Source organism: Quercus suber, unplaced genomic scaffold (assembly GCF_002906115.3).
Source record: "Quercus suber isolate HL8 unplaced genomic scaffold, Cork oak 2.0 scaffold_283, whole genome shotgun sequence".
Classification (NCBI taxonomy): domain Eukaryota; kingdom Viridiplantae; phylum Streptophyta; class Magnoliopsida; order Fagales; family Fagaceae; genus Quercus; species Quercus suber.
Genome location: NW_027069739.1, coordinates 223166 through 295254, shown reverse-complemented (window position 1 = coordinate 295254; position 72089 = coordinate 223166). Strand labels below are relative to the sequence as shown.

General features: G+C 35.7%; 3 protein-coding genes and 2 long non-coding RNA genes across 11 annotated transcripts; 3 read left to right on the top strand and 2 right to left on the bottom strand.

Annotated features, from left to right (window-relative positions):
- Positions 1-1423: 1423 nt before the first annotated feature.
- LOC112024076 (uncharacterized) lies at positions 1424-1977 on the bottom strand. The gene is made up of 2 exons (XR_002884099.2): positions 1722-1977; positions 1424-1606 (listed from the first exon to the last, which is right to left on the bottom strand). It is a non-coding gene; the product is annotated as an uncharacterized LOC112024076 (long non-coding RNA).
- A 19884-nt stretch (positions 1978-21861) lies between these two features.
- LOC136071070 (uncharacterized) lies at positions 21862-22995 on the top strand. The gene has a single exon (XM_065781917.1). The coding sequence runs from the start codon at positions 21862-21864 to the stop codon at positions 22993-22995; it is 1134 nt and encodes a 377-aa protein (XP_065637989.1).
- Positions 22996-29875: 6880 nt separating this feature from the next.
- LOC136071068 (uncharacterized) lies at positions 29876-31009 on the top strand. The gene has a single exon (XM_065781916.1). The coding sequence runs from the start codon at positions 29876-29878 to the stop codon at positions 31007-31009; it is 1134 nt and encodes a 377-aa protein (XP_065637988.1).
- Positions 31010-56991: 25982 nt separating this feature from the next.
- On the top strand, positions 56992-57726 carry LOC112024078 (uncharacterized). The gene has a single exon (XM_024056716.1). The coding sequence runs from the start codon at positions 56992-56994 to the stop codon at positions 57724-57726; it is 735 nt and encodes a 244-aa protein (XP_023912484.1).
- Positions 57727-62905: 5179 nt separating this feature from the next.
- On the bottom strand, positions 62906-68045 carry LOC112005473 (uncharacterized). 7 transcript variants are annotated; one of them, XR_010632382.1, is made up of 3 exons: positions 66669-67432; positions 66203-66271; positions 62906-64954 (listed from the first exon to the last, which is right to left on the bottom strand). It is a non-coding gene; the product is annotated as an uncharacterized LOC112005473 (long non-coding RNA). The 7 variants fall into 7 exon arrangements; XR_010632378.1 differs by adding an exon at positions 67890-68045 and having other exon boundaries at positions 62984-64954; positions 66203-66970; XR_010632381.1 differs by adding an exon at positions 67890-68045 and having other exon boundaries at positions 62984-64954; positions 66203-66713.
- Positions 68046-72089: the final 4044 nt, after the last annotated feature.

Below are 72089 nucleotides of genomic sequence, written 5' to 3'. Positions count from 1 at the left end.
GTTCTAGTTTCATCATAAGTTTTACTTTGACTTCACCAACATTTTGTCATAACTTTGCTAGATAAATAACACTTGCTTTTAATCTCAATATTGATAAGCACACAAGAAGCAAATCCATGTTATTTCTCACCTCTTTTGACATTATCTAAACTGGCACTTATATAATATTTACACAACAATCTCTGATGCCCTCTAGATTACTTTGCAACTTTCTTAATGCTTTATGTTATAACTACACTATGTCTTATCGTATTTCTCTTCTTAATTACCTTATTTTATTTTTCAAGGGGAAATACAACGGTAGTGGTCAATGAGTGACTCGTTGGCATGAGTTCTGTACTCGACTATCCCCTCAAAATCAATTTTTAACTCTTAACGTACCAATGCAAAAAAAAAAAAAAAAAAAAAAAAAAAAAAAAAAAAAAAAAAAGTAAAGAAAAGAAAAAATCTCCCTTAACAAGGTCAAAGTAATATTTGGATATAAAATAAAGTAACTCCTCTCTCTACGTAACCCTAGAGTTAGCGGTGGGTTCGTGGTTTCGATGGACTCACTCTAGGTTGCTTTTAAAAGGTCAGGTGACATGCACGTTGACATTTAAAGTTGAAGATTCGAGGCTCTCATAGTTATGAAGTAGTACTCAAGTAAATATGACTACTTGGTCTTTAACAAGAGCAATATCTTGGCTTGATCATTGAACAAAGACTCACATCCTAATCACTAGTTTTTAGACAAATCCAAACACATCATGATCTAAAGGTTTTGGTGATAGAATTAAGTAGCAGTACATTTTTGGACTTACACACGTCAATACACGCTAGTAAACTACATGCGAATTTACGAAACGCTACTGGTGTCTGCCATATGCGATGCGAAACCCTGTTGGTTTGTTACAATGCCCGTAATCCAGAATCCAACTGAATTCCTATGATTACAATAAAGACAAAATTTTCCCACCGAAATAGCAATATCTTTTTAATTGACACACTGCACATGGGGTGGCGAGTAAAACAAATTTGGATTCAACCCCACTAAAATGAAGGACCACTTTTTTCCTAAAGAATTTCCACCCAGCAAGAGTAATTATGAGGTACTGATATTGACCTCAGTAAATAAAATGCAGTGGGAGTCCATGTGAAAATGGGATTTGATTTTGCTGGTGTTGTGTGCTTATAAGTTTGTGGATTTGTAATTATCCCCACTTTTTTTCTCAACTGCTTGATAAGTATCACATGTCAGTTTGTTAATTAAGCAAATGTCATGATATTCAGTTTATTCTTCGTCTTGTATACATATCCATCAAATAAAGTACGTACATAGATGGGAATTCATTATCTGGAATTCATCATGAGTATACTGAATGATCACCTGAACTCGATGTAAAATAATTCCCCATTCATGTATAGATTACCAAATAAAAACTCATTATTGGAATATGTATATTTTATTTATTAGGCCAAGCCTAAACAGACAGACATTGATATAAAATCACAAGCAACTTCCATATATAATACTGCTAAACATCAAGGAGGACCGGCATGAATTAACATCTTCATGGACCCTTCACACGCATGCCTTGTCATCCTCATTCTACTTGGCTCCTGCTGCCTAAAAAAACATCAAAAAGTAAATTAAATTTAAATTTTAAGTATATGCAAATTAATTATAAGAACAATTTACTACTTCGTTATAGATTTTAAAGGTTTATGCATGGATGTAGTACCTTCTTCTTAGGCTCTCGTGGCTTCTGCTCAGCCTTCTTAGGGGCCGGCTTGGAGGCCGGAGCTTTGGGTCTGCTCTCGCTAGGTTTGGCAGGCTCTTTCTTGACCTGCCCTGGTGCTTGGGTGCCAACGGGTTTCTCGGCTTTAAGTGATGCCATTTTTGTGGGAATGCTGTAGCTCTTCTTCACTGAAAGAGTCGTGTCTACCTTGCTGGCCTCAAGTATTAGCTCCACCAAGACACATCTATATATAGTTGAGTTCCATAACTCATGTGAAAGTGACCTGGAATCATTTCAACCAAGTGGTAGATGGGAGAGAAGTGATGGGGTGTTCTTTGAGAGATGCTATTGTATCAGATTCTTTTAACAACAACGCGTAAACTGAACTGGAAGCCTCTTTAAGTCTTTAAGAGATGCTATTCTATCAGATAGAATCTATCGAGGCATATTATTATATATTTTTTTTGATATTATTGGATTCGTATTCTAAGAAAGCTGAGGGTAGTATAGATATGTTCAGAGCATAAATCCAAATGGGTAGTACACATTTTATTTCAAGATATATATCTTAGAAACTTCTAATACGTGGGACTAAATAATATTTTAGTAGCGGATTTTTAGTCCATAAGGTTTCTTTTAGTCAAATAAGAGATCCGCAATTTGGATCCTACTTAGGCAAAAATATACTCAATGTATTACCCTAATGATAAATGTTGGGAAATTTAGACTTCAGTTGATAGAATTAACAAGTTTTAGACCCAAGTTGTTAATTAAATTTATTATGAATAAAACTTGTTAAAACAAACAAACATTATTATCATTTCAAATCATGCAGCGGAAAAATAAATAAGACAAGATATAATAACCCAAGAAAACCAGTGAAATAAACTAGTTTCACAGTAAAAACGCTGGGGGGAAACCTTCTCGAAATGCAATCCACTATAGTAAAGAGAAGTTTCAGATTTAGTACAAAATATTTGTCCCTAAACTCTACAATCATGGTAGATGAACTCATAGCAGAAACCTTCTACCACTTCAGAATCTCTAAACTCTTCAATATATGAACGTCACCTTTGATGCACGGATCCTAGTATGTAACTAACCAAAGATGCACTGCTCCCAATATGTGACTAACACACTAACTTGAAGAAGATGTTGGCTGCAAAGTTCTTCACTCATCAACAATGAAGATCAAAAAGCATTTGGTTACAAAACCCTAAGGCGCAAAAAACGCAGTAGCTTTTTTCAGAGAAAATAAAGCATTGGTCACCTTTTGGATATGTTCTCCTTGTATTCTTTTATGTGACGGCCTCTAAAATAAGCCTTATATAAGTTTAGAGTTGTGAAAAAAGAAACTCTACACATATATGTCAGCATGGGCTGAAAATTAGATCGGGAAATTTGAATTTCGTGAAGCTCAGTAATTCTCGATCGATCGAGGAGATGTCGAGGAGGTGCCGAGCCTATCTGTTGCAAGCTATCGATGGGATAGAAAATTACTCAATCGATCGACCTAGCTATCGAGAGGTGTCAAGATTGCAATGCCAATCAACTAAAAAGCTCGATAGGTAGTCTAGCTATCGAGAGGTGTCGAGCAGCTATCGAGTTTTAAAAAATCAGTACTTCTTCACTTGTTTCTTGGACAGACTTTTATATCTTCAACACTTGATCTTGAAACACATTTTCTTGAAGTATTAAACACATCCTTGATCTATCCAATTTCAAGTAAAGTGCGTTTTGTCAAAGGATTATCCAATTACATAACAGAATGACCTATGTTCTTAACAAGTGAAACACATATGTACTAACAATAAAAGAATAATATATATATATAACCAAAGCTTCTGAACCTCTCACAATTTTTCATGTCAGCACAATATTAAAAAAAATCATAAAAAAAAAAAAAAACTTTTCTAAAACCAGAAAAAAAAAAATACTTAAATGAAAAATCAGAGAAGCCCTAAGCCCCTAACGCGCTCTACCTTCTCCTTCCTCGAAAACACAAACCATGCTTTGCCGTTCCCCCACACGTAAATTGCAGCTCAACGGCTCAATGGCTCCACCTTCTCCATCACCACCCTTCTCTAGTTTTATATTTGTCGGCCACCCATGAACATTCTGTTTCTAAACATTCTATTTTTGAAGCCCCACCATTTGATTATCTCTTCAGCCCTTAAGTATACTCATCCAAAACCTTCTTCTCTCTAACCACTTCACCCCTTCCTAATGCAAACATCTGGATTTCATCCTCAACCTTTTCTTTTCAATTTTTTAATTTTCTATTTTTGAAGCCCCACTGTCTGATTATCTCTTCAGCCCTCTGTCTATTAAGAATACTCATCCAAAACCTTCTTTCTCTCTAACCACTCCACCCCTTCCTAACGCAAACCTTTGGGTTTCATCCCAAATAAAAGTAAAACACTGCCTCTTTCAAAATTTGGGTTTAATCCTCTCTATCATTCTCTTTAAGGTATTAGCCCAAACTGCCGACTCTTTAATGTTTAAATTGCTTTCAATTTGATTTTTGTTGATTTCAATTAATTTATGCCTAAGAATTTGTTAATTTTTTTTTTAATTTGATTTCTTTCTTTGATTTCGTAGCTTTTAAATCATCTTCTTCTTCTTCATCTTTCTCCTCCAACCCGGGTTAGTTAACTTTCCTAAAATCAAAATAGTTTCACTTTCAATAGACGCACACCATCTACTTAATATAAAGCTTCCAAAGTATTTTCATGATAAAAAAAACATAACCAAATTGAGCATCTGTTTGGGTGTTGAGGAAAAAAACAACAGTGAAGCTAAAGTAAATGGAAGCACAATCAATTGTGAAGGTTCCTTTCAGATACCTTTGTGAATTGTGAATTTTGCTTTGTTAATTTGCAAATTGTGAATCACTTTATGTTATTTCTAGTAAGATTTTTCATGTTTGTAGGTGAACATGATTAAGTAGGGGTTACATATGATTCTTTGTACTACAAGACGAGGACAGTCAGGTATTTACCTTTCTTTTATTTTGTACAGTTTCTTGCATATTTATTAATAATATGTTTCTAGAAAGAATCTAAAATTGGAATGTGATTGCATATTTAAGTTTCTTGGTTATCTCAAACTTGGGGTTATTCCTGAGTCTATTGACTCTGTTTTGTATTTGTAGTTTTAGTTGTGTATCTGTACTGGCTGTCATTCTGTTCAATATATATATATATATATATTAATAAAATTTTGACATTGTTGATTGTCATAGATGTTTTTTTACCTCCAAAACAAAGACTCACAGATAAACCTGCTCCCCAAACCACCGATCTCCACTTTTGAGAGACAAAATGCAAACCCCTTCACCTTCCTCCACTGTTCCCCTTCTACTTCTTCCAAAACAAAGACCCACAGCCAAACCCATTCCCAAAACCACCATTCTCCACCTTTGTGACATGAAATCAATTTTTTTTAATGATTGGGAAGAGCACCAATCAGTCTGTAACCAAAAGAAAAGGAGAATTAAATCGTGCGGATGGTTTCTGATCTTTGTTTTCTATTTAATTTATAAATAAATATTATATTTTTATAATTTAAAGTGTTGTATTTGAACAGGCACAACAATTGTTTCAAATACACACATAAACGATTACACTAGAAGCACTTGAGAGCGTAAAGGCTACCCTTGCAAGTAGTGAGATTGAGCACAAAGCAAAAATCAAGAAGAAAGTAGTTCCTTGCAAAGCTGCTGGCAAAGCTACTAGCCAAGCTTGGGAGGACTTGACACTATCAGATTGGCCAAAAAGTACTGAAAGCTCGAAAATGTGTTGAAAACATAAGAGCTGTTTAGACCCCTAAATTAAAGTTACGGCTAGATAGATTTTACACTAACTTAATACTAAGTGCGGAATAGTGTAAATGCGAGCGGATAAACAAACAAGCTACTCTACTCCATAATCATGACAACACAACAGTAAAATGGAATGTAAAAGATTAGGGAAGAGAGATGCAAACACAAGATAACACGCCGATGTGTTATCGAAGAGGAAACCGAAGAACTTGATGAAAAACCTCTTTGCCAAGGGTTAGCAAGAGACCCTCCAAGCCTAATTTACCTGATGTCCCTAAGCCCTACAAGCTCCTACTCCAAGACGATTTCTCAGAACTGTGTCTTGTCTAGCTTTTCGGATCTCACAACAAGCTCTATGTTGCATCTGCCATCCTTGGCTTCTTCCAATACTTTCTAGCAGCACCAAAACTTGACTTGACACTCTGAGAGGGTGTGGTAAGTGTTTGGCTGTTAACCTCTCAATGGTATGAAAATGGAGAGGTAGAAGTTGAGGAAAGTCCACAAGCAATTGTGTAGAGAAATGTGGGTATAACAATCTCTAACTCTTAAGGTTTATGGTTAGGGTTTCCTCTTAGAAGCACTCCTCAACATTTGTGGGTAATGTGGGTATATATTGTGTGGGTATAGAAAGTGTGTATCAAATATGACAGTCTGGAAAAACATAATGTTTTGCGAGTGTCTTATGGGAAGGCCTTACCCGCAAGCTACTCGCGAAACACAGTTGTCTTCATCCTATCCTGACTCTTCGCATTCTAGCATGTCCAGCTTACATGGATCACTTTGCGGGATGCTAAGTCGCAAGCTACTTGCGAAAACCTCTTCAGTCTTCAATTGCTTGAGTCTTCACACACTCTCTCTCTCTAACACACAACCCTTACAATTAAATCCCACAATAAATACAGGATACAAAAGATTGAATAAAATTACAATCAAATTTGGTATATGGAATAAAAGCCAACAAAACATATAGTTGTAAATTACAACTTTACAAGTACAAATTATTTCTCCCTTCTCTTATTCACTATGTGTTGGTACTTAATTTATATGATACTAAGGCCAGATCTACTAATCTATAATGGGTGCAAGCCAATATTCACAATTTTCTAACTAATTTTTTTTCACAAATTTTTTATAAAACTCAACTCCTTCAACTACTAGGTCTTACTCATGTTACCTTTTATAACATTTGGTCTGATTCTCTTATGATGATACTATGATAGTAACGTGGGAATTTAATAGTAAATTTTTTTGTCTTGATGCTAAGCAAAAAAATAAAGTTACCATGTCTAATTTTTATTTTATATAACATGGATCAGTTGAAGGTTTTTTCACTAATTCAATTTGCTGTGTATGTGCTATACTCAATTTTCTTTACTGAATTTAATGTGAAAAAAAAATGTTTTCTTACATAGTCTTGACATTTTTTTGACTTAATTTATATTCAATTTATTTTCCATTTTTTAATTATTCAATCAAGCTCACAAAGACCCAATAAAAAGATATTGGGTCTTTGTGAGTACAAGCACTAGAAATTTGGATCTTTACAAACTAATATTACTACTTCTTACTAACTTGGGTGTCCAGAGTGTCTCAAGCACACAAATATTTCTTTGGATGTGTTTAGTATCCCCATCTCTCTTACATGTACATAAGCTGTTTGATAAAATTCCTATGTTTTTTTTGGTTATTCTAGGAGTCATATTACATGGAGATTGGTAAGGAAGAAGATAAGTAAAGAATGTAATGCTATGGAGATTTTTCGGCCTTCTTTTTTCAATGTCATTTTTTGTGATGTAAAAAAATGACTGGCTAGGTTGCTTATGCCTTTAGACAATTAAAGAATTTTGAACAAAAATTACCCAAACTCATGATTTGGAATTGGCTGCTGTGGTTTTTGCTTCAGATTTGATGGTAAAGTATTGAATGCTAATAATAGGCCCTTGGTTACAAAACTGTTATGATCTGATATGTAGGTATGATATATAAAAGGTCCATATATGATTTTGGATGAGGGATAGCATGAATGGTTAATATAAATAGTGTAAAGAACTCCACTCATTTTTCTTATGCTTTTTCAATTGAACCAGGATGGATTTTGTTTCTCCAACTCAAAATGAATGATTGGCTTTTATGTGCTACACCTATTCTTTGAACTTAGTTTATAGTGGTGGAACAACTAAGTGTGTATTTTGGTTTCTGCAATGAAAATAGTTGGTTTAAGATCTCTAAAGATGACAAGAATTATTTGCAAAGTTGTGAAGTTTGTTTAATTCTTCATATTATTTTTTTCCTATAAAGTTTTTTTTCCCAAATCGTCACCATTAGCAATTCATTACTATTTTTTTCCCTCAAAGTCATAATACATTTAGTGTTAATTTTGTGATTTTTCTTGGGTTGTCCTTGATTAATTTAAGTTGAATCTTTGAATTGAATAGTGATTTTTCCTATTACATTTGTAGTTTTGCATTGATTTATGACTATTATGCTACTATTTTAAAGTTGAGTATGGATATTTTTAATAATGTTCACTTCCATTAAGTGTTGTTTCTTTTACATGTACACAAGGTGTTTGATGAAATTTCTTACGAGTTCTAGAAGCCATAATACATGGAGAGTCGTAAGGAGAAGATAGGTAAAAAATGTGATGCTCTATTATTGATCTAATCAAGGTAAGCTGTGTTTGATTCTGATTACTATATATCAATTAAAAATGTATTGTATATAAATGTTTTTTTAACAAGGAATTGCTGATATTTCCTAGAGGTATGAAAGGTTTGATTTAGCATTGACAAAAATTAGATAACTCAATTCAATTATATATTATCCTGCTTTCATTGAGGAAATGAGGACAAGAAGACAAATTTCTCATTAGTTTCACATACACAGTTGTAGAACCAATTCATAAACCATAGAAATATGGAATAAGCAAATGGACAAATGTCCATGTATAATGATATATTTGCTAAGAAGTGTTCATAAAAGAAATATTCAACTTGTGGTGGTGTTCATAAGAGTAACGTTCAACTAGCATTGATAACATCTACTCTTCTAAGTTTATGAAATTTTACATGTATTACTTTTGTGATCGTTTGAAATTATGTTGTTTTAGGTTTCTACAGGTTCTATGTTTATTTTTATTTTTATGTGAACTTTTATTTTGAACAAATTGTTTTTATTTTCATATAATTTCAAGACAATACCTTGACCAAAATAAATATGTTTAATTTCTATTTAACTATCCCGTGCATCGCACGAGTTGACTAGTTATAATGTAACCGATAACATAAGATGAAATTTTACTATATTTATCAAAAGTGTGCAACTCAGCACGGCCACGTTACTGGATCTCGCAGCTGGCCCATGGCTTACAAGTTGCCAAAGGAGGCACACGTGTGACGCATGCAAAGGAGCTGAAGAGTCACACCAGATAGAGCACTACAGGACAAAACTTCCAGTCTGGCAATTCTGTTCGTTCACGACTTAGTCTCGCAACTTAGTCAAGTCATGAGGCCAAGTCACCAGACCTCTTTGTTTGGAAAAAACTGACTTTTCGCATTCCAAACACACACCAGTATAAATAACCCTTATACCCACAAAATGTAAAGAACTTCCAGAGAGAATTTTGAGAGAGAAACCCTAGAGAAAAACAAGATTCACTCATCCACAATCTTCATCCTTTGATTCTCCAAATTTCTCTACACTCACCCTCTCCATTGTTACATCCTTGAGAGGTACATTAACCAAATCCTTTTCTCATCATACCCGTATCTATGAGAAGGCTATTTGGTGCTTAGGAAGCAATTAGGAAGGGACCAATTGATATTGGTTGATGCTATAGGCTATAGCGGGATCTGGTAAGCTAAAGAGGACAAATGTTCGGCATAACCTCGTTGGAGCAAGAAGCTTGGAGGGCTTAGGTACACTGGGTAGATTAAGCTTGGAGGGTCTTCTACTGTTCATGTATCCTAACTTTATTCTTTAGTGGATTATTGACCGCTTGGAGGGCGGCGGAGAGGTTTTATGCCGAGGACTTCGGTTTTCTCTTCGATAATACATCGTTGTGTTGTCTTTATTTGCATCTCTCTTTCCTTAATCTTTGCCATTTAATTTCTCTTGTGGTTGTGATTTTATTTGGTTTAGATTGTTCTATCAATTCTGTTTTAGCTTATTTTCATATTCCGCATGTATATCGTTTGATAATATGCTTGAATTGGTAATTTGTAATTTAGGGGTCTAAACGTTCATAGGTCTTTTATAAACATTTTGAACATTCAATTGGTATCAGAGAGCAAGTGCACTTGCTATGGTTTAATTATCTTAGTGCGATCCTTGACCCTGTTTGAGATGGATCAGTCTCAATCTTTAAATGTTCCACCATATTTTGATGGTAGTAACTATGCCTTTCGAAAAGTCTGAATGAGTGCATTCTTATGCTCAATTGATGTTACCATTTGGGATGCAATAGATGTAGGATGGACTAGGCCGGAGGCCGCTAAATCCACTTGGGATAAGGCAGCCCTTGCGGCAGCTAACACTAATAGTAAAGCTTTGAATGCTATTTTCTGTGGTGTTTCTCCAGATGAGTTTTACAAAATTTCTCACATAACAATTGCCAAGGAGGCGTGGGAGATATTGGAGACCACCTATAAAGGTACAAAGAAGGTGAAGGATACTAAGTTGCAGATGCTAACCACTTGATTTGAAGAGCTAAAAATGAGTGAAGACGGGTCATTCGACTCATTCTATAGCAAGCTGAATGAGACGATTGTTGGCAAGTTCAACTTGGGTGAGAAAACGGAGGATTCAAAGATAGTGAGGAAAATCCTTCGATCATTGCCGGAGAGCTTCCGTACAAAAGTTACAACAATTGAAAAAAGCAAGGATTTAGATGATATCAAAGTTCAAGAACTGATTGGCTCACTCCAAACTTATGAGCTGTCATTTCCATCATAAAAGAAGAGCAAATCCCTTGCTCTTAAGATGATCAATGAGAGGATAGATGCTCATGACTCATCGGATGAGGATGTTGTCGATAAAGATGTGACGTATCTTGTGAAGAATTTCTGAAAGTTCTTGAAGTTCAAGAAGAATGAAAAATTTGCTAAGAAAGGAAAATTATGAAGTTTCAAAAAGGAGAAAAAGGATTTCAAGAGGAAAGATGGGAAGGACTCTCAATCCTATCAAGGAATCACTTGCTTCAAATGTAACGGACATAAACATTTCAAGAAAGAGTGCCCCAATTATTTGAAAGCGAAGGGCAAGGTGTATGCCACTACTCTTAGTGATTCTAATTCCTTTAATTCAGATTCAGATGAAAGCTATGATGGAAAGGGAAACTTTTCTGCAGTCATGACCATTGCTCCAGTAGATTCTTCGGATGATTTGGGTGCGTTAGTGAAAGAGCTTGGTGAGTATCCTAAATTGAAGTCAATTGGGATAGTTGAGGAATCTGATGATGAGGAAGAAGAAGAAATAGTGGGACTCCTTCCTTGAAAAGACCGGTGAATATTCAAAAGTGGCTAACGTAGCCATTAAAAAGATGAAGAGGGCAGAGGAAGATTATAGTAGTCGTCTAGTACGATAAAAGGAGACCAAATGTAAAATGGAGATGCTGAATGGAGAGCTGACTGAAGCCTACTCAAAGATAAAATTTCTTAAGCTTAAGGTGGTTCAAGCAAGTGCTAAGGTAGAGCGAATTTGCTCCAAGAAGCTTGATGAAGTACTTGCTCATCAAAAACTTTTCTTCAACAAAAGTGGATTGGGATACACCAGAGAGAGTAGTTCAAGTGTCAAAGTGTCCAAAGATATGAAGCTCATGAAAGCTAAGGAACCAGTGGTAGAAACTTTAGTGATTGAGAAAGTGAAACCAGAAAAGAAGTGGAATATGATTGACCAACAGTTTTTGACTAAGACTTCTAACCAATCAGTGGTCAAGCCTAAGGCTCAAGGGAAATCACTCCCATAGTCACAAAGAGGTTCGAGAACTCAACATTTCTGCCATTATTGTGGACTTCAAGGACACACCAGACCAAATTGTCATAAATTTAAAGCATTGAAGAATGCAAGTGATCAGAGGTCAAGAGGACTAAGAAATGACAAAAGGAATTGGGCTGTTGAGCAATCAAGAGGTCAAGATGGTGATTCCAAAGTGATGGATGTGATGAAGATGATTGATGCATTTACCACCTGTTTGGCAAGCTTCTTTAGAAGGTTTGACAGCCATAACTGTGGTACCCAATCCTCTAGAGATATCATCCCAAACGCACGTGCCATGTGGGTGAAAAGGGGTACTCATGCATAAGCATTACAACATGTCCATGCATTAATACTTCATATGTTTTGTGACTTTGATTGGTTGTGTGCTTTCTGTTTTTGTTCTAGCTTGTGCTGAAAAATTATGTTTGTTTGTTTGCATTTGTTTTAAATGTTTTCACATTGTTGATTTTGATCAATCTTTTCTTGCTTTTGTGTCAAAAATCCAAAAACACATAAAAAGTAGAAAATCCAAAAAGTTTGATCGACATTATTGTGTTTTGTCGCAAGCATGTTTTGCCTTGTACCTTTGTGCTAATGGCTTTATGCATTTACAAGCGTAGCTTGTTCTCAATGCACTTATATCATTGTGTGAAAAATCTTGAAATCTATATGACTATTGTAAATAGATCTTCAAAGTTTTCATGAATGATTAGTCAATGGTTTTGTTGATCTTGAAATTTGCATAGACTTATGCCTATATATCTTCCCACTCTTTTATTTTATTTTATTTTTTATTTTTTGTTTAAAGAGCTCTAAAAATGTAAATCTCAAAATGAAAAGAGATAATAAGCTGCAAAAACCTTTGCACATACTAATATTTGACTAGGAAAAAGGGAAAGTGACTTTTGTGAAAATGTATGATGCCCAAAAAGCCAAAGGCTTGCTTATCAAATTGAAATATCAAACATTTCAGGCAACAATCTCAAAATGAGATGTAATGATCTAAAAAGATTAAATGATATGATGTACATGGAGCCAAATGAAAAGCTTCATAATTATGTAATCAAGTTTTGTGAGAGGTCATATATGCATATTTCTGTGATCGAGATAGGTCACTTTTCCTGGTGCTAATTATGTATGCCTTGGTTGAATTGATCATTGAAACTTCACATTGGACTAAGGACTATCTCATTTGTGGTACCCACACACATCACACATGTCTATGTTCAATGAATGTCATATTTATTTGTGTGATTGTACTTGATTAAATGTGTTTCACAAGCTCAATTTTTGTTAATCAAACACAAAAAGATTTTTTAGTGTTTTAATTGTTTTTGGAAAGTGGTTTATTTTTTCAAAAATGTAAAAAATTTCAAAAACAATGTTACCCTGTTCTGGCGACTTGGTCACGGGTAAAACCAGTCGCATGCCCCCAGTCGCGAGCTTACTTAGAAGGTTTACACAACTCTCTGGCGAGTTAAAGTTCTAGTCACTAAAAAGACTTAGAATGTTTTCAAAAAATTTGGATTTTTAGAGTTCTCGTAACTCAATTTGGCGATTTGTTCGCGAGTGGAAGCTTCAGCCACGAGCTCACTCAGAAGTTTTTGCGGCTCCCCACGTGACTTACTCGTGGGTGGACCTTCCAATCACTTTTTTTTTTTTTTTTTTTTTTTTTTTAAAAAAACTTAGACAATTTTTCAAAATTTTTGTATCTAAGTTGTTTGGCGACTTGTTTGCAACTTGGTTCAATCACGAAAAATGCATGTTTTGTGCTTTAAGGATAGTTTTTAAAACTTTTTAGTTTTCCCTCGAATATTTTTTATTGTTCATTGTCATTTTCATTCAACACTCTCTCAAACTCACCGTGTCACTCTCAAAACCACCATTGTTGTTCATCATTTCTACTTCAATCTTCAAGAAAAAGGTATGGGTTTTCTTTTTCTCACTAAATATTTCAAGTTTATAGCCTCGTTTTCTTGGATTTATGAGCTATTATTAAGATTCGTGATATATGATGTTTTGGATATGAGTTGGGTTCGTGTTTGCTGAGTTTGGGTGTTTAGGTTTTGTTAATTTTTGTCTTTAGGTTGCTAGATACTCTTGTTTTCATGATTGATTTTCATCCTTGAGTATGTCTACTGATTTGTCATGTGTTGAGCATTTCATACCCATTGAGATATGTTTTATAGACATGTGCTTAAATTTTAGGGTCTTTGTGTTTCATACTATTTGTGAGTGTCTATGGTTCACAATGTTTACTTAGTGCATATTAGTTTATGTGTTTGGTTGTGTACCCTAGGTTCCTGTTATGTTTCTATGCACACTGTCACATTGTGTTATGCTTAAGTGTTGGTGATAAAACTATACTATGGTCTTCTGTTTTGGGTTATCTCATGTCCTGTTGATTCTGAACTGAATATAGACTGATTTTTTGGTATTATTCTCTGTTCTTTCAGTGCTACTGACCTGTTACTAATTTTTGAGTTTCCATCTATTGTGCTCTGTTTCTTTTGTGGGCTTTGCTGCGGTGGTTTTGCAAATGACTCCTACAAAGAAGAAGACTACTGTCAAAAAGGATGAAAAAAGGTTGAAGATGGACAATACAAAGTTCAGGTCTCCTCAACATTTTGAGAGATACACTCGGTTCTACTTGAAGGCACCCATCATCCAAGAAAGATTTGTGGATTTGGTTGATTTGAAGGACACTTTCATCCCCAGTTGTTTTCAGGACAGAGGTTAGGATAAGTTACTGAGTGATCTGCCTAGATTATGTAAACCTCTAATTAGAGAATTCTATGCTAATGCTATTTTAAGAGAGGATGAGATCAACTCTATTCTGAATGTTCAAAATGTGTAAAAAACACCCTTGAACGTTTAGACCCCCAAATTACAAATTACCAATTCAAGCTTAATGTCAAACAATGTATGTGCGGAATATGAACATAAGCTAAAACAAAATTGATAGACCAATCTAAACCAAATAAAAACACAACCACAGTAGAAATTAAATGGCAAAGATTAAGGGAAGAGAGATGCAAACACAAAGACAACACAGTGATGTGTTATCGAAGAGGAAACCGAAATCCTCAGCGTAAAACCTTTCCACCTCCCTTCAAGCAGTCAATAATCCACTAAAAAATGAAGTTAGGATATATGAACAGCAGAAAACCCTCCAAGCCTAACCTACACAATGTACCGAGGCCCTCCAAGCTTCTTGCTCCAACGAGGTTATGCTAAACCTTTGTATTTTTTAGCTTACAAGATTCCACTATAGCCCATAGCATCAACCAATATCAATTGGTTCCTTCCTAACTGCTTCCCAAGCACCAAATAACCTTTTCACTGATATGGGTATGATTTGAAAAGGATTTGGGTAATGTATCTCTTAAGAATGTAACAATGGAAATGGTAAGAGTAGAGGAATTTGGAGAATCAAAGATGAAGATTGTGGATGAGTCAATCTTGTGTTTCTCTAGGGTTTCTCTCTCAAAATTTTCTCTGGAAGCTCTCTATATTTCGTTAGTATAAGGGGTATTTATTCTAGAGTGAGAATGGAATGCGAAGAGTCAAATTTTCCAAAAAAAAAAAGGACTAGTGACTTGGCCTCGCGACGTGACTAAGTCACGAGTTCAAGCTGCAAGCTAACTGAAGGGCCAGTCTAGACTTTTTGTCCTATAATGCTCCAGCCGGCGTGACTGTTCAGCTCCTCTGTATGCTCCACACGTGTGCTACTTTTGGCGACTTGCAAGCCGAGAGATCCAATCGTGAGCCACTTGCTGAGGGCACAAACTTGAGCTTTTCTTCACACTCTTTTACACACTACCCTTACATGATTCCCACCTAAATACAAGGTTTCTAAGTGTTGAAATACAAGCAAATTTGCCATGGAATAAAGCCAAAAAAATGGTTGATTAAATCCAACCTTACATAACCATTACATGGATAAGGGTTCGCCTTTCGAGTGATGAAGAGGAGGGTGCTTAAGAAGAAAGAGAAGCAATGGAGACTGAGACAGAGGTTGAAGGACAACCCTCAAGCTCAAATAGCCGTGGCAAGAGGAGCAGAGCTTCATCTTCATCTGCTATACCTTTATATGCATTCCAAATTAGAGAGGATTGATGGGCTCAGAAATGTCCAAAATGAGTAATCTGACAGGCTGGCTGCTCTTCAAGATCAGATGAACTTACTTTTAGCAAAGTTTGATAGTTTCACCACCCAGCAGTAGCCCTTTGGCCATTCTAGTCAAAAAGGAGGGAGAATTTTGGAGGGTAACTCAGGTAGCTCTTGAGGTGGAGTGCCATTTTAAGGGGGAGCATACCAAAAACTTAATTTCAACAGTGTTTACTTTATGCTATTTATGTGTTTTGGTGTTATGTTTTGAAGTGGTGTTATGTTTTGGATAATTTTTATTATGGGTTTGCTAAATACACTTGGATTAAACTTATGGATATGGTTTTAATACTTTGTTTAAAGCTGTTGGTACTTTGGTATATATTAGATGATTTTCAGTTTTCTATTTTTGTACCCATGCTTTATAGCTTAGTACTTGTTGTTAAATGTTACGTATTTTCTTTAAGTACATCACTCTTATGCCCTTGTTGGATTTTTATCCTTGATGCAATTACCTTGAGTTTTTGTATCGGTTGAGTGTTGGACATGAAAATTATTCTTTGCATTGAGCTTATTAGCTTGCATGTCCGGATGTTCATTCTTTGTGTGAATGAGCATTGTGGTCACTATTTACATTGTGGTCAAGCCATGCTTTTATTGCTTTAATCTATATTGCTTGATCACATTGTACTTGCTCCATATGCATTACAAGTTTTCTGCATACAATGATCATGTTGTGTTGTTGTGTTTCAGGACATACTTGTACTTATGGTTCAAGAGCTTCAAAGATTCTTAGGTGTGAGTGAGTTATGTTCAACTGTTCCTAACTCACATGTTAAGTCTAGAATTTGTTTTAGGGTTTTGTCATGGAATAGCTAAAGGGGGAGATTGTAAGATTGAATTTTATCAACCATTTTGTTGGCTTTATTCCATGCTAATTTGCTTGTAATTCAACATTTAGAAACCTTGTATTTAGGTGGGAATCATGCAAGGGTAGTATGTGAGAGAGTGTGAAAAAAAGCTCAAAAGTGTGCAACTCAATAGGGCCTCGCGACTAGATCTTGCAGCTTACAAGTCACCAAAGGAGGTACACGTGTGAAGAGTCCAACAAGGTTACACCAAATCTTTGTCTTCTTTAGCTTACCAGATCCCGCTATAGCCCATAGCATCAACCAATATCAATTGGTCCCTTCTTAACTGCTTCCCAAGCACCAAATTGCATTCTCACAGATATGGGTATGGTGAGAAAAGGATTTGGCTAATGTACCTCTCAAGGATGTAACAATGGAGAGGGTGAGAGTAGATGAATTTGGAAAATCAAAGGATGAAGATTGTGGATGAGTCAATCTTGTTTTTCTCTAGCGTTTCTCTCTCAAAATTCTCTTTTGAAGCTCTTTACATTTCATGGGTATAAGGGGTATTTATACTGATGTGTGTTTGGAATGCGAAAAGTTAGTTTTTCCTAAATAGAGTGGTCTAGCGACTTGGTCTCACAACTTGACTGAGTCACGAGTCTAAGTTGTGAACTAACAAAATGGCCAGACTAGAAGTTTTTTCTTGAAGTGCTCTAGCTAGCGTGACTCACGTCACTTGCCAGTATCTCAAGAAAGGCAATCTCAAGTTGTTCTCCATCTCCTCTGCTGACCAACCTGCTAATATCTTCACCAAAACTCACTCGCCTAATCATCTCCGAGATCTTATATCCAAACTTCACTTGCCTTCCTCCTTGCCACCTCGAGTTTGAGGGGGGGTGGTTAGTATATAGCTTAGTATATCCTAGCCCATCGAGCTTAGCCTAGTATATAGTACTTGTAGTATACTCATATTACTTGTACTTCACACATACTTAGCCTATATAAGGCTCTCTATTGTACATTGTTATACACATATAATATACATCATTATACATAATATTCAATCTTTCTCTCTCACTTTATATTCTTAACAATTTGTGAGGCAAAAAGAAAATAAAAACAAAAAACAAAAGAAAATAAAAAAGTAGCCTTTACAAAATTGTAGCCTTTTTGAAGAGAGCCATGTTTTATGCAGTTCACCCATATCCCATTCACCCCTAGCTCTCTCCTCATTTTTCAATGGATATGAGAAACATTGAAGTTCTAAGAATTCAGTCAGAACCCTCAAAAGTTCAAAGTTCAAAAAGCTCAAAGCTACAAGACCTCCAGTAAGGAGAAACATCCAAAAAATAGATATGATTGGGAATGATATTCCATGGACAAGCTGTTAAGGACATATTTTTATGTAATTGGCACATCCTTTTGACAAAACACATTTACTTGTATTTGGGTAAATCTAAGAAGGTTCAAGATGATCATTACAAGTGGCTGAATTAAAGACATGAAGATCACTCAAAAATTGCTCAAGAAAAGTGCAATTTGCAAGTCTTAATACCTCCTGAACAGAAGCTCAATTTGACGAGATTCATTAAATCTCAACACATGTCTCGATCTATCGAGCTTATGGGATTCAAACTATAGCCAGCAACATTTTTATTCTAAAAGGCTATTTGTTTATGGGTTTGTATAATCCTTATAGGACCAGGAAAACCCATGGTTTATGGGTTTGTATAATTCTCATTGGACTAGGAAAGCCCAAGGTTTGTGTAAACCTATTTGGAATAGGAAAGCTCATTAAGCTCCTATTTAAAGAAAGTGGAAAAAGAAAAACCTAACCCCAAAGAGCTTCATAAGGTTTTAAATATGGTTGCAAGCGTATTTCTAGGAGATGTGGGAGTTATAGGATGTACCTAGAAGGTGATAGTCCCCATCAAGCAGTTATGATGTTTTTGTGTATTTGATTTTCTCATATCTCAAATCATCATAATATGAGACACTTACGTAATCTTGCTATGTTTTCACACATAACACGCAATTTCTTTGCTACTTTTGATACATATGCAGGTACAATGTGATTTGGTCATCACAAGGAATACATGTGTTAATGTATACTTACTAAATTACCTTAACTTGTTTTTGAAATATAAAATTGGTTAGACTTGTTGTGTGTGTGTGTGTGTGTGTGCGTTTTGGATCATTGAATGCTTTGCATTTTTTTTTTTTTGTTGAGACATGTTTTTGAGAGATTAACATGTTGATTGGATCTATGTTTGAGTAGCTTGCTTGTTGCATTCATCTCTATGTGTTTTTCCTCTCTTTGAAAAACTCCTTTTCTTCAAGCTCAATAGCTTCTTGACAGATCCTTGACAAATTCTTATCTATCGAGCCCCTTGGACTTCCTTTCTTAACAGAAGTTAGCGCATACTCAATTCATCGAGCTTTCTAGAATTTGTCTCGATAGCTTCTTAATAGCTTCTCGATCCATCGAGAAACTTTCTGTCTAGCCGATAGATTCTCAACAAATTCTCGATCCATCAAGGTTGGCTTCTTCTCGATAGATTCTCGACAACTCCTCGATTGATCAAGATACCCTTGCATGCATTTCACTTTTCTTCGTTTTGCATTTTTTTCCTTTGTGTCCATAGCATCTTGTTTTTCTTTTTCTTGTAAGTCTGTGGTTCCTTGTTCTCCTCATTCCCTCTATATTAGTTTTCTCTCTATCTTCGGTCAAGTCTTTTGGCTTTTTATGCCCTTTGACAATCGTGTCAAAAAGAGGGAGCATTTTGAGAATTGAATGTTATTCCTCAAGGGGAGTAATTGACTTAGGGGGAGAACTTCTTGTTAAAAGGAAGAAAGTTTTTGTTGTAACTATCTTAGGGGGAGAGTTAGTTTGATACACTTTGATATTGATATATTTTTTGTGCTATGTATCTTTTTGTTTTGTAACCATTTACATACATCATGTGTTGTTTCTTTATTTGATGATGATGTATGTGTTTCACTCTATATCTCACATGTGTTGTTTCTTTTCTCTCTTTATGCACATGTTTCTTGTTTATTTACCTTGTCACTATTTTCCCATGTTAACTTGATGTGTTTTGTTTAGTGCTTTTTAGGAAAAACAAGTTAAAGCCAAGTCAAAATTCTGAACCTTCTTCTTGCAACAACTTCCAAGGTTCAGATCTTTTAGACTAGGATTATTTATTCTGTACTTTTAAGTAGAATGTATTCTAGGACATTCAATGTACCCTTGTGATTTTGTCACGGATTGCCAAAGGAGGAGATTGTTAAGGATATATTTTTATGTAATTGACATATCCTTTGACAAAATGCACTTTACTTGTATTTAGGTAAATCTAAGAAGGTTCAAGATGATCATTACAAGTAACTAAATTGAAGACAAGAAAATTACTCAAGAACTGCTCAAGAAAAGTACAATTTGTAGGTCTTGATACCTTCTCGACAAAAGCTCGATCTGTCAAGATTCATTAAATCTTAACACATGTCTCGATTTATCGAGCTTACGTGTAAGGTGATCTGTCAAGATTCATTAAATCTTGACACATGTCTCGATCTATCGAGCTTACGTGTAAGGTTGAATTTAATCAACCATTGTGTTGGCTTTATTCCATGCCAAATTTGCTTGTAATTTAGCAATTAGTAACCCTGTATTTAGGTGTGAATCATGTAAGGGTAGTGAGTGAGAAAGTGTGAATAAATGCTCAAGATTGTGCAAGGATGCAGAGACTCGTGGCTAGGACTCGTGGGTGACTCGCGATTGGTAAGCCGCCAACTGCAACACATGAGTGAAGCATGCGAGAAGATGAACAGTCGCGCCAGCTGGAGCACTACAGGACAAAAAGTCCAGCCTAGCCGTTCTGTTATCTCGTAGATTGAACTCACGACTCAGTCAAGTCGCGAGGCCAAGTCACCAAACCACCCTGTTTGGGAAAAACTAACTCTTCGCATTCCTTTCTCACCCCTATATAAATACCCCTTATACCCACGAAATGTAGAGAGCTTCCATAGAGAATTTTGAGAGAAAAACAAAATTGATTCATCCACAATCTTTACATAGAGACTCTTCAAATTCCTCTACTTTCATCCTCTCAATTGTTACATCCTTGAGAGGTTCTTACCCAAATCCTTTTCACACCATACCCACATCTGTGAGAAGACTATTTGGTGCTTTAGGAAGCAGTTAGGAAAGGGCCAATAGTTATTGGTTGATGCTATGGGTTATAGTGAAATCCGATAAGCTAGAAAAGACAAAGGTTCGATGTAACCTCGTTGGAGCAAGAAGCTTGGAGGGCTTAGGTACACTGGGTAGATTAGGCTTGGAGGGACTATTGCTGTTCATGTATCCCAACTTCATTTTCTAGTGGATTATTAACCGCTTGGAGGGCAGTGGAGAGGTTTTATGCCGAGGGCTTCGGTTTCCTCTTCAATAACACATTGTTGAGTTGTCCTTGTGTTTGCATCTCTCTGCCCTTAATCTTTTTCATTTAATTTCTACTGTAGATGTGATTTTATTTGGTTTATATTGTTTATCAATTCTGGTATAAGCTTATAATCATTTTCCGCACATATATTGTTTGATATAAGGCTTGAATTGGTAATTTGTAATTTGGGAGTCTAAACGTTCATAGTGATTTATACACTATTTGAACATTCAATTGGTATCAGAGCGGGTGCACTCTCTGTGGTTTAAACCCCTTAGTGCGATCCTTGACCCCTTATTAAGATGGACCGGTCTCAATCTTTAAATGCTCCACCATATTTTGATGGTAGCAACTATGCCTTTTGGAAAGTCAGGATGAGGGCATTTTTGTGTTCTATGGATGAAACTGTTTGGGATGTGGTAGATATTGGATGGACTAACCCAGAGGCTATGGGATAAGGCAACCTTCACGATGTCTAATGCAAATAGTAAAGCACTTAGCGCTATTTTTTGTGGTGTGTCTCCAGAAGAATTCTACAGGATCTCTCACATTTCTATTGCCAAGGAGGCATTGTAGATATTGGAGACCAAGTATGAAGGAACAAAGAAGTGAAGGATACCAAGCTACAGATGTCGACAACTCGTTTCGAGGAGTTAAAAATGAGTGAGGACGAGTCCTTTGACTCTTTCTATAGCAAGCTGAATGAAATAGTCATCGGCAAGTTCAACTTGGGGGAGAAAACAGAGGACTCTAAAGTTGTAAGGAAAATCCTTCGTTCGTTGCCGGAGAGTTTCCGTGCCAAGGTGACAGTGATTGAAGAGAGTAAGGACCTTGATGATATCAAAGTCCAAGAACTGATTGGATCACTTCAGACCTATGAATTGTCATTGCCCACATAAAGGAAGAGCAAATCTCTTACTCTTAAGACAGTTAAGGAAATGGTCGAAGCTCACGACTCATCAGATGAGGATGTTGTTGATAAAGATGTGGCATATTTGGTGAAGAACTTTCGAAAGTTCTTAAAATTCAAGAACAATGGAAAATTTGGCGGTAAAGGGAAATTCCAAAATTCCGGGAAGGAGAAAAAGGAATTCAAAAGGAAAGGTGGAAAGGAATCCCAATCCACACAAGGAATCACTTGCTTTGAGTGCAACGGACACGGACATTTCAGGAAAGAGTGTCCCAACTATTTGAAATTGAAGGGCAAGGCATATGCCACAACTCTTAGTGACTCGGGTTCATCCAATTCTGATTCTGAGGAAAGCTGTGACGGAGAAGGGAATTACTCTGTTTTTATGACCATTGCTCATGTTGAGTCTTCGAAGGACTTAAATCTGCTTGTACAAGAGCTTGGGGAGCATAGTGATGAGGAATCAATGGGAATTGTCAAAGAATCAAATGGTAAAGAAGATGAGAGCTTAGGGGGTCTTCAAGAGAACTTCAATTTACTCCTTGAGAAATCAAGAGAATATGCACGTGTGGCCAAGGCAGCTATGAAAAAGATGAAGAAGGCAAAGGAGGACTATAGAAGTCTCCTGGTGCAACATAAGGAGGCAAAGTATGAGATAGAGACGCTGAATGGAAAGCTGACTGAAGCCTATTCAAAGATAAAGTTTCTTGAGCTTAAGGTAGTTCAAGCAAATGCCAAGGTAGAGAGGGTCTCCACCAAGAAACTAGATGATGTCATTTCATCTCAAAAACAATTTTCAGACAAATCTGGGTTGGGATATACTGGAGAAAGTAGGTCAGCTATCAAAATCACAAAAGAAGTGAAGTTTGTGCAAGCCAAAGAACCTGTAGTGGCTGCCTCTACACCTAAGATAGTAAGGGATGAAAGGAGGAAGAACATGGGTGATCAAAAGGTGTTGAACAAGTCCCGTAATCAATCAATGATCAAACCTGAAGCTAGAGGGAAATCTCTTCCAAGATCACAAAGAGGTCTGAGAACGAACCATTTTTGCCATCATTGTGGACTTCAAGGACACACCAAACCAAATTGTCATAAGCTTAGAGCATTGAAGAATGCAAATGGTCAAAGGTCAAGAGGACCAAGAAATGACAAGCGGACTTAGGCTGTTGAGTCATTAAGAGGTCGAAATGGTGATCCTGGTGTGATGGACGTGATGAAAATGATCGGTGCATTCACCACCTGCTTGGAAAGCTTCACTAGAAGGTTTGAAAGTTCTAACTCTTGTACCCAATCCTATAGGGATATCACCCCAAACGCACACGACATGTGGGTGAAGAGGGGTACTCATGCATAAGCATTACAACATGTCCATGCATTAATTCTTCCTATGCTTTGTGAATATGCATGGTTGTGTGCTTTTTGCTGGTTTGTGTTGAAAATTGGTTGGTTGTTTACTTGTTTCTTTTTAAAATGTATTTTACATTGCTGTTTTTGATCAATTTTTTCTTGCTTTTATGTCAAAAATCCAAAAACACATAAAAAGTAGAAATCCAAAAAGTTTGATCAACTTTGTTGAGTTTTGTCTCAAAACACGTTTTGCCTTGTACCTTTGTACTAATAGCTTTGTGCATCTACAAGCTTAGCTTGTTTCCTATGCACTCATATCATTATGGGAGAAATCTTGAAATCTATGTGATTGTTGTAAATAGATCTCCAACCTTGTCATTAATGATTAGTGAATGATTTTGTTGATCTTGCGAAGTACATAGACTTGTGCCTATATATATTTCCACTATTTTATTTTATTGCTTTTAATTAAAGAGGTCACTAAATGTAAATCTCCAAATGAAAAGAGATATTGAGCTGCAAAAGTCTGTCACACATACTAGTATTTGACTAGGAAAAAGGGAAAGCGACCAAAAATAAATTATATGATGCCTAAAAACCCAAAGGCTAACTTATCAAAGTGAAATATCAAAAATTTCAGGCATCGATCTCACAATGAGATGTGTTGATTCAAAAAGATCAAATAATATGTTGAACAAGGAGCCAAATGAAAAGCTTTAAAGATATTGTACTCAAGTTCATGTAGGAGGTCATATATGCATATTTCTATAATTGAAATGGGTCACATTATCTAGTGCTAGTTGTGTATGCCTTGATTGAATTGATCATTGAAGTTTCATATTAGACTAAGGACTATCTCATTTCTAATATCCACACACATCACACATGTCTATGTTCAATAAATGCCATATTCATTTGTATGATTGTACTTGTTTAAATGTGTTTTCATGTGCTTAATCTTTGTTGATCAAACACAAAAAGATTTTTGAGTCTTTTAGTTTGTTTTTTAAGAGGTTTTTATTTATCCAAAAAGTTTCAAAATTCAAAAACAGTGGTGTCCTATTTTGACGACTCAGTCACGGGTTGGCCCAATCACATGCCGCAGTCGCGAGCCCATATAGAGATTTTTCGCGGCTCACTGGGGGGTCAATGTTCTAGTCGTGAAAAATACTTAGAAAATTTTTTCAAAATTTGGGTTTTTATGTTTCTCGTGGCTTTCTGTGGCATCTTGTTCGCGGGTGGAAGGCTTAGTCGCAAGAGGTACATAGAGATTTTTTGCGGCTTGCCTCGCGACTTTCTCGCAGGTAGACCTTCTAGTCGTGAAAAACGCTTAGAAATTTTTTTTCAATATTTTTGTTTTAAGCGTTTTGGTGACTGGCCCTGGCGACTTGCCCGTGGCTTGACCCAGTTGTGAAAAATGCGTGTTTTGTGTTCAAAGGTAGTTTTTAAAATTTTTTAGTTTTTCCCTCAAATTTTTGTGACTGTTCACTGTCTTCTCCATTTCAGCCCTCTCTCAAACTCACCGTGTCACTCTCATAAACCTCCATCTTTGCATCAATGCAACTACAAATATTCAAGAAAAAGGTATGGGTTTTTCTCATTTTCTTTCAGTTCTTCATAATTGTAACCTTGGTTGCTTGGTTCTATATGTTGTGGTTTTGATGTGAGATATATATATGGATTTAGACATGGGCTGGATTTATGTCTGTGAGTTTAGGTTTGATTCTCTTGTTTTTAGGATTATAAATATGATTGGTATCATGCTTTAGTTTCTCTGGTTAGAGTTTGTGCTTTGAGTTGTATTTCTAGACTGTGATGTTTTGCACATATCATGCTCATGGTATAGTGTCACAATGACAGTTATTTGTGACTATGTGATGCTCATTGATCAATTTCTTCTAAATTGTACCTGTACAATCATCATTTTTTATCATCGATTACTCTTTTGAATTCAATATGCATCAGTGTTGCTAATGTTTTCTTGATACCGCCTTTGGTCATAATATATGATTGAGTGAAATTTGTCTTTGAATACCAATGCTTATTCAATTTTTGACTAACTTGAAGTTAATCAAGTTGATGTATGTGTCTTGGGCTTGTGTTTTGGTTCTCTGCTATGTGTCTTCTCTTCTATAGATGTCACGCCATTCCTCTAAAGTAAAAGACATTGTAATTGATGTTCCATACCCTGTTGCTAAGCGAACTCGTCATTCAACTCAATCATCTCAAGACTCAATCAATGAGAGATTCAGGGCTCCTGTGGACTCACAGACTTCCTCAGATATTTTCATAGATGCTCCTACCATTGTGGAACGTGTAGTAAATTTTGATACCATGGGAACAATGTTTATCCCTGGGATCTTTGAAGCGAGAGATTGGGCTAATCTGTTCGGGAATTTCGTGGACCCGATTGAGGAATTAGGTAAGGAATTCTACTCTAATGCTAGATACACCGGAGTAGAGTTGAAATGTTTGCTAAGAGGAAAAGAATTCTCCGTCAATGCATACCACATTGCAAAGGTTCTCCGCATCACCAGACCAGCAAATGTGGATCTCACTCCATATGATGACAGACAGCCTAAGTTACAAGAAATTCTTCAAGTTCTTGGATCGAATCATAAAGTTAGTAGCAAAGGTTCATATATGGGCACTGCACTATTTATGCCTGAACTAACGACTCTAAAACTGATCATGTTCTCCAACCTTTACCCATTGTCTAGCACTGCTTTCATCAATCTTGGAAGAGCACAATTTCTATGTGATCTCATTGCCGGAGTTTCGATTGACATATGTGCCCACATCTTTCAGATTATTGGGACAGCAGTAGCTAGATTAGTAGCCCAAACGAGTCTTCCTTTTTGTAGTCTCATCATGAAGATCATGCTAAGTGAAGGTGTCAGTCCACCAACAAATGGAAAAATTGTGTCACGTTCTTGACCTATATCCATAACAACTCTTCAAGCAAGCAAGAGTCACTCCTTTAAAACACCTAAGAGTGAGGAACTCACCCATGCCACTCCATCAGGCCATGACACAGCTACACCTGTACATACTAAGACTGTTTCCCCTTGTTCGTTTGAGATGCCAACATTTAGTACTCAGCCTGCACCTTCTATTTCTCCAGTGGACAGTTTGAGTTCTCTGTTTGAATGGATTTTCGGATTAGAATGGCTTATCTACTCCACCAACAACCAAGTTCAAATGCATCTCACAACCATTGAGACACAACTGGATGCTATTCAGCAAAAGATCAAAGAAAACCTCTAGCTATTCGTGTTAAAAAAGGGGAGAGACAGCATACAGTAAGGGGGAGAACAACACAAGAATGATGTGCATACTGATAGGGGGAGTTGTGTTCTCAAGAAGAGGAAGTTGCTACATATACACATACTTTTGAATAATCTAACATTTTTGTTGCATATACTGTGTATAGCTATTTACTTGCTGCTTCTATAAACTTAAAATTGGTTAGACTTGTTGTGTGTGTGTGTGTGTGTGTGCGTTTTGGATCATTGAATGCTTTGCATTTTTTTTTTTTTGTTGAGACATGTTTTTGAGAGATTAACATGTTGATTGGATCTATGTTTGAGTAGCTTGCTTGTTGCATTCATCTCTATGTGTTTTTCCTCTCTTTGAAAAACTCCTTTTCTTCAAGCTCAATAGCTTCTTGACAGATCCTTGACAAATTCTTATCTATCGAGCCCCTTGGACTTCCTTTCTTAACAGAAGTTAGCGCATACTCAATTCATCGAGCTTTCTAGAATTTGTCTCGATAGCTTCTTAATAGCTTCTCGATCCATCGAGAAACTTTCTGTCTAGCCGATAGATTCTCAACAAATTCTCGATCCATCAAGGTTGGCTTCTTCTCGATAGATTCTCGACAACTCCTCGATTGATCAAGATACCCTTGCATGCATTTCACTTTTCTTCGTTTTGCATTTTTTTCCTTTGTGTCCATAGCATCTTGTTTTTCTTTTTCTTGTAAGTCTGTGGTTCCTTGTTCTCCTCATTCCCTCTATATTAGTTTTCTCTCTATCTTCGGTCAAGTCTTTTGGCTTTTTATGCCCTTTGACAATCGTGTCAAAAAGAGGGAGCATTTTGAGAATTGAATGTTATTCCTCAAGGGGAGTAATTGACTTAGGGGGAGAACTTCTTGTTAAAAGGAAGAAAGTTTTTGTTGTAACTATCTTAGGGGGAGAGTTAGTTTGATACACTTTGATATTGATATATTTTTTGTGCTATGTATCTTTTTGTTTTGTAACCATTTACATACATCATGTGTTGTTTCTTTATTTGATGATGATGTATGTGTTTCACTCTATATCTCACATGTGTTGTTTCTTTTCTCTCTTTATGCACATGTTTCTTGTTTATTTACCTTGTCACTATTTTCCCATGTTAACTTGATGTGTTTTGTTTAGTGCTTTTTAGGAAAAACAAGTTAAAGCCAAGTCAAAATTCTGAACCTTCTTCTTGCAACAACTTCCAAGGTTCAGATCTTTTAGACTAGGATTATTTATTCTGTACTTTTAAGTAGAATGTATTCTAGGACATTCAATGTACCCTTGTGATTTTGTCACGGATTGCCAAAGGAGGAGATTGTTAAGGATATATTTTTATGTAATTGACATATCCTTTGACAAAATGCACTTTACTTGTATTTAGGTAAATCTAAGAAGGTTCAAGATGATCATTACAAGTAACTAAATTGAAGACAAGAAAATTACTCAAGAACTGCTCAAGAAAAGTACAATTTGCAGGTCTTGATACCTCCTCGACAAAAGCTCGATCTGTCAAGATTCATTAAATCTTAACACATGTCTCGATTTATCGAGCTTACGTGTAAGGTGATCTGTCAAGATTCATTAAATCTTGACACATGTCTCGATCTATCGAGCTTACGTGTAAGGTTGAATTTAATCAACCATTGTGTTGGCTTTATTCCATGCCAAATTTGCTTGTAATTTAGCAATTAGTAACCCTGTATTTAGGTGTGAATCATGTAAGGGTAGTGAGTGAGAAAGTGTGAATAAATGCTCAAGATTGTGCAAGGATGCAGAGACTCGTGGCTAGGACTCGTGGGTGACTCGCGATTGGTAAGCCGCCAACTGCAACACATGAGTGAAGCATGCGAGAAGATGAACAGTCGCGCCAGCTGGAGCACTACAGGACAAAAAGTCCAGCCTAGCCGTTCTGTTATCTCGTAGATTGAACTCACGACTCAGTCAAGTCGCGAGGCCAAGTCACCAAACCACCCTGTTTGGGAAAAACTAACTCTTCGCATTCCTTTCTCACCCCTATATAAATACCCCTTATACCCACGAAATGTAGAGAGCTTCCATAGAGAATTTTGAGAGAAAAACAAAATTGATTCATCCACAATCTTTACATAGAGACTCTTCAAATTCCTCTACTTTCATCCTCTCAATTGTTACATCCTTGAGAGGTTCTTACCCAAATCCTTTTCACACCATACCCACATCTGTGAGAAGACTATTTGGTGCTTTAGGAAGCAGTTAGGAAAGGGCCAATAGTTATTGGTTGATGCTATGGGTTATAGTGAAATCCGATAAGCTAGAAAAGACAAAGGTTCGATGTAACCTCGTTGGAGCAAGAAGCTTGGAGGGCTTAGGTACACTGGGTAGATTAGGCTTGGAGGGACTATTGCTGTTCATGTATCCCAACTTCATTTTCTAGTGGATTATTAACCGCTTGGAGGGCAGTGGAGAGGTTTTATGCCGAGGGCTTCGGTTTCCTCTTCAATAACACATTGTTGAGTTGTCCTTGTGTTTGCATCTCTCTGCCCTTAATCTTTTTCATTTAATTTCTACTGTAGATGTGATTTTATTTGGTTTATATTGTTTATCAATTCTGGTATAAGCTTATAATCATTTTCCGCACATATATTGTTTGATATAAGGCTTGAATTGGTAATTTGTAATTTGGGAGTCTAAACGTTCATAGTGATTTATACACTATTTGAACATTCAATTGGTATCAGAGCGGGTGCACTCTCTGTGGTTTAAACCCCTTAGTGCGATCCTTGACCCCTTATTAAGATGGACCGGTCTCAATCTTTAAATGCTCCACCATATTTTGATGGTAGCAACTATGCCTTTTGGAAAGTCAGGATGAGGGCATTTTTGTGTTCTATGGATGAAACTGTTTGGGATGTGGTAGATATTGGATGGACTAACCCAGAGGCTATGGGATAAGGCAACCTTCACGATGTCTAATGCAAATAGTAAAGCACTTAGCGCTATTTTTTGTGGTGTGTCTCCAGAAGAATTCTACAGGATCTCTCACATTTCTATTGCCAAGGAGGCATTGTAGATATTGGAGACCAAGTATGAAGGAACAAAGAAGTGAAGGATACCAAGCTACAGATGTCGACAACTCGTTTCGAGGAGTTAAAAATGAGTGAGGACGAGTCCTTTGACTCTTTCTATAGCAAGCTGAATGAAATAGTCATCGGCAAGTTCAACTTGGGGGAGAAAACAGAGGACTCTAAAGTTGTAAGGAAAATCCTTCGTTCGTTGCCGGAGAGTTTCCGTGCCAAGGTGACAGTGATTGAAGAGAGTAAGGACCTTGATGATATCAAAGTCCAAGAACTGATTGGATCACTTCAGACCTATGAATTGTCATTGCCCACATAAAGGAAGAGCAAATCTCTTACTCTTAAGACAGTTAAGGAAATGGTCGAAGCTCACGACTCATCAGATGAGGATGTTGTTGATAAAGATGTGGCATATTTGGTGAAGAACTTTCGAAAGTTCTTAAAATTCAAGAACAATGGAAAATTTGGCGGTAAAGGGAAATTCCAAAATTCCGGGAAGGAGAAAAAGGAATTCAAAAGGAAAGGTGGAAAGGAATCCCAATCCACACAAGGAATCACTTGCTTTGAGTGCAACGGACACGGACATTTCAGGAAAGAGTGTCCCAACTATTTGAAATTGAAGGGCAAGGCATATGCCACAACTCTTAGTGACTCGGGTTCATCCAATTCTGATTCTGAGGAAAGCTGTGACGGAGAAGGGAATTACTCTGTTTTTATGACCATTGCTCATGTTGAGTCTTCGAAGGACTTAAATCTGCTTGTACAAGAGCTTGGGGAGCATAGTGATGAGGAATCAATGGGAATTGTCAAAGAATCAAATGGTAAAGAAGATGAGAGCTTAGGGGGTCTTCAAGAGAACTTCAATTTACTCCTTGAGAAATCAAGAGAATATGCACGTGTGGCCAAGGCAGCTATGAAAAAGATGAAGAAGGCAAAGGAGGACTATAGAAGTCTCCTGGTGCAACATAAGGAGGCAAAGTATGAGATAGAGACGCTGAATGGAAAGCTGACTGAAGCCTATTCAAAGATAAAGTTTCTTGAGCTTAAGGTAGTTCAAGCAAATGCCAAGGTAGAGAGGGTCTCCACCAAGAAACTAGATGATGTCATTTCATCTCAAAAACAATTTTCAGACAAATCTGGGTTGGGATATACTGGAGAAAGTAGGTCAGCTATCAAAATCACAAAAGAAGTGAAGTTTGTGCAAGCCAAAGAACCTGTAGTGGCTGCCTCTACACCTAAGATAGTAAGGGATGAAAGGAGGAAGAACATGGGTGATCAAAAGGTGTTGAACAAGTCCCGTAATCAATCAATGATCAAACCTGAAGCTAGAGGGAAATCTCTTCCAAGATCACAAAGAGGTCTGAGAACGAACCATTTTTGCCATCATTGTGGACTTCAAGGACACACCAAACCAAATTGTCATAAGCTTAGAGCATTGAAGAATGCAAATGGTCAAAGGTCAAGAGGACCAAGAAATGACAAGCGGACTTAGGCTGTTGAGTCATTAAGAGGTCGAAATGGTGATCCTGGTGTGATGGACGTGATGAAAATGATCGGTGCATTCACCACCTGCTTGGAAAGCTTCACTAGAAGGTTTGAAAGTTCTAACTCTTGTACCCAATCCTATAGGGATATCACCCCAAACGCACACGACATGTGGGTGAAGAGGGGTACTCATGCATAAGCATTACAACATGTCCATGCATTAATTCTTCCTATGCTTTGTGAATATGCATGGTTGTGTGCTTTTTGCTGGTTTGTGTTGAAAATTGGTTGGTTGTTTACTTGTTTCTTTTTAAAATGTATTTTACATTGCTGTTTTTGATCAATTTTTTCTTGCTTTTATGTCAAAAATCCAAAAACACATAAAAAGTAGAAATCCAAAAAGTTTGATCAACTTTGTTGAGTTTTGTCTCAAAACACGTTTTGCCTTGTACCTTTGTACTAATAGCTTTGTGCATCTACGAGCTTAGCTTGTTTCCTATGCACTCATATCATTATGGGAGAAATCTTGAAATCTATGTGATTGTTGTAAATAGATCTCCAACCTTGTCATTAATGATTAGTGAATGATTTTGTTGATCTTGCGAAGTACATAGACTTGTGCCTATATATATTTCCACTATTTTATTTTATTGCTTTTAATTAAAGAGATCACTAAATGTAAATCTCCAAATGAAAAGAGATATTGAGCTGCAAAAGTCTGTCACACATACTAGTATTTGACTAGGAAAAAGGGAAAGCGACCAAAAATAAATTATATGATGCCTAAAAACCCAAAGGCTAACTTATCAAAGTGAAATATCAAAAATTTCAGGCATCGATCTCACAATGAGATGTGTTGATTCAAAAAGATCAAATAATATGTTGAACAAGGAGCCAAATGAAAAGCTTTAAAGATATTGTACTCAAGTTCATGTAGGAGGTCATATATGCATATTTCTATAATTGAAATGGGTCACATTATCTAGTGCTAGTTGTGTATGCCTTGATTGAATTGATCATTGAAGTTTCATATTAGACTAAGGACTATCTCATTTCTAATATCCACACACATCACACATGTCTATGTTCAATAAATGCCATATTCATTTGTATGATTGTACTTGTTTAAATGTGTTTTCATGTGCTTAATCTTTGTTGATCAAACACAAAAAGATTTTTGAGTCTTTTAGTTTGTTTTTTAAGAGGTTTTTATTTATCCAAAAAGTTTCAAAATTCAAAAACAGTGGTGTCCTATTTTGACGACTCAGTCACGGGTTGGCCCAATCACATGCCGCAGTCGCGAGCCCATATAGAGATTTTTCGCGGCTCACTGGGGGGTCAATGTTCTAGTCGTGAAAAATACTTAGAAATTTTTTTCAAAATTTGGGTTTTTATGTTTCTCGTGGCTTTCTGTGGCATCTTGTTCGCGGGTGGAAGGCTTAGTCGCAAGAGGTACATAGAGATTTTTTGCGGCTTGCCTCGCGACTTTCTCGCAGGTAGACCTTCTAGTCGTGAAAAACGCTTAGAAATTTTTTTTCAATATTTTTGTTTTAAGCGTTTTGGTGACTGGCCCTGGCGACTTGCCCGCGGCTTGACCCAGTTGTGAAAAATGCGTGTTTTGTGTTCAAAGGTAGTTTTTAAAATTTTTTAGTTTTTCCCTCAAATTTTTGTGACTGTTCACTGTCTTCTCCATTTCAGCCCTCTCTCAAACTCACCGTGTCACTCTCATAAACCTCCATCTTTGCATCAATGCAACTACAAATATTCAAGAAAAAGGTATGGGTTTTTCTCATTTTCTTTCAGTTCTTCATAATTGTAACCTTGGTTGCTTGGTTCTATATGTTGTGGTTTTGATGTGAGATATATATATGGATTTAGACATGGGCTGGATTTATGTCTGTGAGTTTAGGTTTGATTCTCTTGTTTTTAGGATTATAAATATGATTGGTATCATGCTTTAGTTTCTCTGGTTAGAGTTTGTGCTTTGAGTTGTATTTCTAGACTGTGATGTTTTGCACATATCATGCTCATGGTATAGTGTCACAATGACAGTTATTTGTGACTATGTGATGCTCATTGATCAATTTCTTCTAAATTGTACCTGTACAATCATCATTTTTTATCATCGATTACTCTTTTGAATTCAATATGCATCAGTGTTGCTAATGTTTTCTTGATACCGCCTTTGGTCATAATATATGATTGAGTGAAATTTGTCTTTGAATACCAATGCTTATTCAATTTTTGACTAACTTGAAGTTAATCAAGTTGATGTATGTGTCTTGGGCTTGTGTTTTGGTTCTCTGCTATGTGTCTTCTCTTCTATAGATGTCACGCCATTCCTCTAAAGTAAAAGACATTGTAATTGATGTTCCATACCCTGTTGCTAAGCGAACTCGTCATTCAACTCAATCATCTCAAGACTCAATCAATGAGAGATTCAGGGCTCCTGTGGACTCACAGACTTCCTCAGATATTTTCATAGATGCTCCTACCATTGTGGAACGTGTAGTAAATTTTGATACCATGGGAACAATGTTTATCCCTGGGATCTTTGAAGCGAGAGATTGGGCTAATCTGTTCGGGAATTTCGTGGACCCGATTGAGGAATTAGGTAAGGAATTCTACTCTAATGCTAGATACACCGGAGTAGAGTTGAAATGTTTGCTAAGAGGAAAAGAATTCTCCGTCAATGCATACCACATTGCAAAGGTTCTCCGCATCACCAGACCAGCAAATGTGGATCTCACTCCATATGATGACAGACAGCCTAAGTTACAAGAAATTCTTCAAGTTCTTGGATCGAATCATAAAGTTAGTAGCAAAGGTTCATATATGGGCACTGCACTATTTATGCCTGAACTAACGACTCTAAAACTGATCATGTTCTCCAACCTTTACCCATTGTCTAGCACTGCTTTCATCAATCTTGGAAGAGCACAATTTCTATGTGATCTCATTGCCGGAGTTTCGATTGACATATGTGCCCACATCTTTCAGATTATTGGGACAGCAGTAGCTAGATTAGTAGCCCAAACGAGTCTTCCTTTTTGTAGTCTCATCATGAAGATCATGCTAAGTGAAGGTGTCAGTCCACCAACAAATGGAAAAATTGTGTCACGTTCTTGACCTATATCCATAACAACTCTTCAAGCAAGCAAGAGTCACTCCTTTAAAACACCTAAGAGTGAGGAACTCACCCATGCCACTCCATCAGGCCATGACACAGCTACACCTGTACATACTAAGACTGTTTCCCCTTGTTCGTTTGAGATGCCAACATTTAGTACTCAGCCTGCACCTTCTATTTCTCCAGTGGACAGTTTGAGTTCTCTGTTTGAATGGATTTTCGGATTAGAATGGCTTATCTACTCCACCAACAACCAAGTTCAAATGCATCTCACAACCATTGAGACACAACTGGATGCTATTCAGCAAAAGATCAAAGAAAACCTCTAGCTATTCGTGTTAAAAAAGGGGAGAGACAGCATACAGTAAGGGGGAGAACAACACAAGAATGATGTGCATACTGATAGGGGGAGTTGTGTTCTCAAGAAGAGGAAGTTGCTACATATACACATACTTTTGAATAATCTAACATTTTTGTTGCATATACTGTGTATAGCTATTTACTTGCTGCTTCTATAAACTTCTATGTGGATATGGTTCTAATACTTTGGTTAAACTTCTTGGTAGATTGGTAATTTATCCATAAGTTGTTTTTGAGTATGTGTTTAGATTTGTGCCTGTTGCTTTTGTAAGCTTTTAAGATTTATGTACCCATGCTTTGTAGCTTTAGTACTTGTTGTTAAATGTCATGAATTTTCTTTAAGTACATCACTCTTGTGCCCTTTGTTGGATTTTATATCCTTAATGCAATTTCCTAGTGTTGTTGCATTGGTTGAGTGTTGGACATGCAAATGATACTTTGCAATTGAGCTTATTAGCTTGCATGTCTGGATGTTCATTCCATCTGTGAATGAGCATTGTGATCACTTTTTATAGTGATTGTTCGTTTTTGGTCAAGCCTTGGTTTATTACTTGTTTCCATTCTGCTTGATCGCATTGTGCTTGCTCCATATGTATTACAAGTTTTTTGCATACAATGATCATATTGTGTTGTTGTGTTTTAGGAGATACTTGTTCTTATGGTTCAAGAGCTTTATAGATTCTAGAGTTAGGTGTGAGTGAGTTTTGTTCAACTGTTTCCATCTCACGCGTTAAGTCTAGAGTTTGTTGTAAGGTTTTTGTCACAAAATAGCCAAAAGGGGAGATTGTAAGGTTGAATTTAATCAACCATTGTGTTGGCTTTATTCCATGCCAAATTTGCTTGTAATTTAGCAATTAGTAACCCTGTATTTAGGTGGGAATCATGTAAGGGTAGTGAGTGAAAGAGTGTGAAGAAATGCTTAAGATTGTGCAAGGATGCAGAGACTCGCGGCTGGGACTCACGGGTAACTCACGACTAGCAAGCCGCCAACTGTAGCACACGAGTGAAGCGTGTGAGAAGATGAACAGTCGCGCCAGCTGGAGCACTACAGGACAAAAAGTCCAGCCTGGCCATTTTGTTATCTCGTGACTTGAACTCGCGACTCAGTCAAGTCGTGAGGCCAAGTCGCCAGACCACCCTGTTTGGAAAAAGTTGACTTTTCGCATTCCTTTCTCACCCTACTATAAATACCCCTTATACCTACGAAATGTAGAGAGCTTTTAGAGATAATTTTAAGAGAAAAATCTTAGAGAAAAACAAGATTGATTCATCCATAATCTTTACATAGAGACTCTTCAAATTCCTCTACTCTCATTCTTTCCATTGTTACATCCTTGAGAGGTTCTTACCCAAATCCGTTTCTCACCATACCCATATTTGTAAGAAGGCTATTTGGTGCTTTGAGAAGTAGTTAGGAAGGCACCAATGGTTATTGGTTGATGCTATGGGTTATAGCGGAATCTGGTAACCTGAAAAAGACAAAGGTTCGGCGTAACCTCGTTGGAGCAAGAAGCTTGGAAGGTTTAGGTGCACTAGGTAGATTAGGGTTGGAGCGTCTATTGTTGTTCATGTATTCCAACTTCATTTTCTAGTGGATTATTAACCGCTTGGAGGGCGGCGGAGAGGTTTTACGCCGGGGGCTTCGGTTTCCTCTTCGATAACACATCGTTGTGTTGTCCTTGTGTTTGCATCTCTCTTCCCTTAATCTTTACCTTTTAATTTCTGCTATGGATGTGATTTTATTTGGTTTAGATTGTTTATCAATTCTGGTATAAGCTTATAATCATTTTCTGCACATATATTGTTTGTTATAAAGCTTGAATTGGTAATTTGTAATTTGAGGGTCTAAACGTTCATAGTGGTTTATACACTATTTGAACATTCATTACGGTATTCAGACTATAGCCAGCAATGTTTTTATTCTAAAAGGCTATTTGTTTGTAGGTTTGTATAATCCTTATAGGACTTGAAAAACCCAAGGTTTGTGGATTATTTAATTCTCATTGGACTAAGAAAGCCCAAGGTTTGTGTAAACCTATTTGGAATATGAGAGCCCATTAAGCTCCTATTTAAAGGATGTGGAAATAGAAAAACCTAACCCCAGCGAGCTTCATAAGGTTTTCTTTTTGAAATCTTAACCTTCTCTTACAAAAGAAAGAGTTCTTGCTACATTTCTTGTACGCCTTTGGGTTCTGTAACCAAGCAAAGTATCTTGCACCAACATTGAAGATCTTATTGGTGTTTCTATGTAAAGCTGCAACAAATCAACTACAACAATCAAAGGGTTGCTGTGTGTAAGTCATGTACTAGGATTCGTGCATCACTGGTTAGTGACATACTTGGAGTTGTGCATTGAAAGAAAAGATTGCCACTACATCACAAGTCTAATTGGGTATGGGGGTAAGGGTTCAACTATAAGTTGGTATTTGGTACTGGGATTCCTTTTACTTGTAACCGCTTGTTTTGATAATAGTGAATTCTTGGAGTGGTGACCTTAAATTCACCCGGTGGGGTTTTACCTCGGTGGTTCTTCCTATTCGTAAACAAATCACCTGTGTCAAATTTATTTTCCGTTGCATTTAACTTAGTTGGTGATTTTTTTGTGCTACCACACTTATTGCATGTAATTGAATCTAATTAATTAACTTGGCTAATTGATTATTAATTTACCTAAGGGTTTAATACATTTTTGGCCTATCATAAGCCATAATGATTACAAGTTTTGATCCCATCATAAAACTTCTTTATTATCTTTTACACATTGTCTAAATCAATTTTCATACGATGATTTAAGCATTGCCAAAAATAGATGAGATGTTTAAATAGGTTGACCATTATTTGGTAAATGTCATTTAAGTTCTTAATTAACACCTTTCCAATGCATAGTCAAATCCCCAAACTTACAAGTTACGACCATGATTCGTTCATATTTCAACATTAACTAAGAAAAATATCAAGCATAATTACCCTGTATTTATAAAATGGATTGTTTTTTGAGGTTTAGAGGTTATCTGGATCATTTGTGAGGATTTGCAATTGTTTTGGTCATTTTGAATACTTTACAAGTAATTTGGTGATTTTGAAAGTTTTGGAAGAATTTTGATCACAGAAATTTTTGAGGTAATTTGTTCATTTTCCACGTATATGTCTGTGTATGGGTTGGATAGATAATTATATAGTCAATCCATTTATGACCCAATTCAAAATTTTCCTAACATGCTCATTTGTCTTTCATAAATCTAAATTGACTAATAGAGTATAAGAATCAGATGGATAATGCTCATTTGCATGAATGAGAGATATGGTAAAAAAATTCATGAGTTATGAAAAAAAATAGCAATTGCGATTAATTATATTTGAATAAGTTGACTAAATTTTATACGACTTTAATAAAGATCCAACCTTTTTTTAGATAATTACAATATGCTGCTAATATTGTAGTTCAAATCCTTCCCCTCTTAAACCCCCAAGCAGGGGAAGTGCCAATTAAGTTATAAGATCCTTTGCAAGATCCGACCTTCTAATTGAATAGTTTCAATTTAGATGACATGAAATTTTCTTCAATTTGAACAGTTACATTGTATACATATTTAAAGTGGACTTGAATTGCCTCCCCATTCTACCATCAACTATGGAGCATGTAAATGTGTCAATTTTGTCCTCCTAAATCATCTACAGTTAAATATATTTCATGAATTTAATTTCTATAAGTATGTGGTGTAAAACTCAAGTTTAATCCTCCAATTCCAACATGCCACATGATTTTATTACATATTAAAGAATAAGCACAATCACACTCAATCAATTCTAATACCCATTTAAAAATACAACTGAATCGGGAGTTTATTGAGATGTTATTAGATGCGGTACGATGTATTGAGTTTTAAGTTAAAAAGCTAATATCTCTTATTGGATGGTATAAAACATGAGTTTTACACCCCATCCTTACCAAATTTGGAATCATATATCATACATGATAAAAAGTGTGTTAATTACATCACATGTTAGGAAGCTAAAGTGGCCTAGAATAAATCTATGGAAAATAGACAGAATGATGAAATTTATACCTTTTAAGTACTTTAAACACAAAATTGTAGTCTAACAAATTTTAAGGGATGAAAATATATTTTCCAAAATTTAAACGAAGTTCTGTTGTTTATTTTTTAAATAATTATTTAATGAATCGTTAGATTTTTACTTAAAATTTGGTGTTCAACATTAACACATAATTATTCTTTATATATATATATATATTAATTATTAATTATTAATTGAATTTTGATTTCATTCTATGTTTTGAATTCTCCATGATAATTTTGACATATTATATTTTCTTTAATGGTAGAATGGATAAAAATATAATCATAATAAATGGTTAATGATAGAATTTAATTCTATATATAAGCATAATCGTAATAAATGACTATTAGTAATTTTATTAAATCATTCTTGTGCATTGTATGGGTTAGTGACTAAAATCTTGTAATATTGCACATCATTATTTTAATAAATATTGTATAATAAAATTTAAATTCTATTCTATATTTAAACCAACTGTTGCTTTTTTTTTTTTTTTTTAAATGGTACTCCCTAGTCTAGGATTGCTGCTTAGTAAAAACTAAGTGAGTTCAAAGTCGAATCCACAAAGAAAGGGAGTTGATTAGCAATCCAAAAGATACAATAAAAATTAAAACTTATAAATTTTTTTGAAGAGAAATTATGATTTGGTTGATAAAAAAAAAAAAAATTAATTAATTAATTGGGAGTAAACACGGTTTAGGGATCCACACAACACATCTATTGATTGTTCTAACAATATTTTTTTATAACTTTATTAAATTATTGTGAATGATGATTTTATTAGGATGATTTAACAATAAGAAAAAATAATTAATTTTCTAAAAGCATTTTTATGAATTTAATTGATTTTACGTAAGACAAAACTAATGTTTTAATTCTTATGGAATCCTAAGTGTTTAACGTACATAGGTTCTATATTAAATCAAAGAATTATGAAAAATAAAACAATTTTCTAGATAAATAAATCAATAAAAAAAATGATGAAAAACCTAGCATTAAAGTCATCAAAGTATTTTTAAGAACATATCAATAGAAGGTTGTGTTTCATTCTTTGCTAGCAAGGCTTTTAGAAAGCCATTACGTCAAAGAAAGCTCTAAAAATTGGAAAGAATCTCAAAGAGAAACCTAATTTTGTTTTAAGGCTCCCCCCTTAAATTTTGATGTAAAGAACCTTTACATAGGTTAAGAAATCCTATTACAAGTCAAATTCATCTTTGGAAAAAACTCTCTGATTTTCAAGTTCCACTTATCTGACATTTTTTGGTATATTAATCCATTATAATTTGGCCTTTTCATAAATTTCAAAGTTTTAGCCCTTTAAGTTATCTTTCCAAGCCAATTTTAATATCTCAATTTGATATTTGAGTCGAAATCTTGATTCAGATTGAGATTATTTACGTTGGTCTGAAAAGATATCTTAAAGGCTTACAACTTTGTAGTTTATGAAAAGTCAAAATTTCGATGTTTAAGGGGCTATAAAAGTCGGTTAAGTAGATCTTGAAAACTACAGATTTTTTCTATACGAAAATTCTACTTGTAATAGGATTTTTTGAACTATTTAAATGTTGTAAAGTTGTGATTTACAACTATGTGTTTTGTTGGCTTTTATTCCAATCTAAAACCTTGACCAATTCTCGACATTTAAGACCCAAAACATATTTTATACTTTCCATGTTTTATTTCCCATTAAAATTTTAATTAAACCTTAAAAGGAAATCTCTTAGTATTAATAACCCAACTTATTTGAGAAAAGATTCAATCACTTATTTAAAAACTTTCCCAGTAGAAATGTCAACTCAAATTTGAATTTAAGAGCTTAATTCCAATGGAAACATCTTATCTTTAGTCATCAAATTGAAGCATCTGCATTTTCCAAATCGATTTTTAGGATTCAAATTTAAAATCCCAACATTGACTAACCCAATTCTATTTGGAAACATAACATGAATTTATAAATTTACCCGCAGACCGCCCATCCTAAAATCAGTATCCATTATGTAATGTATAATGAAAAATTAATTTCTTGAATTTTGATGACCCCATCAATTATATGCTCCCACTCCAAAATAAGAATTATTTCATAAAATGAAAATTAAGGCATAATTATGAGCCTGCCGAAATTCTATATGTTTATTTCCTTTAAAAAAAAATTAATTGTTTTTTTGGATAACTTTGACTCTTAGGCAAAATGAATAGGTGATAATATAAATTGTTTTAAAAAAGATTAATGCTAGATTAGGAAGTTTAAAAAAATTATATAATAAGCATGATTCCTATTAAGGGTCTTTAAATTTGAAATTTCGTTGCTGTTTGCAGGGAAAAAAATTTTGAGATAATAAATTTGCCTGATGCAAATTAAATAGTATCATTCTTTGAACAACTCATCAAAATCCAATATTTTTCATATTGGTTTTTAAGATTCAACATTCCAAAACAAATGTCTTAGAAAAGAGACATGCTATGTCAGCTACATTCAAGAATGAAAGAAAACATAATGAATTACATAAAAAAGAAAAAAGAAAAAAAGTTGACCCAACCTAATACTCAAATTACATGCCCAAGACCCGACCAGAATGTGTAGGTTCGGTTGAGAGGGCTTTCGAGTTCTAGTTGGGTTGTGTTGGGGTTGGGTCAGAACCCGAGCAAACCTGTGCACAATTATAGACTTGTTCACATACAAAAACCAAGTGTGACTCTAATAATGCTCCCAAATGCAAGATTGTTGCAAAATAATAACTTGATGAGCCTAAGGTCAAATCCATAGGTAAAGGAAGTTGATTAGCAATCCAAAAGATAAACAGAAATTACAATTTGGATAGTTAAAAAAAAAACAAAAAAAAATTGGGGTAAACAACATTGACTTAAAACATCTATTGATTGTTCTAAGGAAGGATGGTTTTAGTCGAATGATTTAGCAGTAAGAATATAATAATTAATTTTCTAAAAGTAGTTCTAAAATTTAATAGACTTTAGGCAAAACAAAACTAGAGATTTAATTTCCAGGAAATCCAAACATATAACATGCCCAAAGTTTATCTTAAATCAAAGAATTATAAAAAATAAAAATAAAAATATTAGATGGGTAAATCAATCAATACACAAAAAATTAAGCATTAAAATCATTAGAGTATTTTAACATACCAATAGAAGGTTAGATTTCACCATTTATATTAACAGATTTCTAATAAGCCATTACACCAAAGAAAACTCTAAAAATTGAAAATAAACTCTAAGGAAAATATAATCTTGACATTTGAAAGCTCGAAAACGTGTTGAAAAACACAAGAGCTGTTTAGAACCCCGATTAAAATTACGGCTCGATAGATTTTACACAACTTTAATATAAAGTGCGGAATAGTGTAAAAGCGAGCGGATGAACAATATAGCTACTCTAATCCATAAACTAAACAACACAGCAGTGTAATGGAATATAAAAGAGTAGGGAAGAGAGATGCAAACACAGAAAACACCAAGATGTGTTTTCGAAGAGGAAACCGAAGAACTCGGCGTAAAACCTCTCCGCCGCCCTCCAAGCGGAAATCAATCCACTAGACAATCAGTTGGGATACATGAGTAAGCAAGAGACCCTCCAAGCCTAATCTACCCGATGTACCTAAGCCCTCCAAGCTCCTACTCCAACAAGGCTTCTCGGAACCGTGTCTTGTCTTAGTTCTCCGGATCCCGCAACAAGCTCCATGTTGCATCTGCCATNCACTAGACAATCAGTTGGGATACTTGAGAAAGCAAGAGACCCTCCAAGCCTAATCTACCCGATGTACCTAAGCCCTCCAAGCTCCTACTCCAACAAGGCTTCTCGGAACCGTGTCTTGTCTTAGTTCTCCGGATCCCGCAACAAGCTCCATGTTGCATCTGCCATTCCAGGCTTCTTCCAATGCTTCCCAGCAGCACCAAAACGTCACACAACACTCTCAAAAGGTGTGGTAAGTGTTTGGGCTATCAACCTCTCAATGGTATGGAAATGGAGAGGGAAGGGTTGAGGAGATACCACAAGCAAGTGTATAGAGAAAGGTGGGGATGACAATCTCTAATTACAAATGTGTTTGGCTAGGGTTTTCTCTCTGAAGCATTCCTCAACATTTGTGGGTAATGGGGGTTTATATAGGATAGGTGCAAAATGTGTGAGTCAGTCAGTACAGGCTGGCAGAACAGCATGTCTCGCGGGTGTCTCGCGGGAAGGCCTTACCCGCGAGAGACAGCTGTCTCCATCTGTCATGAGTCTTCGCATTCCAGCATGTGCAGGGCACATGCTTCACTTCGCGGGAAGCTTAGTCGCGAGATACCCACGAGATTCCATCAGCTTCCAGATTGCTTGAGTCTTCACACACTCTCTATCACACACCCCTTACAACAATTCCCACAACAAATACAGGGTATAAACAATTGATAGTAATTACAATCAAATTTGGCACGTTAAAGGAAAAAAGAGGGAAATTTATAATAGGATTTTTATCATTTTTTATAATCGGAAATAAAAATATATAATTTAAAAAATATATATATATATATTTTGGGTTTGAGAACACTATAGTACAGAATATAACAGCAGACCCAACAAAGGTGTAAAGTTCAAAAATAAATAAATAAATAAATAAACTTAAGATCAGGTGGGTCAAATTAAACTCCAGACCAACTTGATACTCGAGCAAGAGACCCAAACCCGATTTGCCTAAAGCCCTTCGATTTGGGTCAAGTCAAGCAAGTTTGTTGAGTTGGGTGGGTCCCTACTCACCCCTACAGTAACAACTACCAAAGATATCTATATCTATATATAATATAAAAGTGAAATGTTTGACTTTTTATTGACCACTTCTCATTGTGCCACATGGCTACACAGATTTATGCCACGTGTACATTTAAAAACACTAAACAATTATGCATTTTCAATATGTCTAATCACAATTACACTTATTCCAAACCGGTGCAAGTTAGTTTTTTCATTCATTCATAAGAGTCATCAAAGAGAGAGGGACACAGTCCTGTTCGTTGTGCATGGAGTGTTAGGATTGAAATCTATTGTTTGATTGCATAACTGGATTCGAGGTCAGCTAGGCCTCCAAGAATTGGGAAAAAAGAACAGAGAAAGAAACAGAAAAGAATAGAGAAAGAGAAAGAGAAGGACAAATAGAGAAGAAAGAAGAAATTGTATTTCCAAATTACACTTTGCTTGATTAACCATTGTACAACTCCTTGGTCTCTTTAACCACACTTTACAGCTACACCACACAGCTGTTAGGCACTTAGGCACTAGGCACTTGTACTACTACACACTACACTATCTAGCTACTACCATACAACCATCCTATAACCCAATATACAAATTGATACAACATACAAAACATACAACCATCCTAAAACCTAGCATAAAAACTGATACAACATACAAAATTATGCTTAACAATACACCCCCCCCCCTAATTAAAGCAACTTGCCCACAAGGTGAGGGAATTGTAGTTGCAACTGGTACAAATTCTCTCAAGTAGCATTTTTAGGACCTTCCCTATGCCACTGAATTAAGACTCGAGTAACAGTCCTATTTCTCAACTGACGGGACCTTTCCTGCAACACCGTAATGGGTTCAGGGGTAAGTATGCCCTCTGAATCCACAGGTAGAAGAGTAGGAAGTGATGATACATGCTAATCCAGTTTTGCCTTAAGACAGGAAACATGAAAGTTGGGATGCAACCTGGACTCTGAGGGTAAGTCCAATTTGTAAGACACTTTACCAACCTTTTTCAAAATCTGGAAGGGTCCATAGTACCTAGGAGACAGTTTTCCCATCTTGCTCTGCCTCAGTGACTTTTGCTTGTAAGGATGCAACCTTAAATACACCTATTCTCCCTCAGCAAAGTCTCTTTTAGTCCTATGTCTGTTAGCATTGATCTTCATTCTTTCTTAAGCTGCCACTAAGTTCTGCTTCAACAATGTCAGTAGTTATTGTCTAGTCCTCAAATGCACATCTACACTGTCAACCTTAGTAGTGCCAAGTATGTAGTCCAATAACCTTGGAGGAGGATAACCAAATAAGGCTTCAAGACGAGTCAATTTGGTGGAGGTATGGAAATTGGTATTGAAGCAAAATTCAGGTAAGGGTAACCAATCAACCTAAGAGTGGGGTTTGTCAGCTGCAAATGCTCTTAAATAGTGCTCCAACCTCTTATTAACTACCTCAGTTTTCCCATCTGATTGAGGGTGGTAAGTTGAGGACATGGCTAGCTACACCCCTTGCAATCTCATCAACTCTTGCCAAAAATGTGAAGTAAACATAGTGTCCCTATCACTCACAATTGAGGTTGGCATTCTATGTAATTTGGACACATAGTGCAGGTATAGGGTAGCTACCTTAGCAGCAATATAAGGATGGGACAAAGGAACAAAGTGAACAAATTTAGTTAGTCTATCCATTACAACCAAAACCACATCCTTAGATTAAGAGTTTAGAAGACCCTCAACAAAATCCATGCTCACATGAAGCCAAGGCTTATTAGGTACAGGTAGGGGCTGTAACAAACCAGCTATATTACAAGTCTCATCCTTTAGTCTATGGCAAGCATCACATTCCCTTACGTGCTTCCTTACATCCTCCCTCAAACCAGGCCAAGAAAAGTCCCTTTTAACCCTATGTAGGGACTTAAGGAACCCTGAATGTCCCCCAAAGGACTATTATGGACCTATTGAAGAACAACACCTTTCAAGGCATCACATGAACCAAAATAAATTTTTCCTTTATGTAATTGAAGTCCATTCTGTATTGAGAACCCCTTAGGAACTTCCTTTCCCAACTGATGAACTTGGAATATACTCTGAACTAGCTGGTTAGTGGCATAACCAGCCTTAAGATCAGTTAACCAAGCAGGAGTTGGAAACGAAATCATACATAAAACTCCACTAGAATCCTCACCATCAATATTCAACTCTTTAACCTCAACCTTCCTAGACAAGGCATCAACCACCAAATTATCCTTACCCTTTTCATATTCAACCACAAAATAATAACCCAACAACTTAGCAAACCACTTTTGTTGAGTAGGAGTCCTAATTTTCTGTTCAAGCAAGTACTTTAAGTTTTGTTGATCAGTCTTGACAATAAAGGGTCTGCCCACCAAATAAGCTCTCCATCTCTTGACAGCATTTACCAAGGCTAAAAGCTCCTTCTCATATGTGGATAAAGCCAAGTTCTTACCCTTAAGGGCTTGGCTGTGAAAAGAAATAGGCTTGCCTTGTTGCATCAAAACAACACCTACTCCCCTCCTAGAAGCATCACACTCCACCACAAAAGGTTTGTCAAAATCTGGCAAGGCCAAGATAGGTGGGGTAATCATAGCTTCCTTAAGCTGTTGAAAAGCCAAATCAGCTTCCTTGGACCAACAAAATGAGTCTTTTCTCAATAAGGTAGCCAAAGGAGCTGCAATATTTCCATACCCCTTAACAAACTTTTTGTAATAGCCTGTGAGACCCAAAAAACCCCTTAAGGATTTAATATCTTTAAGAAGAGGCCATTGTTGCATAATAGCAACCTTCTTTGGGTCAGTATGCACTCCTTCAGCAGTAATCAAATGTCCCAAATACTCTATTTTTGAGTAAGCAAACACACACTTAGACCTTTTAGCATATAAATGATGAGCAACCAAAATCTCTAAAACACTCCTAAGGTGTATGACATGTTCAGAAACAGATTTTCTATATACCAAGATGTCATCAAAGAAATTTAGGACAAATCTCCTTAAGAAGTGCTTAAATACCTGATTCATTAAGAATTGGAAGGTGGAAGGACCATTGGTCAAGCCAAAAGGCATTACCAAAAACTCATAATGATCCTCATATGTCCTAAAAGCTATCTTGGGTATATCTTCATCCTTCATTCTGATTTGGTGGTACCCAGACCTCATGTCTAGCTTGGAAAAGATAGCAGCCCCATGCAATTCATCCAACAACTCATCAATTATTGGGATTGGAAACTTATCCTTAACAATGATGGAGTTCAATGCCCTATAATCAATGCACATCCTTTATGATCCCTCAGTTTTTCTAACCAACAAAACAAGTGAAGCAAAAGGACTGCTACTGTCTCTAATTGATCCCACTGACAAGAGCTCCTTCACAATCTTCTCTATTTCATTTTTTTGATAAAAAGGGTATCTATAGGGTCTTTGGCATACAGGCTGGACCCCCTCCTTAAGAGTAATGGAATGGTTATGACCCCTCAGTGGAGGTAATATAGTAGAAGTCTCAAAAACCTAGCTAAACTCTTGCAACAATGTCTCCACCTCAGCAAGAATTCTATCTACTAAGACAGCTGGTTCCACACCATCAATTGTAACAATAACCCTCTCTTCACCGAAGCATTGAAAAATTTCTTGCAGTCCACAAAAAAAGAACCTAAATTGGAACTTAGACATTGCAACAAAACTTGTTTATTACCATACCAAAAGCTCATAGTCAATAGCTTGAAATTCCACTGGATTTCACCTAAAGTGCTTAACCGCTGAGTACCTAACACTGCATCACAGCCTCCTAATGCCAAAACATGGAAACTAATGCAAAATTCCACTCCTTGGATTATCATAGGTACCTTACTACAAAATCCTTGAGTTTTAACAGTTGAACCATTAGTTACCTTGACCTCCAACACCTTTGTAACATCCACCCTTAGCTGTAAACTACTGATCAAGGATGCATCAACAAAATTGTGAGTGCTACTCATGTCTACCAAAATAACCAACCTATCTCCACTCACTTTTCCCTTAACCCTCATTGTACCAGGTGTAGGCATTCCCGTGAGAGCGTATAAGGCAATTTCCACCTCTTCATACTTCTATCAATTTTATTACCTATCTCATTGTCCACCTCCTCATCTAATTCAGTTATCTTCACCCCATAATTTTCCCTATAAACCAGTTCAATTCCTTCCAAAAGAAACAATTTAGTATTCCTACACTTGTCCTGGCCCCCACTTCTCAGGACAATTGTAGCTAAGACCCTTCTTCCTCCTTTCATCTATCTGTGCAGGGGTTATTCTCTTAATAGGTATACTAGGCTTAGTTTCTACCATACCATTACTAACATTATTTTTAGGTAAACCCAAGATAGAATTCTTATCTGAATCTTGTTAATACTTGACACTCCTTCTGCAACTCATCACATATTTCTCTTGAATCTTGGCCAATCCAAAAGCTGCATTCAAGGATTGAGGATTGAGCATCCTTATAGGTAAACATATTTCATCCTTCAAGCCACTCAAGAAACAGCTAAGCTTTTACAATGGAGAAAGCCTCATAATTCTATTTGATACTGCTTCAAACTTTGCTTTATACCCAGCCACTGTGGTAGTTTGTCTCAGCCTGGTTAATACCTTCATGGGATCATCATAGGTAGTTGATCCAAACCTCACGTGTAAGGCTTGCAACAAAGATCCCCAATCAGAGAATACCTCAGCCTCCTCTACTTCCTAAAACCATATCAATGTCTCCAATTCCATGTGAAAGGAAGCTATCAATAGCTTTTCTACAATTGGGGTTTTATAATACCCAAAATACTAGTTAGCTTTGTAAACCTAGCTAGCAAGATCAACACCTGAGAATCGGGGAAAATCCAACTTCACAGACTTTGCAAGTGACACGGTTGAAGAACTTGGAGTTGAATTTGATTGCACATTTCTTTGATGTGAATTTTGATTTCCATCTATGGAATTAAGCTTCTGTAAAATCACATTGATGTTCTGATTCATCTCGTTCAAGGTTCTTGTAAGGTTGAAATTTATCAACCATCTTGTTGGCTTTATTCCGTGCCAATTTGCTTGTAATTTAAGCACTTAGTAACCCTGTATTTAGGTGGGATTATTGTAAGGGTAGTGTGTGAGAAGTTGTGAAGAAAAGCTCAAGTATGTGTAAAGAAACAGAGCTTCGCTGCTAGGACTCGTGGGTGGCTCGCGGCTGCAAGTCACCAACTTCAGGCACGTGAGATGCATGCAGGGAAGTTGAAGGGTCGCGCCAGCTATCACACTACAGGACAAAAGTCCCAGGCTAGCCAGACCGTTGCGTCACAACTTGATTTTGCGACTTGGACAAGCCGCGAGACCAAGCCGCCAATTTACCCTGTTTGGCAAAAATCTATCTCTTCGTATTCTCATCTCACCTCACTATATATAGACCCTTATACCCACTAAATGGAGAGAGCTTCTAGAGAGAATTTTGTGAGAGAAAACCCTAGAGAAAAATAAGATTGCCTCATCCCCAATCTTCATCTAAGAAACTCTACAAATTCCTCTACTCTCTTCCTCTCTATTGTCATACCCTTGAGAGGTCTTTTACCAAATCCTTATCTCACCACACCCACGTCTTTGAGAAGGTTTATTTGGTGCTGAGGGAAGCAGTTTGGAAGGAACCAATATACATTGGTTGATGCTATGGTCAAGTAGCGGAATCCGGTAAGCAGAAAAGAAAAAGGTTCGGTGCAACCTCGTTGGAGCAAGAAGCTTGGAGGGCTTAGGTACCTGGGTAGATTAGGCTTAGAGGGTCTATTACTATTCATGTATCTCAACTACATTTTCTAGTGGATTATTGACCGCTTGGAGAGCGGCAGAAAGGTTTTACGCTAAGGGCTTCGATTTCCTATTCGATAACACATCGCGTGTTGTCTTTGTGTTTGTATCTCTCTTCCCTTTATCTTTGCCTTATATTTACTTCTGTGGATGTGTTTATATTTGGCTTGGATTAGTTACCTATTCAGTGATTGGCTTATGTTCATGTTTCGCACTTTAATTGTTTGATTATAAGCTTGAATTGGTATTTTTATAATTTGGGGTCTAAACGTTCAAGGGTGTTTCATACCCGTATTGAACTTTCAATTGGTATCAAAGCAGGTGCATTCTTTGTGGTTTGATTACCTGAGTGTGATCCTAGACCCCTTGGCTATGGATGCAGCTGTAAAAAGGGTCATGCTGAACTATGGTTTAAGTGTTTGTGATAATAACTCTATGAGTATGTTTGAAGGATATTCTAAAAATGAACTTTTAGAGCTAATTAAATCCAGAAAACATGCTAGGATGTTCATTCACTTGCTGAAATACTTTGAAAATAAGAACCACATTCTACACAATAGTCTATGTAAGTCTAATTCTTTGATTGAGAAATACAAAAGAAGAAATAGAACATTGTATACAAAGGTTGATAATTTGAAAAAGAAAATTCAATCTAGAAAAAGCATGGAAAATAACAATGAATTTTTGTTTGATGGTCAAGAATGCTTGTCTTATGCTTGTATGTTTATGCACACCTCATTGAAGGTATTTAACTCGTGCTTATGGTATCTTGATAGTGGATGTTCTCGTCATATGACAGGAGATAAATCACTGTTTAAGACTCTCAAAGAGAAAGCATGTGACTATATGACTTTTGGTGATGAGAGTCATGCTCAAGTTCTCGGGAAAGGAACGGTTGAAATACCGGGATTACCTTTACTGAAAGAAGTGCTATACATCAAAGGATTGAAGGCAAATCTCTTAAGTATTACTCAAATATGTGATGAAGAGTTCCTTGTCCAATTCTCAAAGAAGGGATGCATAATCATTGATGAAAAAGGGATTCAAGTGTTGGAGGGAAATAGGACTATTGATAATTGTTATGGAGTAGTTCCTACGGCACCTATCTCATGTAGAAATGCTCATGTTGATATGCTGAAACTTTGGCATCACAGGTTTGGACATGCAAACTTCAAACAAGTATGTAAAGTCTCTAAACTTGAGGCAGTTGAAGGACTTCCAAAGTTTGAAAAGGTGGAAAAGACTATATGTGGAGCATGTCAAATGGGGAAACAAACAAAAGCAAACCATCACAAGGTGAATGTGATTGCTACCTCACGGTGTTTGGAACTTCTTCACGTTGATCTAATGGGGCCTACAAGAACTGAAACCCTAGGACGAAAGAGATACATTATGGTGGTAGTTGATGATTTCTCAAGGTACTCTTGAGTGGAATTCCTTAGAGAGAAATCCGAAGCATGTGATAAAATGCAAAGATTATGCAAGAGACTGCAGAATGAAAAAGGAGTTCCCATAGTCAAAATCATAAGTGATCATGTGAAGGAATTCAAGAATACTAAATTTGAGTCGTTTTGTGAAGAGCATGGCATCAAGAAGGAATTTTCAGCTGAAAAGACTCCACAACAAAATGGGGTGGTTGAAAGAAAGAACCGGGTGATCCAAGAGATGGCTAGAGTCATACTACTCAACAAAAACATACCTCAAAGGTTCTGGGCTGAAGCTGTGAACACATCTTGTCACATTTGTAACAGAATTTATTTCCGAGCAGGGACAAAGAAGACGTCATACGAAATATGGAAAGAAAAGAAACCCAAGGTGAAGTATTTCGGAGTATTTGGGAGCACATGCTACATTCTAAATGACAGGGAAAATCTGGGAAAATTTGATGCTAAGAGTGATGAAGGAATACTCCTAGGATACTCCACAAATAGCCGAGCTTATAGAGTGTACAACAAGCGCACTAAGACGATGATGGAGTCAATCAATGTGGTCATAGACGACACCATATCTGAAAAGGAAATTGAGGATGATGGAAAAGGCTCCATCCGTCTAAGAATGAATTTCCCTACGCAAAACCATGTCCAATCAACATGCGCACATTCAACGCTAGCATTGGTCATAGCAAGAAGGGAATCAAAACAGAAGCTTCCGCGTCCCACAGTGGCTCGCGCTCCAGTTCACTTCCCGCTGACGAGAAGTTAGACTTTATTGTAGCTTCTGTTCATGAACTGAGTTCCAATATGTCTGACCTTACTTCCATCTTGAATCATCTCAGCATTCGATGGGATACGAAGTTCACTTTGATTCAAACTCAATTGGATGAAATTCAAAGAAAGCTAGAAGATAATGACGACTAACTATCCCATGACAAAAAGGGGGAGCTGCTGTTGGCAGGGGGAGAGCTCAACGAAAGGGGGAGATTTCAGCTAACAGACTTTTGTTTACTACTTTTGTCTATCTTTAGTTGTTACCATATTTCTGTATCCATCTTATATCATTCAGTACTTTATGTTGTTGCTTTGTACCCATGTTGCTTTTGTAAGCTTGAAGGGTTTGCTCCTATGCACAATTTGTAGGCCTTTATGGTTTGTGCCATGCTTTATGCAGCCTTTGTGCTTTGTTAAATCAGTACTTCCAACTAAATGTCTTGCATTTTCTTCTAAGTACTGTCACTCTTGTGCTCTTGTAGGATTTTTCCTAGATGCACATACTTCATGTACTGTGCATTAGTTGAGTGTTGGTCATTCAAGTGATTTACCTTGTGTTTATTATCTTGAATGTCCAGATGTTCATTCCAAGTGTGAATGAGCATTGTGATCAGTTGGCTATAGTGATTACCTGTTTTGGTCTTGCCATAGTTTATTGCTTTATTCCATTGTGCATGATCGCATTGTGCTTGCTCCATATGCATTACAAGTTTCTGTATACAATGAACTTATTGTGTTGTTGTGTTTCAGGAGTTACTTGTTCTTATGGTTCTAAAGCTTCGCAGATTCTAGAGTTAGGTGTGAGTGAGTTTTCCAACTATTCCCAACTCACGCGTTAAGTCTAGAGTTTGTTTTAGGGTTTTGTCACGGAATAGCCAAAGGGGGAGATTGTAAGGTTGAAATTTATTAACCATCTTGTTGGCTTTATTCCGTGCCAATTGCTTGTAATTTAAGCACTTAGTAACTCTGTATTTAGGTGGGATTATTGTAAGGGTAGTGTGTGAGAAGTTGTGAAGAAAAGCTCAAGTATGTGCAAAGAAGTAGAGCTTCACGGCTAGGACTCGTGGGTGGCTCGCGGCTACAAGTCACCAACTTCAGGCACGTGAGATGCACGCAGGGAAGCTGAAAGGTCGCGCCAGCTATCGCACTACAGGACAAAAGTCCCAGACTGGCCAGACCATTACGTCGCGACTTGATTTCGCGACTTGGACAAGCTGCGAGACTAATCTGCCAATTTACCCTGTTTGGCAAAAATCTGTCTCTTCGTATTCTCATCTCACCTCACTATATATAGACCCTTATACCCACTAAATGGAGAGAGCTTCTAGAGAGAATTTTATGAGAGAAAACCCTAGAGAAAAACAAGATTGCCTCATCTCCAATCTTCATCTAAGAAACTCTACAAATTCCTCTACTCTCTTCCTCTCCATTGTCATACCCTTGAGAGGTCTTTTACCAAATCCTTATCTCACCACACCCATGTCTGTGAGAAGGTTTATTTAGTGCTAAGGGAAGCAGTTTGGAAGGAACCAATATACATTGGTTGATGCTATGGTCAAGTAGCGGAATCCGGTAAGCTAGAAAAGAAAAAGGTTCGGCGCAACCTCGTTGGAGCAAAAAGATTGGAGGGCTTAGGTACCTGGGTAGATTAGGCTTGGAGGGTCTATTGCTGTTCATGTATCCCAACTACATTTTCTAGTGGATTATTGACCGCTTGGAGGGCGGCAGAGAGGTTTTACGCTGAGGACTTTGGTTTCCTCTTCGATAACACATCGCGTGTTGTCTTTGTGTTTGCATCTCTCTTCCCTTTATCTTTGCCTTATATTTACTGTTGTGGATGTGTTTATATTTGGCTTAGATTAGTTACCTATTCAGTGATTGGCTTATGTTCGTGTTCCGCACTTTAATTGTTTGATTATAAGCTTGAATTGGTATTTTTATAATTTGGGGTCTAAACGTTCAAGGGTGTCTCATACCCATATTGAAATTTCAGTTCTGGTATGTATGCCTTGAATCTTTTGTATTTCTTGGATGTCCCTATTATGGTGATCAACTGTAGTACAGAGAGAAGCAATAGCTTCATTAGCCATGTTCATGGTAGCAGCTCGTGCCTCAGTCATGGCAGCATAGGAACGATGCTCCGATACCAATTGTTAGGATTGAAATCTATGGTTTAATTGTGTAGTTGGATTTGAGGTTAACTAGGCCTCCAAGAATTGAAAAAAAAGAACTGAGAAAGAAAAAGAAAAGAACGAATAGAGAAGAAAGAAGAAATTGTATTTCAGAATTACACTTTGCTTGATTAAGCCTTGTACAACTCCCTAGCCTCTTTAACGACACCTCATAGCTACACCTCACAGCTGTCACCAACCCACTAGTTTGTAACTAACTCTAATTGCCCTTGCACAGTCTCTAACTACTGACACTAACCAAGCCGTATAACCTACAACATTGATATGCAAGCCTCATATGTACACTTTGGCACTTAGGCACTAGCCACTTGTACTACTACACACTACACTATCCAGGTACTACCATACAACCATCCTATAACCCAATGTACAAATTGATACAACATACAAAACATTGCTTAACACAGAGATTGTATCTGGGGAGGTAGACGTTCGAGAGACTCAAAGCATCACTAAATAGTGTAAGGTGAAATCAATCTTAAGGACATAATGTCAAACACTAGCCTTGATCAATTTTATGTCAACCATTCTGTATTCATTTGGTTTGTAAGTTTTGCTTTATTTCTCTTATACATTCACAAATAGATTTGTGCATATATTATTTATTGATCTTATTCACAAAATCACAAAAGTAAATTATTTGTGTAATAATATCCAACAATCTTTAGATAGATTTTCCTCAATTTATTTTCCTGATTTTTGTGGAAACTGTGTGTGCATTAAATAAGTTTTGAGAAGTTACTTTGTGATTGAATTGGGTTAAGTCTATAAGTACTAATATTGTTGTTCGCGTTTTTGTATAAATAAAATCGTGTTTGCATGTAAAGGGAGTTTTGTTTCGAACATAAATTTTTTCTTTTCAAAACTAACAGCTTGCACCGTTTGGAATACACAATATATATTTTTATATAGCAATAACGGTTTGCACTATTTGATAAACCTTTTGAAAGATTTCGTTAACATTTAGTTATTATTAATTTATTATCCATTGTACTTGTTACATAACTGTCGCAATTCTATGATATATATATATATATATAATATCATCATTGTTATAATATATTTTGTGTGAATTTGGTTGATTCTATATCAGTTTTCGTGGTATGATATACATTATATATTATATTTAAAAACTTTTGGATTGTTTTGATTCGTAAGGAAGAGAATGTGAAATCTGAAAAGAATAGGATTCATAAGACGTGTAAAGAAATCGTTTGGTATTATTGTTGCTACCATTGGTGTGGCTTGATTCCTAGACCTTTTCACTATTTAACAAAAAAGGAACCAACTTACAAATAGCAATTTTGGAGAAGATCTATAGGTTTCTTTTTCTTTTTTCTTTTTTTCTAAGAAAGATGAAAGATAAAAAGTTGTAAAGAAGTAACCATATGAAGAAATCATTCAGTATTATTGTTTGCTATCATTATGGTGGCTTGAATCCTGGACCTTTTCACTATTTAAAAAAGAAAAACGACTTACAAATAGAAATTTTGGAGAAGAACCACAAGTTTTTTGTGTTTCTAAGAAATATGAAGGAGAAGAAGTTACCAAATGAATATGAATCACTATTTATACCAAAATGATTATGACCCTTTAACAAGGATTTTCTTCATTCAATATGCATATTTTTGGTCAATAGACATATTTTTCATTCAATAGGCACATTTTCGGTCAATAGACACTTTTTTGTTCAATAGACACATCTTTGGCCAATAAGCACCTTTAATATGTATCAAATATGAATGGTTATGACCTTTCAATAGACACATTTTGGTATATCCAATTTGAATGATTTTGACCTTTCAATGGGCACCTTTTGGAATATATATTACAACATATCTTATATATACCTATATATACAATACAAACTAAATTAGAGATGCAACATTATGCCTTTTATTCCTTCCCACAAAAACTAATAAATAAAACATTGCTTCTTTTTTTCCCTAAAATTCATCTAGTAGTTAATCCTGTGCATTGCATGGGTTAGTTACTAGTATAATATAAAAGCGAAACATTGGACTTTTTATTGACCAATCCTCATTGCGCCACATGGCTACATAAATTAATGCAACATATACATTTAAAATCACCGAACAGTTGTGTCTTTTCAATTTCAATAGGCATCTTTTGGTCAATAAGAACTTTTTTCATTCAATAGGCACATTTTCAGTCAATGGACACATTTTCATTCAATAAGCACATTTTTGTTCAATAGGCATCTTTTCATTCATTAGGCATCTTTTCGGTCAATAGACACTAATGGTGAACCAAAACTTGAGCCATCTCCAGTTCGTCCATAGTGTCACCCAAATCCAAGAAGGCTATCCCAATATAAGAAGGTCGTCCAGCATAAGAAGGTCAACCAGCATGGAAGCCCGTGGATGACCTCCCAACACTTAGAAATTTTCAGAATAAATTTGTGTTCAAGAACTTATTGACCATGTTCTACTATTCCAAAGTATGAGTAAAATCCTTGTTCATCGCTATAACTTCCCATTAAGTTTTTAACTTCTATAGTAGTTATGGAAGATAAGTCAGACTCTTCTAACTTCCATTGCAATTATGGAAGTTAAGTTTGAACCTTCTAACTTCCATCCACATTAGGAAAGTTACTAAACAAGTAACCACTCAAAAGCTCGTTATATAAGAACTCATCCACATCAAATGAAGGTAGGTTTCCACCACTCCTAAAGTTGGAATACTTGAGTTCTAGAGAGAAAAGCTAACTTAAGCATCGAAGGGTTCTTGGCCGGTTCACCTCGGTCACCTTTGATCTTATGTTTCTTTCTTTTTAGGTCTTCCAAGCAACCTCTAGTCCATTAAAGCCTGGAGCATTTAGCTACTAATTTTCTGTACATCATCTATTGGTGCCGTCTATGAGGAGATTAAATCCGTGTTTTGCAATTTATCTTTCTTTGACAAAAAGGCTATATGGTTAGGACAAGGTCAATGGCCACTAGTCCAGGCCACCAAGAGAGTGAAAACGCTTCCAGCCACCCCAACCGTGCTCACTAGTCAGCACCTATTATACAACCGCCTTTCGTCCAACAAATGCAGTCCATGGCAGCCGCCATTGCAGAGCTAACCCATCAGAGTCAAGAGTTAACTCGAGAGATCAACCAAAGGCAACGTCATGAAAGGTGTGTGGAAGGGCAAGCCCAGAGTCAAGAAGTTAGAGAAGGAGAAAATGTTAAGTGTAGGAACTACTCAAGAGGAACAGCTTCGTGTAGGGTGTCACACTTGGAAAAGGAGATGGATCAAAAGAAGGGGGCTATGGACGAGATAAGGGAAAATATGAGAAGGATGAATCACGTAGATAATTTAGTTCATCGAATCAATTCCCCTTTCGTAACTTCCATCAATAGTCATCCTCTGCCTTCCAAGATTAAGATGCCTTCATTGGATTCGTAAAATAGAACATGTGACTCATGTGAGCACATTGAAACCTTTAAGACCACAATGCACCTTCAAGGGGTTCCAAATGAGATAATGTGTAGGGCCTTTCCAACCACCCTTAAGGGGCCAGCACAAGTGTGGTTTAGTAAGATACCTTCAAACATTGTTAGTTCCTTCAAGGAGTTGAGTAAGTTGTTCATCAACAATTTCATCGGAGGTCAAAGGCATAAATGCTCCTCATCCAGCCTATTGACTATAGATAATGAAAGTTTGCAGCCCTTTATCACTCGCTATAACGGGGAAGCCTTGACGATAGACGAGATGGATGACAAGCTGTTGTTAGCAGCCTTCCACAATGGAGTTAGTTCAGATTTATTCATCCACAAGCTCTATGATCAAGAACCACAGACCATGGCTGAACTCGTCCATTCGGCCCAAAGCTTCATGAATGCAGAGGATGTAATCATTACCAAGAAGAGGAAGAAAATAGAGTGGAAGGAAGCAGAGTTCCCACATCATCTTGAACAAGGCTCTCACCCAAAGAAGGCCTGGACGGGGGAGAAGAAGGATAGAGACAACAAGAAGGTAGGTTCATCTTCAGGACAGAATCTGCATTACACGCCCTTGAATGTTCCACTTGATCAAGTGCTTATGCTGATCAAGGATGATCCATCCTTGAAGCGGCCAAAGAAGATGAAGGGAGATCCCAACAAGCACAATAAGAATAAGTATTGCTGCTTCCATAGAGATTATGGGCATGACATAGACGAGTGCTATGACTTAAAGCAGCAGATTTAAAATCTCATCAGGCAAGGAAAGTTGAGAAATATTCTTGGGCGAAAACATAAGGACAAGAAGTTAAAAGGAAAGGTAGAAGAGCTATCATGGCCCCAACTTGGAGAAATAAGAGTTATTGTAGGAGAAACTTCGGCGGGAAAATCTTCCAAGTCAAGGAAGACCTACTTGAAGGTGGTGCAAAATTTCCAACTCTCTGGATGAGTTCCAAGGATGAAGGGGACAGACAAGCAGGCTATTACTTTCACGGATGAAGATGCTGGAAGGGTCCATCACCCACATGACGATGCAATCGTCATCACTTTGCTCATTGCAGATTGCCCGACTAGAAGGGTGTTGATAGATAATGGGAGTTCGGCAGATATCTTATATTATCCCACCTTCTAGCAGATAAGGCTTGGATGTGACCAACTTCGTCCTGTGAATTTACCCTTAGTAGGATTTTGAGGAATAAAGGTACAACTAGTAGGCATTATTACTCTAATCGTTGTGGTAGGAGCATATCCACAGTAGATAGCCAAAGAAGTAAACTTTCTCATTGTAGATTGTTCGTCTTCCTACAGCGCCATCATTTGACGACCAACTTTGAATAATTGAAAGGCAGTAACATTTACCTACCACCTATCTATCAAGTTTCCAACAGATTATGGAATAGGGCAATAGTCTAGTTTGAATTTTAAGTTTTACTATGCCGAAAGTGTTGGGATTAGTGCCCTAGAATCCTATTGTGTGATATTATGTATGACATTATGTATGACATGATGTATAACTTAATATTGTAATTAATAAAGTTGTTTTATTATTATCTAAAATAATGGTAACATGAATATTCGAACATTATCATTTAGTCCATGAGATGCATAGTATGTGATTTATGTGATTTAGTCACAGAAGATATAAGTCACAAGTTCTTTGTAAACTCAGAATTTTAGTTCGTAGCCGGTGATGAAATTAGGCGTTTCATCTGCGAAGACTATAATATATCAACTAAGATAATCTGTCTTAATCATGAAAGTGGAGACTTCTAGTTGATATGTTGATATGTTTTAAGAGTTAAGACATATTGAACTAGACTGCTGTGAGATTTATTATTCTCCTAATGACTGTCAATTGAATAATAAATCTCACGACTTATATTTGCACGAACTCTTAATCCTGAGAGAATAATGGACCTGATCATGAAGTGTAGGTTGCTTTGATATATCAGGACTGAGATCTAAAGTAACAGTCAAAACCTCAGTATGTTGGGCAGCCACATTTAGTGTTGATGGAACATATATTCTCAAGATAGAATTCATAGTCTCTTAATGGAGATACAAAATATTCCCTTGAGATAAGTTTAATGGGTTTGTTATTCAGAATGTTAGGCCTAACTACTTTAGTAAATAGTTACTAAAGTATATATTTATGTAATTAGATTTCATAAATATATGATGAATAACTTAAAGGATTAAACCGAGTACTCAAAGATTAAGATGTAGTAATTTATATAATGGCAGTTTACTTTCATAACTTTGTATTACTATGAATATTTTATGAAGGGGTTGCATGTATAATAAAGTCTTGGGACATAATTTATTAATAAGACCTATAGTGCAATTATATTTATATAGTGGTATTAAATATAATTAATGGTAACTTTGGACTTGTCAAGAGTTGACAAAAAAGCTCAAGGCCCATTGGAGCTAGTGTCTTATTGGTCCCTTTTGGTCCCACTCCAAGCCACATACTAAAACCCAATTGAAAATGCCTAATAGGCCAGCCCAATTAGATAATCAATTAAATGTGAAGGGAGACACATACGGAATTATTATTAAAAAAAAAAAAGAAAAAAAGAAGAAGAGGAGAGACACCATTGTGAAATGGTGTGTATGTGTGAGTGAAGCCACTCAATTATTCTCCCTTGGAAATTGATTGAGAGACCACACATCTTGGGCGTTAGTGGAATTGGAGTGAAGATTGAAAGTGTTCCTGAGAACTTCTAATCTTTGGTTTTGAAATTCACTGCACCAAGGTACACTTTCTTGTTCTATATTCTGAAACTTATATAATGCATGTTATCAATTCTGAAGGACAAAAAAGCCCAAGACCCATTGGAGCTAGTGTCTTATTGGTCCCTTTTGGTCCCACTCCAAGCCACATACTAAAACCCAATTAGAAAAGCCCAATAGGCCAGCCCAATTAGATAATTAGTTAAATGTGAAGGGAGACACATATTGAATTATTATTAAAAAAAAAAAAAAAAAAAGGAGAGACACCATTGTGAAATGGTGTGTATGTGTAAGTGAAGCCACTCGATTATTCTCCCTTGGAAACTGATTGAGAGACCACACATCTTAGGCGGTAGTGGAATTGGAGTGAAGATTGAAAGTGTTCCTGAGAACTTCTGATCTTTGGTTTTGAAATTCACTGCACCAAGGTACACTTTCTTGTTCTATATTCTGAAACTTACATAATACATGTTATCAATTCTGAATGAAGTAGATCCGTTATTTTTCTGTTGTGTACATGTATTTCCAACAGAAAGTGCCTTGGAACATAAATTTGAAATCTGCTACTTGATTAGCACATTTTTGAAGTGTTTTCCAACTTAAAATTGTATTTGGATCAATTTAAGAGTTATTTTCATGATAAACCTTATTCCAGAGTGATAATTAGGATTTTTAAAATAATTATTTTGAATATAATTGTCCCAAAAGCCTAATTATCTATAGCCTTTAAATATTATCAGCTTATTTGTTTTAATCTCTTGCAACAAATCTCACTTTAAGAAAAATACTCCAATCACATAAATTCATTTAATTAATTTTAATCAATAACCAATCAAAATTAATTTCAATTAATTACACGTGATTGGCTTCACCTCATACAATGCATGCAAATTGTGAAAACTTGATCACGTGATATCTTTCAATTCGACGATTTGATTTGGGAACGGGGCATACCGTCGTGATCATTAGAATCTCAAGATCATTTTTATGATAAGCAATGAATAAATTAATGCATGTAATTCAACTATGATTTTTCAAGTATATGATTGGTCATTTAATCCATCTTCCAAGATTAAATTATGGGTGCAAAATTGAGTGTCTACAGACACATTTTCATTTGATAGGCACATTTTCAATCAATAGGCACCATTTGGTATATCTAATATGAAGGGTTATGACATTTCAATAGATATCTTTTGGTATATCAAATTTGAAGGGTTGTGACCTTTCAATAGGCACCTTGTGGCATATATATTATAACCTATCTTATATGTACCTATATATACAGCACAAACTAAACTAGAGACACAATATTCTATCTCTTTTTCCTTACCACAAAAAACTAATAAATAAAATAACATTGCTTTCTTCTGCCTAACTAATAAAACTTTGTGTTATTTCTTTCAATATCATTTTTTTTTTTTAATTTGATACATTTTTGGTTACTACTCCAACTAAAAAAAAAAAGTGTTTTTTTTTTCTTCCTAAAACTCATTTAGCAGCTATTCTCGTGTATCACAAAAGTTAGAGACTAGTTTCACATGTAGACAATACTAACTAGAAGGAAAAGAGGCAACTTCATTTTTTTTAAAGCTTCCAATACCAAAATCCCCCCTCCCTAAAAAAAAAGTTTTCACAAACTAGCACATTCCCCCCCCCCCCCCAAAACACAAAATAAAGGCAAGGCATCAGGCATGCGAAAGTTGAAAAATTCTTCTAACACATAAGGGGTAGCATAGATGCATGTCAAAGTGCATAAGCAAGAATCACATGTTGCGCCATAGCCTATAGGTGAAACCAACAAGCTAATACATCGGTGGTTAAAAGATTTTGCTAATCTTCTACGAGAGGATTCAATTTGATGATGCACAAAAATCATCAGTGAGCTGATCATCCACTCGCACGCCAATTAAGGTACCTGAAGGACAAGAGAACAAAGAACCAACATAAAGCATCGGTGTGGTACAGGAAAAAGACCCTCCGAAAGTTAAATCAGTAATAGAAGAATCTCCAAGTACTCAGTAGTGTGAGAGCTAGGAAATTTCACGTACCTTAAAGAAGAAGAGGTTTGGTGCTTATATTTGAGTACAGGGCTTTCCTTGTAAAGAAGATATGGAGTTAAAACCCCAAGATCTTGGGGCGTATATTCCCATATAGGGAAGATATGAACGTGTAGTAGGGTCTTTGATGTGGCGTGCAAGTTATTTCCATGTAGGGACACATGAGTGGAGAACACATAAAGTCTTGTGGGACCCAGTACCTCTACAGTTGGTATTCCTCCTCATCCGTCAGTATACCTCCTTTTCCATCCATCATTTTGTGAATAAGGATGGAAGTATAACGCGCTCGTCAGGCACACACATGAATTGCCTGATGGGTTTTAGAGATGAATGGACTACTAAGCCGATTGTATGTTGAGAACTTTGAATAGGAAACTCTCTCGATAATGGTGAGAGCTTCCAGAGAGAATTTTGTGAGAGAAAACCTTAGAGAAAAAAAGATTGTCTCATCCCCAATCTTCATCTAAGAAACTCTACAATTCCTCTACTCTCTTCCTCTCTATTGTCATACCCTTGAGAGGTCTTTTACTAAATCCTTATCTCACCACACCCACGTCTGTGAGAAGGTTTATTTGGTGCTGAGGGAAGCAGTTTGGAAGGAACCAATATACATTGGTTGATGCTATGGTCAAGTAGCGGAATCCGGTAAGTCAAAAAGAAAAAGGTTTGGCATACCTCGTGGAGTAAAAAACTTGGAGGGCTTAGGTACTTGGGTAGATTAGGCTTGGAGGGTCTATTGTTGTTCATGTATCCCAGCTACATTTTCTAGTGGATTATTGACCGCTTAGAGGGCGGCGGAAAGGTTTTACGCCGAGAGTTTCGGTTTCCTCTTCGATAACACATCGCGTGTTGTCTTTGTGTTTGCATCTCTCTTCCTTTATCTTTGCCTTATATTTACTGCTGTGAATGTGTTTATATTTGGTTTAGATTAGTTACCTATTCAGTGATTGGCTTATGTTCATGTTCCACACATTAATTGTTTGATTATAAGCTTGAATTAGTATTTTTATAATTTGGGGTCTAAACGTTCAAGGGTGTTTCATACCCATATTGAACTTTCACTAGTCGATAACCCGTACGATGCATAGGATAGTTAAAAAGAAATTAAATATATTTATTTTCTTCAAGGTATTGACTTGAAAATATATAAAAATTAAAAAATTTTGTTCAAAATAAAATTTCACATAAAAATAAAAATAAACATAGAACTTGTAGAAACCTAAAACAACATAATTTCAAAAGATTACAAAAGTAATACATGTAAAATTTCAATGCTATTTGAACGTTACTTTTATGAACACCACCACAAGTTGAATATTTCTTTTATGAACAATCCTTAGCAAATCTATCATTGTACATGGACATTTGTCCATTTGCATAGTCTATATTTCTTTGGTTTATGAACTGGCTTTGCAACTGTGTATGTGAAACTCATGAGATGTTTGTCTTCTTGTCCTCATTTCCTCCATGAAAGCGGGATCATAATTGAATTGAGTTATTTGATTTTTGTCAATACTAAATCAAACCTTTCATACCTCTAGGAAATATCAGCACCCCTTCAATTAGAGAAACAATCCAAGTAATTAAAAGCAAAATCATCAACACCCTTTTAAAATGATTGGAATGTGTAAACCACTTTTAAATTAGAATCTATATTTGCTTAAAGGATTAGACAATGGTGTTTTTTCTCCAAAAAATTGTTACATATTTTCAAAAAGTCAATTCTCAATGCATATGATATTGTCAAGAGTCACCACATATGTTAGTACTACAGTGTAAAATTTTGAGAGAATGACCATAAGAGATCCATACATACAATCTAATAATGTTGTAAAAAATTAAATATTTTTCTTTCTTTTGCCAACAATTTAATTTATTTGAGATTCTAATTTGAACTTGATTTCCTTCAACAACCATATAGGTTTTTTTTTTTTTTTTTTTTTTTTTTTTTTTTTTTTTTTTTTTTGCGGGGGGTGGGGGGAGGGGTGAAGAAAAAAAACAAAGCCCGAACAACTATATAAAGAAGATGCCCAAATCCCAACCAAACTAAATAAAAACTTAAAACTATATGTATTCTATTGCCACACTTTCTTAGTAACCAAATAGAAATCATTATTAAAAAATTTGCAATGGCACAAAAAGAGAGAAGATTTAAAAGAAACCTCATATAATACGTGAAGGTACTCATCAAAATCCACTGGCAACCCATGTAAAGAATACTTGTAGTCAACAACATTGCAAGGCTGCAAGCAATCTGCTATACAGATTAAGATCATTCCCCAATAAAAATTTTATCTAAAATGAGAGAGAGGAATGGGAAGGGACATAAATCAGAAATTTGATCATCTTGTTTGGACTATATGATGTATATTATTAATTTAAAATTTCACAGTTTCCTGGCTTTCATATGAAAGGTTGTTAAAGCCATACATCAAGAAAGTTAGGATTTTGAACATAATAAAGAATTGTATCAATGTACTAAATAGTCCATCATCATTGTGTAGAAAAATCATCAAATTTAAAAGGGACTAATTCTGAAACTATTGTATCAACATACCATCCACCTATCATATTCTAAGTTATCATCTCTAATCACCCTTTAAAATTTTGTGGTTGTCTATGCTTCCAACCAAAAAAAATTATGTTCCCCACCATTAAACAATATTCTCAATTTTGCAAATATTTTAAACCTATCAATTTCATTGAAGAAAACACAATACACTCTCAATAGTTCCATCACTATAAACAATACGACAAACCAAGCTATACAAAATCTTGGTAACACAAATCTCATAAATGATGTAATGGCATATTACCGGAGGTAAAAAACAACAAATTAATCCAAATGGATAGTCTATCCATAAGTTGGAGTATGTATATCTATAAGCCTATCCTAGTTCAATTGAAAAGGCATCTAAAATTTGGTGGAGTGCTCTTGGGTTGAACAATTGTATAGGAAAAAACAAGTGAAAAAAGAAGATAAAAATAATGAGACAAAGTTTAGAAGAAAAAAAAACATTTATATACAATTCATTTTTAATTGATAAATAGTAATAAGAATCAAACACAGCTTACCTTGATTAAATCAACAATAGAGCATCACATTTCTTACCTATCTTCCTCCTTACGACTCTCCATGTATTATGGCTTCTAGAACTCATAAGAAATTTCATCAAACACCTTGTGTACATGTAAAAGAAACAACACTTAATGAAAGTGAACATTATTAAAAATGTCTATACTCAACTTTAAAATAGTAGCATAATAGTCATAAATCATTGCAAAACTACAAATGTAACAGGAAAAATCACTGTTCAATTCAAAGATTCAACTTAAATTAATCAAGGACAACCCAAGAAAAATCACAAAATTAACACTAAATGTATTATGACTTAAAGAAAAAAAAAATAATGAATTGCTAAGGATGTAAAAGCATATTCCAAAAGGTAAAAAACAACAAATTTTTAATAGATGTTTTCGTAAAGAATACAATCATATGAAACTTGAAAGCAAGTACAAAGAATAGGTGTAGAACATAAAAGCCAATCATTCGTTTTAAGTTGGAGAAACAAAATCAATCCTGATTCATTTGAAAAAGCATAAGAAAAATGAGTGGAGTTCTTTACACTATTTATATAAACCACTCATGCTATCTCTCATCCAAAATCATATATGGACCTTTTATATATCATACCAACATATCAGATCATAACAATTCGTAACCAAGGGCCTATTATTAACATTCAATACTTTACCATCAGATCTGAAGCAAAAACCACAGCAACCAATTCCAAATCATGAGTTTGGGTAATTTTTGTTCAAAATTATTTAATTGTCTAAAGGCATAAGCAACCTAGCCAGTCATTTCTTTTACATCGCAAAAAATGACATTGAAAAAAGAAGGCCGGCAAACACATTAAAAATGACATTGAAAAAATAGTTGGGTAATTTATGTACATGTAAGAGAGATAGGGACACTAAACTCATCCAGAGAAATAGTTGTGTGCTTGAGGAGCTCTGGACACCCATGTTAGGAAGAAGTAGTAATATTAGTCTGTAAAGATCCAAATCTCTAGTGCTTGTACTCACAATGTCAATCAAACATACTTGTTAAAATACCATGCTAGCTTCAAGAATACAGGCCTATTGTCAACATCACATCCACTTAGTGTAGGGGCAGTATAATTGTGCTTGATGGGGCAACTGGTCCACTGCTACCTAAAAAGAGAAAGTACCCACTCCAAGTGGATTACCAACTAGGCAATTACTTCAAACCATCCCACTTGAGTTCAGAGAAGTTTAGGAGAAAATTGTCTTATAAGTTAAAGACATCTGTCATCTACTCAATTATAAATTTTGAGGTTCTATTTATTAACCATGGCTCCTTTTTTTTTTTTTTTTTTTTTAGAAATTAGATTTAGAGCTTACCTTGGCAATTGGCATCTTTGCCCGCTCTGAATCAATTAAGTAAAAATCAATATTAGCCACAGCAATCATCTACATAAATGGGAGCATATCATTTGCAATTTGTAATATATAGTTAGCCTAATCGCATCTTGCTGTTGGGAAATTAGGTTTTGTGCCCAAAAAAAAAAAAAAAAGTGTAAAAATCATTGGAAAACAAAGAATTGAAGTTGGCTTAGAGCCATGATATGATCGTTAGTATGAACATAATATTTGCTCATATTTTGATTGAGTTTGCTAAAGGATTGCAAGCATTTGCAGATTTGCATGCACCATAATGACCAAATCATATTGAAATAATAAACTTTGTCCTAGTGTGCGGGGGTCGTTACTCATTAGTTTATAGTCTCAATTTCCATGTTAAAAACATACTTGTTAAAATCCAATAAAAATTGCATACAAAGAAAAAGGGAAAAATAAAGTCCAATACCAGAAATCCAATCCAAAGGAAGAAGAAGAAGAAGACATGGAAACTCTGCAAAAACAAAAACAAAAACAAAAAACCTTAAATTAAGACAAAAGAGAAAGAAGGAAAGAAGCATCATACCTCCAGGCTAAAGCCCCTTTTTCAGTTTGGCTTAGGAATTTTGACAAACACTTTGAGGGTGAAGGGTTCGGATTCTATTCTCTTCTTATGTGAAAAAGAACGCCTATTGCTTTCTAATGATGACAACCAAAAAGGCAGCCACACCCTCAAGTGGGGTTGTTCTACCTTGGGGTGTTGGGGCCTCTCTGATTACAGTCAAAATACAGTCATGTATAAGCAGATATTCTCAAAACCAAACTCAAATTTCTCTACAAACTCACCCTAAGCTCAAATTAGCTACCAAAAATAAAAATTCGATAGGGGTAGAACCCAACAACAAACCCAGTGGTAGAAACCGAGGTTCAACAGGGTTGTGGGAGAGAAGAACTGAGGGTAAGGGAGGGGGAGAAACTGTTGTGAGTGAGAGATGGGTAGCGCCAACAAATATAGAACTGGAGAAGGGTAGTGCTGGAGAAGGTGGAGTCGTTGAGTTGTGGGAGAGAAGGACTGATGGTGGCCTGCATTTTGAATTGAAGGTGGAGCCGTTGAACTATGATTTGCGTGTGGGGGAACGGCAAAGCATGGTCTGCGTTTTGGAGGAAGGAGAAGGCAGAGCGTGTTAAGGCTTCTCTGATTTTGCGTTTATGTTTTTTTTTTTTTTTTATAATTTTTTTTGTATTTTTTTTTTTAATATTATTCTGACATGAAAAATCATGGGAGTTATTTTTTATAATTTTTTTTGTATTTTTTTTTTTAATATTATTCTGACATGAAAAATCATGGGAGTTTTAGGGACTTCAGTTATATATATATATATATATAGATTATACATTGTATAACATTCACTTTCAAAATAACAATGTTAGAATTTACTGTTCAGTTATTAATATCACTCTAAAAGAAGGTAATATGTATAACATATACAATAATGTATAAAAATTTATAAACTGGGGACAGCCATACAATTTTGAAACTCAGTAAAGTTACTGCAGCACAGCAGTACAACTCGCAGTTTCACAAAAGAAAAAATGCAGTAGTAAAGTATTTCGCTTCGTTGTTTATAACACCTAGCAATTTAACGCTAAACAAAGAGAAAGAGAGATAGAGAAAGCGAGAGATATGTACCAGTGGCGGTGGTTGTAGGCTTGGACTGTAGTTGGAGCCTGGACGACCGTGGACTTACAGTAAGGTGATTGGCGGTGCAAAGGGGAAAATACATGCACGACAAACATATAGTAACTAGACATATTTGATTTGGTTTTGTTTTTGCTCCTAATATTGATCTATGATTTGGAATGTTTTAAAGGAGAATTTAAGTTTTCATTGGTTTAGGAGGCCCATGGAAAAATGGGCCATCTGTTGGATAATTTTATTTATACCTGTAGACACTTAGTGAGTGTTTGAATTGAGATGATTCTTGCGGCACGTTTTCAGTTTCACGTTTTGGACTTTTTTTTTTTTTTTTTGCCGCACTTGTTGACTTTAGGGGACAAAATTCACTGTGCGTGTACTGTGCGTGCACTGTTCACGTAATATTTAATATTAAAAGTGGATCCCACAATACTATTCACACATTTAAAAATTATTTTGCTACAGTGTTTTTAGCAACAATCAGTTTTTATCAACTTTCAGCAACAATAAGTGCTATCCAAATAGACCCTTAATTGTGCACTCATAATTTAATCTTAGAAGATGACTGAAATGATCACTCTGAATATCCAAAAATCATAATTGCATTTCACGCATTAAATCAATCATCACATGTCATAAACATGATCTTGAGACTCTAACGATCGCAACGATATGCCTGGTTCCTAAATCGGACCGTCGAATTAAAAAATATCATAAGATCAAGTTTTCACAGTTTGCATACATTTTATGTGGGTCAAGCTAGTCACATGTGATTAATTGAAATTAATTCTGATTGGTCAACAATTAAAATTAATTAAGTAATTTATGTGATTGACTGTTAGATTTGATCAAAAATAAGCTTGGTTGTATAGGAATAAAATGGATAATCAGGTAATGAGTTGTTGATAATTAAGTGTTTTTAATAATTATCTTTTAGATAATTATTATTTTAAGGACCTGATTATCAAATTAAAAGGGATTTATTTTATAATACAAGTTTAAAATACATCCAAGTGCAATTCCTGACTTAGAAAATCCCTAAAAAGGAGTTCAAATCAAACCAAAAGAGAAACTTGGGCCATGCACTAAGGAGTGCCAATCGGCACTTGGGAAGTGCCAATTGGCACTGTTAGTGAATTAAGCCCAGAAACGATTAGCTCAAGTTTAAGCCTATCAGATTCAATTTTTTAGGGATAAAACTTGACCTAACTCGGGCTTGCTGATTTTCTAAGCAACTTTAGCTTGTTTTTTTAAGCACAACACATCTATAAATATAGAATTAAAATCAGAATTCAGCACCCCTCAGCTTTTAACGTAAAAGAAATTCTAGAAGTTCAACTTTGGGACTTTCTTTTCTGTTAAGTAAAATCTCTTTAGGACTTAGAGAGACTCCTCATCTCTCTAACTCTAAAGCAATTTCCCCATTCCCTTGTAAAATTCATTGATGCAGGTAAGTTTCCATCTTTTTACTTGCATGTTCATATAATTGATTCAATTCTCCATGCCTTACCTAACATGTTCCTTCTTTTGTTTGCCATGATTTTTCTTTCTAGTGATTATATGATGAATGTCTGTTTATGTATGTGTTTTGTTCATGTAGTTATGTAGTGCATATGATTAAGATCTATTTATTTATGTAGAACAAAATCAGATCTGAATAAATTTTCAAAAACCTTATTGTTTTCCTAAAACAAAAATTAGATCTGCATTTATTTTTCAAATCTCCATTAGTTTCCTAAAACAAAAATCAGATTTGAATTTATTTTTCAAATCTCCATTCTCTTTCTAGAACAAAAATCAGATCTAAATTTATTTTTCAAACCCTCATTCTTTTTGTAGAATAAAAATCTAATCTGAATTTATTTTTAAAATCTCCATTGATCTCTAAACCAAAAAATCACATCTGAATTTATTTTTAAAACCTCTTTTGTTTTTCAAAACAAAAAAATCAGATCTGAATTTTATTTTAAAAATTATTTCTTTCTTATTTTGAAAAATTAGGTTTGCAATTTCTTTAAAACCCCATTCTGTTTCTTAATTAAATAATCAGATTTGGATTTTCCTCTTAGAGATTCATTCTGTTCTTTAATTAAGGGATCGGATTTGGAAATTCTTTTTTTAAAAAATCCATTCCTTGTTATTTTAAAAAATAAGATCTGATTTTTTTATCAAAAAAATTCATTTTGCTTAATTTGAAACTTCTCTTAAAAGTCCTTTTCTTTTGAATAAAATTCAAATGTGATTTCTCCTTGCATAAATGCGACAGATTTGGTATTTTGCACATTAACCAACCATAGATCTAGGAATATTGACACAACAATTTGCATGTCATTTTTTAATAGGTATTTAAAAGGTCATTTAAAAGTCTACAAGACAAGACTTTGTCTGGGCAGGATGAGCGCCTAACCCTTCCCATCTTGTAATGTAGCCCCCGGATTTGAGAATCTTAGGTTTGTAGATGAGTGTCTTATTTTCTTTTGGGTAGATTGTAACTAGGAAACAAGGCCTTGTATTTTTTTTTTTTTTTTTACTAGATTGTAACTTGGAAACAAAGCCATGTAATTTTTTTTTTTTTGCACACTAATTTAGATTTTTGGGTTTCTTTTTATACTGCTTAAAAGGTTTGAGGAACCAAATAAGTTGTAGATCTAAATTTTAAATTTTGAGAGGCAAAATTCGAAATTCTATGGGGGGGTCCAATATTCATATTTTCATCTAAGTTATAAGCATTTATACCTAGTCTAATGGAAAATCTAAAATGCTAGGGGTGCCATGGTCCCCTTAGCTCCGCTACTGATATGTGTCTAGGTCAAATTGTGCCACCAACTGCATCACTACAACTCACGTCACAAGCCATCAAATCTTAAACAGTGTAGCTGAAAAAAGTGAACTTTGTTCAACTTTAAAGTCTAGGAAAATAGTTTTATGGTAGGCTTTTTGGGCATATATTAATCATCTATTCTATTAAAAAAATTATGTAAAATTGAAACAACAGTCAAACAAGTTAGTCACTTTTCTCATAAAAAAATTTCTAAAATGGTTTACTATATATGCTGGGGGCATACGTTAGTAAAGTTCTTTTACTTTTTAGAGCTAGAAGTCTAGGGAATAATATTCATCCTTTCTATTTTCTCAAAGACAGTTTCGACATACCAAAAATTCGACACATGTTGATGTGAAAGATTATTAGTGAAAGGTAAAAAAGGTGATATTATTGGTGGACTGAGAGCATTGGCATCATGTGTGCTAAATGATAAAAGTTTAGCATTTAGAGCATTCATATAAACTCATGCATTTTTTTTTTCTATTTTAGCATATGAACCCACATTTATTTTTTTATTTTATATATTCATTTTTTAAAACACCTCAAATCAGATTATCTATTTTACACTACATTTTATTAAAATATCAAATTTCTTGATTTTTTTTAAAAAAAAATTTCTCTTTTTTCACACATAATAACCGGTTGGAAAAACATAGTTTTGTATCTCATACAAAAACACGTAGCGAAAATAAACAGATATATTTCATTCATGTGAGATAACATGGAACATTTGTATTTTAGAAACAAATAATAGGAAGGCGTACCTTGATGCAGTGAAATTAAAAAACAAACGAAGATTGACCTTGGGAAGACTTTTAATCTTCACCCCAATTCCACATATGCCTAAGATGCGTGGCCTCGCAATTAGTTTTATACATACTTGTTCAAGAGAATAAGAAAGTGTCTTAAGAAATCTGTGTGTTTCTCTTTTAATCATACGTATATCTCTTTTACTGCACTTGACATTTACTTTATTTAATAACTCTTATTAAATAAATAATTGATTATCTAATTGGGTTGCCCCAGCCCAATTAAGCTTTAATGTTTGGATTGGAGTGGGACAAAAAGGGACAAATAAAGCTCTAGCTCCAAAAGGGACAACAAGAAAGTTAGACCCAGAGTCTTTCAAGAAAGTGATCTAGTCTTAAAGAAGCACAACCAGGCCATGCCTAATCACAAAGGAATGTTTGCCCCAACCTACAAGGGCCCATATGTGGTAAAGAAGGCCTTTTCCGGAGGAGCATTGATTCTAGCCAACATGGATGGGCATGACTTCAATATGCACACCAATTCTGATGCCGTCATATGGTACTTTACATGAAGGGGCCTCGCAATGCACCTCATTTATATTTTATGTTAAAAAATAAAAT

What these genes read in the sequence shown, in the direction of transcription:
- LOC136071070 (XM_065781917.1), top strand. Translation starts at nt 21,862, where the DNA reads ATGGTCGAAGCTCACGACTCATCAGATGAGGATGTTGTTGATAAAGAT.
- LOC136071068 (XM_065781916.1), top strand. Translation starts at nt 29,876, where the DNA reads ATGGTCGAAGCTCACGACTCATCAGATGAGGATGTTGTTGATAAAGAT.
- LOC112024078 (XM_024056716.1), top strand. Translation starts at nt 56,992, where the DNA reads ATGCACCTTCAAGGGGTTCCAAATGAGATAATGTGTAGGGCCTTTCCA.